Source organism: Natrix helvetica, assembly GCF_964273705.1.
Source record: "Natrix helvetica genome assembly, chromosome: 7".
NCBI lineage: Eukaryota > Metazoa > Chordata > Lepidosauria > Squamata > Natricidae > Natrix > Natrix helvetica.
Genome location: NC_138558.1, coordinates 5,059,529 through 5,131,617, shown reverse-complemented (window position 1 = coordinate 5,131,617; position 72,089 = coordinate 5,059,529). Strand labels below are relative to the sequence as shown.

Here is a 72,089-nt window from a genome sequence, read left to right as displayed (position 1 = left end):
CAAGTCCAGTCTCTTCTTAAAAACCTCCTGTGGTGAAGTACCAACAACTTCTGGTTTATTATTCTCACTGTCAAGAAATTTCTCTTTATTCGAGGTTGCTTCTCCCCTTGATTAGTTCCCATCCATTGCTTCTTATCCTGCCTTCAGGTGCTTTGAAAAATAGGTTGACATCCCCCCCCTCTTCTTTACGACATCCCCTCAGATACTGGAACACTGCTATCATGTCACCCCTAGTCCTTCTTTTCTCTAGACTGACCAAACCCAAATTCTGCAACCGTTCTTCATATGTTTTAGTCTCCAAGCGTTTAATCATCCTAGTTGCTCTTCTCTGCACTTTCTCTAAAGTCTCAACATCTTTTTTTGTATTGTGGTGGGCCAAAACTGGGTACTGTCTTCCAGGTGTGGCCTTACTAGATAGATAGATAGATAGATAGATAGATAGATAGATAGATAGATAGATAGATAGATGCTAGATAGATAGATAGATGCTAGATAGATAGATAGATAGATGCTAGATAGATAGATAGATGCTAGATAGATAGATAGATAGATAGATGATAGATAGATGATAGATAGATAGATAGATACATAGATAGATACATAGATAGATACATAGATAGATGATAGATAGATAGATGATAGATAGATAGATAGATAGATGATAGATAGATAGATAGATAGATAGATAGATAGATAGATAGATAGATGCTAGATAGATAGATAGATGCTAGATAGATAGATAAATAGATAGATAGATAGATGATAGATGATAGATAGATAGATAGATAGATACATAGATAGATACATAGATAGATACATAGATAGATGATAGATAGATAGATGATAGATAGATAGATAGATAGATAGATGATAGATAGATAGATAGATAGACAGACAGACAGACAGACAGACAGACAGACAGACAGAATTCTTTATTGGCCAAGTGTGATTGGACACACAAGGAATTTGTCTTTGGTGCATGCGCTCTCAGTGTACATAAAAAGGCAAGATACATTCATCAAGAATCATAAGGTACAGCACTTAATGATAGTCACAGGGTACAAATAAGCACTCAGGAAACAAGCAATCACTTTTTCCAGAGTCTCAACATCTTTTTTGTAATGTGGTGGACCAAAATTGGATGATGTCTTCCAGGTGAGGTCTTACTAAAGTTTCCTAAATTGGTACTAATTTGGCATGATTTTGATTCTATGCTCCTGGTTATACAACCCAGGATTGTGTTGGCTTTCTTTGGCTGCTGTCACAAACATATTTAAGGGATCATCCACTGGGACTCCAAGATCCCTCTCCTACTTATAATGTATTTGAGCCAGGTTTCATTTAATCTGTACATTTAATCTTTGTTCATTTAAAGCTGAACTCAATTTCATAAAGTTGGCGTTAATGGGTAAAATATAATAAAACCCTATGCATCCCTGGTGGCTGAAACAATTCTGAAATAGGCTTTACAGTTAGGAAATAAATACCGTTTAGTAAATAAAATCTGAATACTGCAAAATGATCAACAAGGCTTCAATGGTACGTTAGTTCCAGGAAAGTACAGCGATCGAAACACAAAATGAAATGTAAAGAGCATCCTTGTTAAGTCCTCATAGCACGTTTTGTTGATTTACTCTTTCTAATGAAATGTAAAGAGCATCCTTGTTAAGTCCTCATAGCACGTTTTGTTGATTTACTCTTTCTAATTTGTTCCCCAGGTGATGACAATTTTCACCCTTCAATCATGCAGCTAACAGACTCACATAAAGGACACAGAATGTTTTGTTCCATCTTTTTATTTTTATTTATTTATTTGTGTCACGCCTTCATTATTTTTATAAATGACTCAAGGCAGCGAACAGACCCAACACAGCTTCCCTCTCCTATTTTTTCCCACAACAACCACCTTGTGAGGTGGGTTAGGATGACAGAGAATCTGGCTCAACCTCATCCAGCCAGTTTTCATGCCAAAGGTGGGACTAGAACTCACTGTCTCCTAGTGATTGGTCCAAAATCACCCAGCTGGCTTTCATGCTTCAAGTAGAACTAGAACTCACTTTCTCCTAGTGATTGGCCCAAAATCACCCAGTTGGCTTTCATGCTTCAAGTGGGACTAGAACTCACTGTCTCCTAGTGATTGGCCCAAAATCACCCAGTTGGCTTTCATGCTTCAAGTGGGACTAGAACTCACTGTCTCCTAGTGATTGGTCCAAAATCACCCAGTTGGCTTTCATGCTTCAAGTAGAACTAGAACTCACTGTCTCCTAGTGATTGGCCCAAAGTCACCCAGTTGGCTTTCATGCTTCAAGTAGAACTAGAACTCACTTTCTCCTAGTGATTGGCCCAAAATCACCCAGTTGGCTTTCATGCTTCAAGTGGGACTAGAACTCACTGTCTCCTAGTGATTGGCCCAAAATCACCCAGTTGGCTTTCATGCTTCAAGTGGGACTAGAACTCACTGTCTCCTAGTGATTGGCCCAAAATCACCCACTTGGCTTTCATGCTTCAAGTGGGACTAGAACTCACTGTCTCCTAGTGATTGGCCCAAAATCACCCAGTTGGCTTTCATGCTTCAAGTAGAACTAGAACTCACTTTCTCCTAGTGATTGGCCCAAAATCACCCAGTTGGCTTTCATGCTTCAAGTGGGACTAGAACTCACTGTCTCCTAGTGATTGGCCCAAAATCACCCAGTTGGCTTTCATGCTTCAAGTAGAACTAGAACTCACTGTCTCCTAGTGATTGGCCCAAAATCACCCAGTTGGCTTTCATGCTTCAAGTAGAACTAGAACTCACTGTCTCCTAGTGATTGGCCCAAAATCACCCACTTGGCTTTCATGCTTCAAGTGGGACTAGAACTCACAGTCTCCTAGTGATTGGCCCAAAATCACCCAGTTGGCTTTCATGCTTCAAGTAGAACTAGAACTCACTGTCTCCTAGTGATTGGCCCAAAATCACCCACTTGGCTTTCATGCTTCAAGTAGAACTAGAACTCACTGTCTCCTAGTGATTGGCCCAAAATCACCCAGTTGGCTTTCATGCTTCAAATGGGATTCATGTCTCACTTTCTATCTTAGTACCTTAACCACTAGGCTAAACTGCCTCTTTCACTGCCTAGAATATTTCCATAGTAAATATATGTCAGCTAGTACTGTTTTATAAGGTCCTGGTAACACCACATTTGGAAAATTGCATCCAGTTTGGTCATCACAATATTAAAAAAAAGATATTGAGACTCAGGAAAGAGTGCAGAGAAGAGCAGCAAAGATGATTAGGGGTCTGGAGGCTAAAACATATGAAGAACGGTTGCAGGAATTTGGTATGTCTAGTCTAGTGAAAAGAAGGACTTTGGGAGACATGATAGCAGTTTTCCAATATTTGAGGGACTGCCACAGAGAAAAGAGGGGTCATCCTATTGTCTAAATTACCTGAGGGCAGAAAAGACACAATGAATTGAGGCTAATCAAGGAGAGAAGCAACCTGGAATTAAGGAGAAGTTTCCTAACAGTAAGGACAGTTAATCAGTGGAACAACTTGCCTCCAGAAGTTGTGAAGGCTCCAACACTGGACGTTTTCAAGAAGAGACTGGACAGCCATTTGTCTGAAATGGTAAAGGTTGGACTAGAAGACCTCCCAGGTCCCTTCCAACTCCATTATTCTGTTGTTTTCTGTTATTTGCTTACACTTAAGGGACAGAATGTTGCCAAACTAACGTTATAATCTTCTAACCTCTTGATATAACCTGCATATTTTTATTTTCAGATTCTCACTTGAAGGAGTAATGCTTGGTTTTAATAAATTTGGGAAGAATAGTTGGGTCAATATATTAATCCATATGCATCTAATTTGGGGCACATTGGCACAAAAGGTTCTTGCGACGTGAATGCGGCATTGCTTTGTGCCCAAGGAAGTGAGAGTTCAGGACACATTGGCATTTTCCTTGCAGCTCAAGCCAGCAGAGGCAGTTAAGTATAGAAATCTGCAGCAAACATCAATCTTTGCTTAACTTTCTTTTGCTCAGAAATGCTTCCAAATGCTTCCTCGGTGAAATGGCAGAGTTAGTATGCTATATTTGGGATAATAGTAAATTAATACTTCATGAAGGAAACTACTAAAAACAGGAGATTTTCAAGAAGACACCGGACAGCTGTTTGCCTGGAATGGTATAGGGTCTCCTGCTTGAGTAGGGGGTTGGACTAGAAGATCTGGGTTCTGCAGAGAGGTCATTCACAAGGATGGACAATGGAGATTCTGCCTGTTGCTTCATAAAAATGTCACCCTTGCATATTGGATGAATAGAGATAGATAGATAGATAGATAGATAGATAGATAGATAGATAGATAGATAGATAGATAGATAGATAGATAGATAGATAGATAGAAAGGCAGGCAGGCAGGCAGACAGGCAGACAGACAGATGATAGGATACATAGATGATGATAGATGATGATAGGATAGATAGATAGATAGATAGATAGATAGATAGATGGATGGATGGATGGATGGATGGATGGATGGATGGATGGATGGATGCATAGAGAGGGAGGGAGGGAGGGAGGTAGATGATAGATAATAAATGATATAGGATAGATAGATAGATGATAGAATAGATAGATAGATAGATAGATAGATAGATAGATAGATAGATAGATAGATAGATAGATAGGCAGGCAGGCAGGCAGGCAGGCAGGCAGGCAGGCAGGCAGGCAGGCAGGCAGGCAGGCAGACAGACAGACAGACAGACAGACAGACAGATGATAGGATACATAGATGATGATAGATGATGATAGGATAGATAGATAGATAGATAGATAGATAGATAGATAGATAGATAGATAGATAGATAGATAGATAGAAAGATAGAAAGATAGAAAGGCAGGCAGGCAGGCAGGCAGGCAGACAGACAGACAGACAGACAGACAGATGATAGGATACATAGATGATGATAGATGATGATAGGATAGATAGATAGATAGATAGATAGATAGATAGATAGATAGATAGATAGATAGATAGATAGATGGATGGATGGATGGATGGATGGATGGATGGATGGATGGATGGATGGATGGAGAGGGAGGGAGGGAGGGAGGGAGGTAGATGATAGATAATAAATGATATAGGATAGATAGATGATAGAATAGATAGATAGATAGATAGATAGATAGATAGATAGATAGATAGATAGATAGATAGATAGATAGATAGATAGATAGGCAGGCAGGCAGGCAGGCAGGCAGGCAGGCAGACAGATGATAGGATACATAGATGATGATAGATGATGATAGAATAGAATAGATAGATAGATAGATAGATAGATAGATAGATAGATAGATAGATAGAAGACATAGATAGATAGATGATAGAATAGATAGATAGATAGATAGATAGATAGATAGATAGATAGATAGATAGATAGATAGATAGGCAGGCAGGCAGGCAGGCAGGCAGACAGACAGACAGATGATAGGATACATAGATGATGATAGATGATGATAGGATAGATAGATAGATAGATAGATAGATAGATAGATAGATAGATAGATAGATAGATAGATAGATGATAGATAGATAGATGAGAGGGAGGGAGGGAGGGATGGGTGGATGGTTGGATGGATGGATTTAAGATATTTTTTTCACCTGATTTATTTGCATTGATGACAACATCATGCAGAATTTATTAAGGCCCAGGGAAGAAAAGTAGGAAGAAAAGAATTAAACTAAATAATATATTATATGAAGCTCAAAATTAAATCAGGTGCACACAGTTTACTACTGGCCAAGGCAGCCTGGCTTGGGAGAATTTGCTTTAAGCTAATATTTGTCTGTTTAGTCAAAACAGGAAAAAGCAAAGAAAGAAATCTGTGTTTTGAAGAAGAATGTGTCAAGTGGCAAGACCTTCTCCCCTCCAATCCCTGGATGCTGTCCTTTATGGATACTTTTTTTTAAATCAGTTCACAAAGGACTGGTGAAGAGCTGCACTTTTTTTTCTCTGTGCTTGTTCACTCTAGAATGATGGAAGATGGACTTCCTTCTCTCCTTCCGTCCTTCCTTCCTTCCTTCCCTCCCTCCCCCTCCCTCCCTTTCTCCCTCTTTCATTTTTCCCTTCCATCCATCCATCCATCCATCCATCCATCCATCCAATCTTCTTCTCCCTTTCCTTCCTTCCTTCCCTCCCCCTCCCTCCCTTTCTCCCTCTTTTATTTTTCCCTTCCACCCATCCTTCCATCCATCCATCCATCTATCCAATCTTCTTCTCCCTTTCCTTCCTTCCTTGCCTCCCCCTCCATCCCTTTCTCCCTCTTTTATTTTTCCCTTCCACCCATCCTTCCATCCATCCATCCATCTATCCAATCTTCTTCTCCCTTTCCTTCCTTCCTTGCCTCCCCCTCCATCCCTTTCTCCCTCTTTTATTTTTCCCTGCCTGCCTCCCTGCCTTCTCCTTTAAGCCAAACTACCTTCAACGCATCCACAGTTTCAGTCAGGGTCTTATTGAATTTTAAAAACCCAGTTTTCCCATCCATCCATCCACCCATCCACTCCTGCTTGTGCTATGTCAGTCTGCCCTTTGTTAGTGTTGCTTTTGTCACTCCTCTCCAATTTAGCTGGAGAATCCACATATTATATGACCATTCCACCTTTTCAAAGTGTTCTCGAGAAAGAGCCACCAACTCCCTTTCTTTTTATCAGCAGCAATCATTTCCCCAAGCATTGTTAATTCTATATTTAGAAGCTATTTGCAGGGAGAGGGACAATTTTAGCAATCTTTCTCTTCTTCTTGTGCTAAGGAGAAATGTTACTGGTGGCATGATCTCCAGTATTCTTAACTGACAAAATGGGGGACGAAGGCTTCAGGCTGAGTGGATAAAAACGGGGGGCGGGGCACATGTCTTTGGAATATAAGGTATCGGTTCTTTCACACGGTGAGGAATTTTTTTAAAAATTTGATTTCTAGACCGCCCCCTCTCCCCGAAGGGACTCGGGGCGGTGTACAGGTACCAAATTAAAAACCTTACAAATAATCATAAATATAGTTAAAATCGAATTAAACTTTAAACCCCTGTACAAATTTATAAAAATTTAAAACTTAGCCTAAGACCAAAATTTAAAAATACAGACTGAGGTGGGAGAGCTGGAATTAGGCCAAGCTGGCTAGATTAAACAGGTGGGTTTTGAGCTTCTTACGGAAGGAGCAGAGGTCCGTGGTTGTTCTATCAGGGGGAAGGTCATTCCAGAGGGTCGGGCCCATCACAGAGAAGGCCCTTCCCCTGGGCGTCGCCCGCTGGCACAGCCTAGTGGACGGCACCCAGAGGAGTCCCTCTCTGTGTGAGTGAATCGGCCAAAGGGATGTGTGGGGCAGGATGCGAACCCGCAAATAATTAGGCCCTGTACCATGGAGCGCTTTGAAGATGAATTCTTGGTTCAAAGTGTCCTCCTTGAATCTGTGAGATGTTAGACCCAAATGGTTTAATCCTCACAGTACAGAAACAAGTCTGGTTTACAATTCAAAAAGTTCATTGAAAAAAAATGAAAAAGTGGTTGCAGGCACCGCCTCTTAGACCCTTCCCAAATTTATTGAGTACAAGAAGAGCAAAAAACAGTTTTCAAACTACACAATGTATAGACCCTAAACATTGCATGCCACGTCTAAGAAGAAGCCCCCCCTTCTCTTAAATCATCCTTTAAGTCATTTTACACTACCAAAGGATCAGCATGACCCTTCCTGCAGAATCCCAGTTATCTTATTTGTGTCTCCTTATTGTTTCACCCTAGGCTCATGATGGTGAACCTATGGCACATGTGCCTGAAGTGGCACATGGAGCCATGTCTCCTGACACATGTGGCATTGCCCGTTCCTCTTCCGCGTTTCTGCCACGCATGGGCACATGATGATCAGTTGACCTTTGTGTGTGTGGTTTTGTTTTCTGGTGTGAGCATGCGTGCCGGCAAGCTGATCGGCATGTGCGCATGTGTGGCAGCAACTGGAAGACTTGCTGGCTAGTCTTGGAAGTACACTTTCTGGTGTGTGCATACCCCCTGGACAGCTCCCCTTCCTAGTCGCGGCCCAGTGCGCAGCAAGCACACAGTGCTCCCTTTTTGGCACTTGGTGGCATGTGCATGTGCACACTCCCTTTTCGGCACTCTGTGCCAAAAAGGTTTGCCACCAGTGCCCTAGGCGGTGGATGTTCCTATCTCACCAACTGGTGGCCTTGTCCCGGGCGTATGTTTCTGTTTTCAAAGGAAGTTATTTTTAACAAGTCATACTGCTTTACTGAGCACATTTGGTAGTTAATTTGCAACAGGAAGAACTCTATAGCTTATTGATACATTTAACACCTTTATAAAAGATTAACTTATTATTTATTTCCTTCAAATCCATCATGCCAAATCATGACTAGATAGTCCTCAATTGTTGGGCGTTGTGGTGGGAAGTGTCCCTGCATCCAAACTCCTGGAATTCTGCACCAGGGATCATCTGCTACCTGTAGTCTTTTTTTCTTTCCTTTCAAATTCATTCTTAAATATACATTCTTATAATTGCTATTTAACATTTGTCAATTCATATCATTTTTCCGCCTGTATATTTACATTTTCATACTTTCTTATTTCCCCTCCCCCTGATTTAATAATGTGTCGTCTGAGTTATTTATTTTTTTGTTCCTTTCTCTTTCTATTTGTATCTTTTTTCAAGCCAATCATAAAATCGCCCCCATGTCCTGTAATACACTGATTCCTCCTTGTCCTTTATTCTCAATGTTAACCTATTCATTTCTGCACAATCTAATATCTTCTTTATTATCTCTCCTTCTGATGGGATTTTGTCTGCTTTCCAATTTTGTGCAAATACAATTCTAGCTGCTGTTATTATTTGTACAATCAGATACGAGTGTTCTTTAGTATATTTCTCTGGTAGAATACCCAATGCTACCTGTAGTCTGACTGTAACAAAGCGGGGCGTTAAATGTAGTGCTTGTGGAAAAAGAAAGACCCCCCCCCAAGGTGCTTTTTCAAGAGGCAACTGAACATTCAGTTTTTTTTTTCCTTTGAAGACGTTTCACTTCTCATCCAAGAAGCTTAGTGGAAACACAAGAAAGCCCAGTTGACTCCTGAAAAATCACCTTTGGGACAACGGTGGATGACTGAGAATCTCCATAGACTTTGAGCCATGCACTTTGCGGTGAGCACCCTTAGAATGATGTGGAAGTATGAATGGATGGGATGACACGGGGCAAAGCACAGAGATAACACTGGCAGCTTGGCAGTTCAAACCACCCCTTTATTGCTCCAAATTTCCCCAAACGGCCCCAAGTTTTTGACAAGTCCCAGAGCAAAGCGATGACAAATGCACACACGCGCGCGCGCGCACACACAGCTCAAGCAGCCTCTGGCTGCAAATAGTCCAGCCCAGCTCTATGTCCTCCAAGGCTGCACAGCAATAAATCCAGCAGGGCAAATTAAGGAGTTCAGGAAGCAAAAGATCCAGGGAATAAGTCCAGAACGCCGGAAAGAATGCAAGGATTTTTGGAAAGTTCAGACTTCGGCACTCAATACTTCAGGAATTCAGCATTTGTTCCTGACAGATGCCACCCACCGCCTCAGTGTCTCCTTAATTTTCATTCCCCAGGCTTTGTGAAGATGGGCAGGGCACTTTTCTCCCGAGTAGCCTGCTCCGTCTGTGCTGTTCTTGCCTTCTCTCCACTCTCCGTGCTCTCGGATCAGGAAGAGGTGGTCCTTGCTCCTTGCCTGAGCTGTGTCTCTCATGTTCATCCTGCCCCTGTTCCTCCTTGTTCCCAAGCTGTCTTAATCCTGAAAGACCCTGGCCCGACTGGTTCTGCCCTTCCCATTTTCCTCTGAAGCCAACAAAGCTGCCCCCTCGATCTCTGTAAGCTCATGTTCCAGCTTGTCTTCCCCCCATAGATTCAGACTCTGACGGGGGCATGGCAATGGATTTCCAGAAAAAAATTGCAGACTACAAGAGCCATTGGCACTACTCAGGTGCACAGATAAACCTCCAAGTGCTTCAACAACCCTCTAAAAGGATGCAAATGACCAGCTGTCTGCAAGGAATATCAATCCCTCCATTCCCTCCCATCCAGTCAGAGCGGAAGAAGCTTCTTGGATAAGAAGCAAAATGTCTTCAAAAGAAAAAGAAGAAGAAAGTCCAGTTGCCTCCTGAAAAAAAGCACCTTTGGGACAACCATGACCTGGATGATGGAGAATCTTCATAAAAAGAAAGAACATATTTCTGTCCTGATAGCAATTAGACAGATTTCTTGATTGATTGCTGATTTCTACATTCATAACCTTTTTCCAACTTTCTTTCCTGGCAGTGAAAGGACCCAAAGTGACGAGAGGGAAAAAAAGCCTCATGCTGAAACACCTTTTTAGTCTGGCTTTGTGACAACCCAGCCGGGAGCATGCAATTGCGATTCCAAGAATGGTTTCCACCCTTTTGCATCAGACAATGTACCATATTTTTCGGAGAATAAGACACACCTTTTCCTCCCCAAAAAGAGGGTGAAAATCTGGGTGTGTCTTATACACTGAATACAGCAGTTTTTGACCTCCTGAAACCCTGCCCCTTCACAAAAAAGGACGTGCAGAGGGTTTGGGAGACCTGCAAAATGCTCCTGGGGGCTGGGGAGGGCAGAAATGAGCAAAAAATAGGCTGATTTTTGCTCATTTTTACCCCTCCAGCCCCCACAAGCCTCCCAAAGCCTATGCATGGCCTGTTTTTTTGCAAAAAAAAAAAAAACAGGACGTTTTTTGCTCATTCCCCCCCCCCCCCAAGTCCCCAGGAGCACCCTACAAGTGTCCTAAAGGCAATGCATACCCTTTTTTTTGGCAAAAAAAAAACCAGGCCCATTTTCATAAAAAACAGGCCATTTTTGCCCCCCTCCCAGACCCAAGGAGCACTTTGCAGGCCTCTCAAATTCTCTGCATGCCCTGTTTTTCACAAAAAATGAGGCTTGCAGAGGGTTTGGGAGGTCTGCAGAGTGCAAACACTTCTTTAAAAATTTACCTCTTCAAAATCTTGGTGCGTCTTATACTCTGGTGCGTCCAATACTCCAAAAAATACGGTACTTTGGTCTCAGGAAAAAAAACAACCTCCTGAGAAAAGGCGAGGAGTCCACAGCAAGGAGGAAGAGAGCTCCTTCCCTCGTGACAAAGCACCTTCCTTGCCACAGTGACATTTTCCCTTTTCACCTGGTTCGGAGTATAGGCGAGATAATTTTCCCCCTTCGAAAGAAGAAGGGAAGGCTGATTTCAATGGAAACGGAGATTGCAATCACCACAAGAGCCTTCGGAGAAGCATAAATAGGTCAGAGAGACCTCGAAATGTTCTTTTGCTTTGTCAAAAGCCGGCTGGGGGCTGCACAAAGGATCGGTCCTCTCTTAACACCTGAATGGAGACACAGCACGGGTGATTTCGACGCCAAACACAAAAGCGACAATATCCTGGGCTAATGGGCTCAGTTAAAAGCATGTTAAAAGTGGTGTGATTTTTTTCCCCTCTCTCTCCACCATTTATCTTAAGACTGAGATCCGGGGGCAAAAATACAGATAGTTCTTGACTTACGACCGTTCATTTAGTGACCATTTTCAAAGTTACAACAGCAGCGAAAAAAGGGACGTGTGACCGTTTTTCACCCTTTGCAGCCTTCCCGTGTTTGCGTGATTGACATCGGCATCAAACGATTGTATATAGATTAGGGAGAAAACCCAACACTTGTTTCCGTGGATGATGTTACCTGGTTGGGTAATGAAACATCTGCAATCAAATAACCAGAGAACACCAAGAGTTTAATCCTGACCTACAGATGCTTCTCTTCCATTAGTACGTTGTCGGTTTCAGGGAGCCATTCTGAGCTATATTTAGACCAGAAAATATGTTTCTGCCTTATTAATAGCAATTCATACACTAAAATAGTTACTGTTTCTGGCCTCAAAAATCTAGAGGTTGAACATGACCACCAGATGGCAATAAAGAGGCAAACAAACTATGCCTGCTCTACTGCCCTCTTGTGGTTGTCCACATTTTGAACAGGAAGGAAGGAAGGGAGGAAGGAAGGAAGGAAGGAAGGAAGGAAGGAAGGAAGGAAGGAAGGAAGGAGGGGGAGGGAGGAAGAAAGGGAGGATATGAATTAATGCAGAGTTACCATGGGGATGGAAGGGAGGGAGAAAGAAAGGGAGGGAGGATATGAATTAATGCAGAGTTACCATGGAGTGGGAGGGAGGGAGGGAAGGAAGGAAGGAAGGAAGGAAGGAAGGAAGGAAGGAAGGAAGGAAGGAAGGAAGGAAGGAGGGGGAGGGAGGGAGGAAGAAAGGGAGGATATTAATTAATGCAGAGTTACCATGGGGATGGAAGGGAGGGAAGGAGGAAGAAAGGGAGGGAGGATATGAATTAATGCAGAGTTACCATGGGGTGGGAGCGAAGGAAGGAAGGAAGGAGGGGCAAGGGCGGAAGAAGAAAGGGAGGATATGAATTAATGCAGAGTTACCATGGGGATGGAAGGAAGGAAGGGAGGAAAGAGGGAGGGAGGGAGGAAGAAAGGGAGGGAGGATATGAATTAATGCAGAGTTACCATGGGGAAGGGAAGGAGGAGAGGGAGGAAGAAAGGGAGGATGTGAATTAATGCAGAGTTACCATGGGGAGGGAAGGAAGGAAGGAAGGAAGGAAGGAAGGAAGGAAGGAAGTTTGATGGATTGATGAGATGCCATTAAGTTGGAGTTGACTCTCAACAGTCACAAAGATTGACCCTCTCTACGTTGCTCTGCTTCTAACCAGGTTCTTCAGATCTTCCCAGGATGTAGCACCCACCACACTTAAGTCTGTCCATCTCCTTTGCCGTTGATTGTCCTCCTCTTCTTCTTCTCTTTATTCCCACCATCAAACCTTTCTCTAGAGACGCGGATCTCTGGGTAATGTCTCCAAAAAATATAAATATTTGGACATTTATGCCCGAAGCAAGAACTCTGGGTGGATTCCTTCGAAGGCACTTTGTGCATTTATTTTCTTGGCAGTCCGTGATATTCTCAGGAGACTTCTCCAACCTCTAAGTTCAAAAGTATCGATTGTCAGGCCTGCAGCTATCTTTTCTTTTGGATCTCAGGCCTGCCACACTTTCTATTATTCTACTATGCATTTTCTATTGTGGGAAAATGAGAGGGGGGATTGTATGGAGTTAGATGGTATGTAGCCATAACAAAATTCTTTCTAGAAAACCAAGGTCATCCTTTGTGTTTACACCTCTGCACTTGACCAGAACTGGATGGGTGGAACTGCCAGCGTGGTAGTGGGGGATTGGACCATGTGATGGACTTGTGGGTGTGGGGGCAAGATCTTGAACTTTCAACTGGGTGGGGAAAACCGGGAAGCTTTCAGATTCGGGTTTACCCAGATGTGCCAACATGGCTCTCTTCATCAATTGGAACTTTGAGCAATACTTTGCCTTGGACTCTGATTTACTTTTGGATGCTATTTGAAACGCTGACATGAATGCTCTTTTGATCCTGATTTTTCAAAGTCCAATTCTCACTTCGAAACAGGCTCCCAAGGACAGCCAGAGCTGGCTCGATACCGTAGATGAAGACACATTTATGGTATCTGCATATTAGTGGCATAAGACGGAAGTTGAAATATTAAAGGATATTTTTGAAAGGATGGAAACTTTGCTCGCACTTTTTAAATCCCTGCCTGGGAAAAACTACAAACCGCAAATAGCATTTCATTCGTGTTTTTAATATTTTATGTCGTCCTTTCAGAATGTTTAAGGCAGAGGATACTGGCTGTTCCATTTGGAAATATCGGTGAAACTTCAATCACAAAATTTAATTAATCCGTCATAAGGCTTCCTCTTTCAAGAAAGAGAACGCTTGGAAGTTCCTGTCCCCTTCAAAAGCCTGGACTGAAATATTCTGTGTCATCTTTAAAGCCAGCCTACAACTTTGGCAATCCTTACAATACTACAATATTTGCAATATAGGGTAGGGTAGGATAGGATCAGGGGTGGGTTGCTGCCATCCGGTTCGCAAACTGTGCGCACCAGATGTGCATTGCATGCACGTGCACTCTTTGATGTAAATTGTTCTTCGTGCATGCGGGGAACAATTTAGAGTGAATTGCGCATGCACAGCCACTAAAATGGCAGCGGCCAAGGAGCTGCAAGGGAAACGGTTCGGGGGCGTGGCAGGCCTGGGTCACTGCCGGTTCTGCGACCCAGGCTTCAATTCCACTATCCGTTTGGCTGAACCAGGCTAAGCTGGCAGCAACCCACCTCTGGATAGGAGAGGAGAAGAGAGGATAGGTCTGTCTGTCTGTCCATCTGTCTGTCTCTCTAATTATCTTTCTATCTATCTATATCTGTCTGTCTCATATCTCTCTCTCTCTCTAGCTTATATCTCATCTGTCTATCTTTCTATCTATCTATCTATCTCTATCTATCTATCTATCTATCTATCTATCTATCTATCTATCTATCTATCTATCATCTATCTATCTATCTATCTATCTCTATCTATCTATCTATCATCTATCTATCTATCTATCATCTATCTATCTATCTATCATCTATCTATCTATCTATCTATCTATCTATCTATCTATCATCTATCTATCTATCTATCTATCTATCTTATATTTATCCATCCATCCATCCATCCAACTATCTATCTATTCATTTATTTTATATCTATCCATCCATTCATTCATCCATCCAACTATCCACATCTATCTATCTATCTATCTATCTATCTATCTATCTATCTATCTATCTATCTATCTATCTATCTATCTATCATCTATCTATCTATCTACCTATCTTAATTTATTTCACATCTATCTATCTATCTATCTATCTATCTATCTATCTATCTATCTATCTATCTATCTATCTATCTATCATCTATCTATCTATCTAATATCTATCCATCCATCCATCCATCCATCCATCCATCTATCTATTAATTTATTTCATATCTATCTATCTATTAATTTATTTCATATCTATCCATCCATCCATCCATTCATTCATCCATCCAACTATCCACATCTATCTATCTATCTATCTATCTATCTATCTATCTATCTATCTATCTATCTATCATCTATCTATCTATCTACCTATCTTAATTTATTTCACATCTATCTATCTATCTATCTATCTATCTATCTATCTATCTATCTATCTATCTATCTATCATCTATCTATCTATCTATCTATCTATCTATCTTATATTTATCCATCCATCCATCCATCCAACTATCTATCTATTCATTTATTTTATATCTATCCATCCATTCATTCATCCATCCAACTATCCACATCTATCTATCTATCTATCTATCTATCTATCTATCTATCTATCTATCTATCTATCTATCATCTATCTATCTATCTACCTATCTTAATTTATTTCACATCTATCTATCTATCTATCTATCTATCTATCTATCTATCTATCTATCTATCATCTATCTATCTATCTAATATCTATCCATCCATCCATCCATCCATCCATCTATCTATTAATTTATTTCATATCTATCTATCTATTAATTTATTTCATATCTATCCATCCATCCATCCATTCATTCATCCATCCAACTATCCACATCTATCTATCTATCTATCTATCTATCTATCTATCTATCTATCTATCTATCTATCTATCTATCTATCATCTATCTATCTATCTACCTATCTTAATTTATTTCACATCTATCTATCTATCTATCTATCTATCTATCTATCTATCTATCTATCTATCTATCATCTATCTATCTATCTAATATCTATCCATCCATCCATCCATCCATCCATCCATCCATCTATCTATTAATTTATTTCATATCTATCTATCTATTAATTTATTTCATATCTATCCATCCATCCATCCATCCATCCATCCATCCATCCAACCAACTATCCAACTATCCAACTCTATCTATCTATCTATCTATCTATCTATCTATCTATCTATCTATCTATCTATCTATCTATCTATCTATCTATCATCTATCTATCAATTTATTTCATATCCATCCATCATTCATCCATCCAACTATCCAACTATCTATCTATATCATCTATCTATTTATCTGTCTCCTGTGGGCTCTGCTGAAGCAGGTTTAACCTTCTTCAATCTTCAATTTCTTCAAGGCAGATATAGTAAAAATAAATCTGTACAACGGAGTGTATTTGTCTGTGGGGTGATGAGGAAGTAAAAATAATCTCACACATGTTGTTATGTTGTAAATGCTATAGAGACATTAGATCAATCTACACTGTGCCCTTAATAGATACATTTTCTGGGAGGTCAGATAAATTATAAATAAATATATATAAATATAAACACACACACATGCACACCCTTCAGGATTTAAAATTATTCATTATGTGCAGAGTAGCTAAATTTTCTGCTTCTCTGATGAAAATAAGATGTAATTGGTTAAAGATGTCAGTACCTTTAAATATTATTTTTTGTTTGATACCTCAACTAATAAATTGTTAGGGGATATATGGTTTTTATTTAATACCTATTAATGTTTTAAATTTATATCACCCGGGAAACTGCATTAACATAGTAATACAGGAGTGACTGTTAAACTGTTATAATATAATTTATTTTGTTAGTTGTTCATCTATTATTTTATTGATTTGCTCTCTTTTTGCTCTTTTCAAATTTGCTGGTCTTTGGCCGAATAAATATTATTGATGGAGTGAGTGTATCAAGCAAAGTTTGGTCTTCCGAGATTGTAAATTTAAAAATGTTTAAAATATAACCAACTCCAGCCACTTAGCATCCCTGGAAATGGCAAGGAGAGTATAACTTCACATCGATCATGTGAGCATTAAGCAAACAATGCAAGTTGTACACATTGTGTAGCAGAGGTGGGTTTGCAAATCCCAGCGCTACCGGTTCGCTCGTGCTCACGCATGCTCAGAATGCATGCACAGAAGCATCCGGGCAGGTGGGTGGAGCCTCTTGGCACCACCACTACTGGTTCGTCTGATCTGGGCTGAACTGGGATCAACCCACCTCTGCTGTGTACTGTGGGAAGTTATTTCACCTCTCCTAGAGAGGTGGAATATTTTGGGGCAATGGTAAGGGGGCGGAGTATTATATTTCCCTGCATGAGAAAAGGAGAAACGTGTTTTAAAGACAAAGCAGCTCCCTTCAGCTTCCTGCTCTCCCCCACCTTTGTCAATGGGCCATTAAGGCCTGAGCCATTCTATTCTACATAACAAAGATCTACCTCCTTCATAATAGGAATCCCAAAGCCCTTTCATTGCATCATCACCCAGTTGACAGCTCAACCTTCTTTCAAGCAACTTCCATGAATCCAGTCAGTGTCTTTTCCCCCACTTGGAGCTCAACCCAGAATGACATGTCTTCCAACAGTACTATGGGTACACATATCATTGCCTCCGTTGTTTAACAATGGCCATGATGTGTATATGATGTCTTTGTAGTTGCCACCAGAAATACATATATATGAGAAATAGAAGAGTCATAGGAGAACCAGTTGTGAAAAGCAATTAAGGCATTAGGTTAGAAACAAGGAGATTGTGAGTTCTAGTCCTGTCTTAGGCATGAAAGCCAGTTGGCTGCCTTTGACCAATCACAAAGGGATGGTGAGTTCAAGTCTCACATTAAACATGAAGGCCAGCTGGCTCTTTGGGCCAATCACCAGGAGACAGTGAGTTCTAGTCCTGCTTTAAGAAAGAATGTCGACTGGGTGACTTGGGGCCAATCACCAGGAGACAATGAGTTCCAATCCCGCTTTAAGAATGAAATTTGGCTGGGTGACTTTGGGCCAATCACCAGGAGATGGTGAGTTCTAGTCCCACCTTAGGAATGAATGCCAACAGGGTGACCTGGGGCCAATCACCAGGGGATGGTGAGTTCTAGTCCCGACTTCAGCATCAAAGCCAGCTGGGTGAGTTTTGGCCAAACACCAGGAGACGGCGAGTTCTAGTTCCTCTTTAGGCATAAAACTGGCAGGTGGCCCAGTTAATCTCTCTTTCAGCCCAACCTACCTCACAAGGTGGTTGTTATGGAGGGGAAGGAGAAGGAGCGTGTGTTGGATACGTTTACCACCTAAAAGGCAGGGAAGGAAGGAAGGAAGGAAGGAAGGAAGGAAGGAAGGAAGGAAGGAAGGAAGGAAGGAAGGAAGGAAGGAAGGAAGGAAACCAGATGAAAGCTTCAGTCACAGAGTGGACTTCTGTGAATTTTATCTGCCCAGCCTTTCCATTTTAAGAGGCTCTTGGTACTGGAAGTATAATCCGAGCACTGGACAAATCTGTCTGATTTAAAACCTTCTCACAGTTTGCTCCACTTTCTATGCCAGATGTTAGTTTTTCTACTGGCAGGAAGTCTTCAGGACCTCACTTGCAACCCTCTCCACATAATAGTGTGTAGATCAGGATTGTGCAGTTGCCCTTAGCAACACTCCGAGCTTTTTCTATCTCCCCCCCCCAGCCATAAAATTCCCGTGGTGATAAGAGTATCATTGTACCAGTTGCCTCTTCAAAATCTAGTGCACCTAGAGGGAATTCAAGTTAAATTCGCAAGTACATCAGTTGGAGTGCAGCTCCATTCTAACATGTTTCAGTAATAATTTCAATCAACCTACCCCCAAGTTTATTTATTTTATTTGTTATTAAATAGACGGGAGGCTAAAGCATACAAAGAACGGTTGCAGGAACTGGGCATGGCTAGTCTAGTGAAGAGAAAGACCAGGGGAGACATGATAGCAGGGTTCCCATATGGAAGGGCTGCCACAGAGAGGAAGGGGTCAAGCTATTCTCCAAAGCACCTTAAGGCCAGACGAGGAATAATGGATGGAAACTGACCAAGGAGAGATTCAACCTGGAAATAAGGAGATTCTGTTTCTATCCTGCTGATGTCTAGGTGGGTTACAAACAAGTAAAAGCAACAGGAAGTCCTCAACCTACAGCAGTTTTGTTTAGTGAGCGTTCAAAGTTACAACATCATTGAAAAAAAGGGACTTAGGGTCATTTTTCCACACTTACAACCGTTGTAGCATCCCTATGATCATGTGATCAAAATTCAGATGCTTGGCAACTGGCTTGTATTTATGACGGTCGCAGTGTCCCGTGATCCCCTATTGCAACTTTCTGACAAGCAAAGTCAATGGGGAAGCCAGACTCACTTAACAACCACGTTACTAAATTAACACAACTACAGTGATTCACTTAACAACTGTGACAGGAAAGGTCATAAAATGAGGCTAAGAGCTCACTTAAGAAATGTCTCACATAGCAACATAAATGTTGGGCTCAATTGTGGTTGAAAGCCAAGGGGGTCCTTAATGACCACTCCAAGTTACAAGGCACTGTAAAAAGTCCCAGATCCTGAAATTTCACCCCGCCAAATTGGTATCTTCCAGAATTTTGGGACTTCAATTCCCAGAAACCTTAGCAGGAACAGCAATGGAGATTCTGGAGTTGACATGCATTGTGTCCCACCAGACTCAGACAGTGAGGAGGTTGAGGAGGAACATGGGGCAGTCCTGGAGTCTGGGGAAGACTCTGATGAGGGCTCTGTGTCGGAGGCAGAGAGGGGGCCAAGGGCGTATGCCATTTATCAGCTGCCTTCGGAGTTGGAGATCACTGGGGCAGAAGAACAGCTGGAGCCTGTTCCCAATGTCCACATGTGCAGAGCTGCCAGGAGAAGGGAACAGTTAAGGAACAAAGGCCGACTGGGGATTAAAGCCACAGGTGGACGGTGAATGCCCCCTCCCTTAGGGAATGAAGAGGAGCGAAAGGGGAGGAGAGTTTACAGGAGACAATTAGTTCGCTTAATTAGTGTGAAGATTTGTTTGTGATTCTCAGAGACTCCTTGCCAAGTATTTCCTTGTACAGCATTTGGAAGATATTGACCTGGCAGCTCTCCAAGCCTGATAAGGTCTGTGGTTGTAAATTCTCCCTTGAAAGACTGTTTGCTGGGACTTTGCTGGATGTGAAGGAGAGGAATTGGCATGAGCATCATAAAAAGGGGTTTTGTCAGGAGAAGGAGCCTGCTTGGTGATTTTGGGAAGCCTAACATGCAACACATCTAGAGATCAGAAATTTGGAGAAGGCTGGCTTAAGTCATAGTTTTACCCATCCATTGATGCTCAAATATATTTAGCTAGGTCAATATTGGCCATGAAGTTCTTGTAGTCTTTCTTCCAGAAGAGGTCAATGGCACACCCCCTGCTCCAGTAGGTCCTTCCCAAGGACCAGAAGACAGCTGGTCCAGATCCATATTTAAAATATTGCCACTTTTATTTGATTTGATCTTTCTCTTTCTCTAGTAAGGATTTCTTGGGCCATCCCTAAGCAGTTTCATCCGTTTAAGCTGTGGAATAAATTCCTGAAACAGGAATCTGGAGCTTCTTCTAGCTGTGAGGAACATCAATCATTCTTCAGGAATTTCTCGGTCATGTGGCCAATCTGGGGAAGGACAGGATCGTATTTTGAATTTAATGAAAATGATGGTCTTTGAATTCTCTCTAAGCCTCGATTCAGGATATTTGGGAGTTGCCCTTGTTTTCTAATAGGAATAAATCCAATTATTCCTCTTGGTTGCTCCTATGACAGATGAGAGGAATCTGTCTGCATTACAATTCCCCGTCGTCACAGCTGGTTTGTGCAATGGCACAGGAAATTGTGGTTTACTTGAAGGGACTTCATACAATGTCTGGTGGGTTTTGGCCTCTAAATCTTTTAATCTTGATGAGTTTCCCAATTTATGGACCGACTAATGGCTTGCTCATCCCTAAAACATAAGGCCTTCTTTTATACTTTTTAGACGACTCTAATACAGATCTACCTAATTAGCCACGTTCAGATTTGGAGTTCCTTTCAACTTTCTTAGACTGGTGCAGAGCCATCGGTGGAAGAGATGGTGGTCAGGTCATCAGGACCCAAGTTCAATTGAAGGAAGAGTAGATGTTCCCCATGCTTGTATTCATGCCATTATCTCTTATACTTTGTTATCTTCCCTGAGTCAAGGTTTTTTCCCCTTTTTTTCTGATTTCCTTCCTTTATTCCTTCCCTCTAATCCTTTTTTGCTCTCTTTTTCTTTCTATTCCTCTTCCATTCCTCTTTCCTCTTTTCCTCCCTCCCTCCCTTTCTTCTTTCTATTTTTTCTTTCTCCCTCTCTCCTCTACTTCCCTTCCTCCCTTTCTTATTTCTATACCTACCTTCCTTCTCTTCCTCTTCTCTTTCTCTCTTTATTATTTCTATTCCTTCCTCTTACCGCCCTCCCTCCACCTTTTTTTCTTTCCCTCCCTTCCTTCTTTCCTTCCTTTCTTCTCCCCCTTCTTTCTTTTCCTCCCTCCCTCCTCCCTCCGTCCCTTCACTCTTCCCTTCCTCCCTTTCTTATTTCTATACCTACCTACCTTCCCTTCCTCTTCCCTTCCTCTCTTTATTCTTTCTATTCTGTCCTTCCTTTCCTCTTCCTCCCTCGCTCTTTCCTTCATTCCCTCTCCCTCCCTTCTTTCTATTCCTTCCTCCCTCCTCTCTCCCTCCCTCCTTTCACTCTTCCCTTTCTCCCTTTCTTCTTTCTATTTCTTCCTTCCTTCTTCCTGTCTGCTTGCCTGTTCTGGCATAATTCTCAACCCCAAATCTGTACGAAAGTCCTTCTTAAGTAACTCAGAGGTGGGTATTCAACAGGTTCTGACCAGTTCTGGAGAACCGGTAGCAGAAATTTTGAGTAGTTGGGAGAACTGGTAAATACCACCTATGACTGGCCCCACCCCCATCTATTCTCTGCCTCCCGAGTCCCAGCTGATCAGGAGGGAATGGCGATTTTGCAGTATCCTTCCCCTGCCATGTCCACCAAGCAATACCCACCAAGCGACACCCACAGAACTGGTAGTATAAAAAATTGAATCCCAACACTGAAGAAACCTGACGCTTTTCAGAAGAACTAAAGTTCTCCAAGGTGGCCAAGGTCCTCTCAGGAACAGCCTTGCACAACCAGAGCAGGCTGACCTTTCTCCAAACACCAGAGAGAACGAAATAGATTGACTAATCCAATCGACAATCCTCGATTCCTCTCACAATACCAGGTTCAATTCTCACCCCACATTTTTCAAACTGTGTTCCTACATGCCACGCACCACATCACAACCCAGAGCTCACTGTAACAGCATTGCCAAAGGCATTAAGAGTTGTTAACCTAATTTTGCAAAGCTTCTTCTCCAGTAATATTGTACTGCAAACTAGGGCATACAAAACCTTTGCCAGACCAATCCTCAGATACAGCTCGTCTGCCTGGAATCCACACTGTATATCGGACATTAATACAATCGGTCAAGTCCAGAGGTATTTCACAAAAAGAGTCCTCCATTCCGCTGCTCACAATAGAATCTCTTATGCCACCAGGCTCGAAATTTTGGTCTTGGATAATCTGGAAATGCATCACCTGCGGTCTGACCTAAGCATAGTACACAAAATTGTCTGCTACAATGTCCTACCTGTCAACGACTACGTCAGCTTCAACTGCAATAATATACGGGCAAAGAATAGATACAAACTCAAGATTCATCTCTCCAAACTTGATTGCAGAAAATATGACTTCAACAACAGAGTCGTCAACACCTGGAGTGCTCTACCTGACTCCGTTGTTACATCCTCAACCCCCCCCCCCGCATAGCTTCGACCTCAAACTGTCTACTGTGGACCTCACCGCATTCCTAAGAGGTCCGTAAAGGGGGCTTGCATAAGTGCACCAACATGCCTACCGTCTCTGTCCTACTGTCCCCATTTATTCGTCCCCATTTCCTGTGTTCATGTCCATGTTTAGACTTATACCTGCTATCTTGTACATGTTGGACAAACTAAATAAAAATTTAAAAATCTACAATCCCTTTCCTCTCGAGTCGGAGATTCCAAAACACAATTGCAAAGCCAGAACATTGCTGAGCTCATATGGTTGTTGTTGTTTTTTTTCGGGGGGGGGGGGGGGAGGTTAGAAAAATATTTCTTCCCCTTTTTGCTTTCTTCTGAGAATATTTGCAAATTGTTCGGGCTGCTCCTGGCTGCCACCTTTGGTGCCTTTCCCACGTACGTCACACACTGATATTTAGTCAGCCTCCATTGGAAATGTCACTTCAGCATCCAAGGTGCAGATGATACGAGATGACATGTCCTTTGGGGATTAACGAGATCCCGATGGGAGAGCCAGCGCAAGATGCTGTTGATATTTCAGGACTTAGATGTGGCAGATTTGAGCAAATCCGGAGATTTCTGCAGGGAGATGGGCTTTGTAGCTTACCCCATTGCAAATTCTAGGAGGGGACATTTAAAGAGACATAACAGCTCACAACAGAAGGAGGAATCTGGAGGGAACACTTCCACCGTGTTCAATTCTTCTGTGCTGGTTGTGTTATGGGAAATATGCAGTCGGATGAAAAACAGGCACAAAACTTAAGCATTCCCCCCCCCTCATTTCCAAATCTGTTTTGGACCTGATACCAAAATCCCACTTGCTCTTCAATAGATTTCTAATTTTCCTTCAGCTCCGCCCTGGCATCTCTGCCCTGAAGACTGAAAAACGATTGTGAAGACTAGCATGGTGGGGAATTCACGGTTGGTTTGTCCATTGCAGACTAGAGGGAGCTTTGTTTGAATGTCTTCTTTTTCATATACATAAGCATAATTAAAGATAAATTGCAATAGCGATAGCCCTTAGATGCATATACCGCTTTACAGTGCTTTTACAGCCCTCTCTAAGTGGTTTACAGAGTCAGCCTCTTCCCACAACAATCTGGGTCCTCATTTGACCCATCTCGGAAGAATGGAGGGCTGAGTCAACCTTGAGCCTGAGGAGATTTGAACTGCCAAATTGATGGCAGCAAGCAGCCAGCAGAAGTAGCCTGCAGTACTGCACTCTAACCACTGTGCCATCGCGGCGCAATAACAGTTTGATTGCAATTCATTTTTGGGTGAAGGAAGATGAAGTTAAAGGTAGAAAGAAGGGAGGGAGAGAAAGAGGGAGGGGGAGGGAGGGAGAGAAGGAAAGAAAGAAAGAGGGAAGGAGAGAGGAAGAAAAGGAAGGAAGGACAGGAAGGAAGGACATAGAGGGAAGGGAGAAGGAAGGAGAGGGAGGGAGGAGTGGGAGGGAGGGAGGGAGAAGGGAAGGAAGGAGAGGGAGGGAAGGAAGGAGGGAGGGAGGAGAGGTAGGGAAGGAAGGAAGGAGAGGGAGGGAGGAGGGAAGGAAGAAATCAAGGGAGGAGAGGGAGGGAGGGGGAGGGAAGGAAGGGAGGGAGAGAGAAGGGAAGGAGGAAGGAAGGGAGGGAGGGTATTAATTTGTTAATATTAAGGATTTGTTCTTTCCTCTGCTAAGTACTTTCAAATTTTTATCACCAGCTTAAAACCCATTTATATCTCCTGGCTTTTTCCTTAAACTCGCCTTGCAATTTTCAGACCTGGTTCACTCAAAAGCTATTTTGAGAGAATCACTTTTGAGGCGCCAAAACCTTAAGCACGTTACATTTAGAGCCTTTTATTGCATTATTTGTTCTAAATCCTTTTACTTCATCGGAAACCACTTGTTACCGATCCTGCCTTGGAGAGCCTCTCTGTCTGTGAGTGTGTTAATACAGCATTAAGCAGGTTCACATCCTTATAAATTAGAATTAAAAAGTGCCTTCCGGGCTCATGCCACAAATTCTCTTGCAGACTTGAGGAAGCACCGTGTAGAAATCACCCAATAAATTGCCTTCCTGCTTTCCAACGCAGAGAAATGTACAATAATCAAGTGCACAATACAATAGTATTAAAATGCTAAATCATTTTCTAAAGAAAGTGTTTTCCCACCTGGGGCAGTGGTGAAATCTAAAAAAATTTCCCTACCGGTTCCATGGGTGTGGCTTGGTGGGGCGTGGCTTGGCAGTTATGTGGCTGGATGGGCGTGGCCAAGTCAACATCGCTTCTTTGCCCTTATGACCTACAAAAAGAAAATATACCAATTATTTCGTGCATTTAATACTTAAATAAGAATTAGGAAGAATACTTATGTAAGAATACTTACATAAGAGCAATAAAAGTTTGTTGCCTTTTCATCTTTGCTGGTAAAGGCTGCTACTGCAAAAGGAAGAAAAAGAGCTTTGATGGCTGAGGATCAGTGATGGAAGCAATACAAAAGCACACAAAACACAAAAACTAGTTTTAACACAAAAACAACACAAAAGCAACACAACACAGAAGCAGCTGCACCTCACACAAAAGAGCCCCCGGGGACCAAATTTTTGATCCAGCTTAAGAAGGATCTTCCTTGCCTTTAGTGTCACGCATATGTATTAATTAGTTTTATTTTTCTATCTTGTTCACTTTTATGGAGTCTTGTGGCTCCACGGGGTGTTCTTTGCAATTTTGCAAAAAAAATAAAATAAAAAAATTAACCCGTTATATTTCTCCATCTTATATAAGAGAAGAAATAGATATTTAAATCTGTATTAGTTGCACACGAGACTCACCGTTTTGCCTGACCCTTAATAAGAGCAATGTTAGAATTATTAAGATTATTGTAAAAGTAATAACAACTGCTACTAGAATAATCCTATTGATAACCTATTGATAACCTAACCTATTGAGGTTATAATGATCTTTTATCATAATGAGATCATTAAAAGGGAAAATTGCTGTTATTAACATTTGCATGCAATCGGTGGCTTGATGGGAATGGCCCAAAGTCATCCCAGCCAGTATTCACATCCAAGGTAGAACTAGAACTCATCATCTCCTGGTTTCTAGGCCCGCAAATTAACCCCTACACCAAGCTATCAAAATATGGAAATGAAGCTATGGGGATACACCCTGTGGAGGTGTAGGGTTTCCTGCCTAAGCAGGGAGTTGGACTAGAAGACCTCCAAGGTCCCTTCTAACTTTGTTATTCTATATTCTAAACTAGCTGATAACCCGGCTGGATATTTATAGACGTTGAAGCGTTTGTCTGACAGGGGCCTTTCTTCCCCCTACTCCCATGCCCATCATCCCTGCCTTCTCCCTTCCCCCTCCCATGCACTCTTCTTTCCCTGGCACTTTGCCCCAAATCTATGATCCTGGCACTTTGCCCCAAATCCATCTAGCTCTCCTTAATGGCCCAGGCTCTCCCTTCCCCCTCCCATGATATCACAAACAATTGCCACTTTAGGATGCCGCACTTGCTCTGCTGAACAGCCCAGGCATTCCAGAGTTATGCTGAAACACACACACACACAGGGATGTCTTACCACCACCCCAGTATTTGTTTCCAGAAGGTAAGTCATTTGTGTACATTTGGTTGAAATTGCTCGAGGCGCTTCAGAGTTATGCTGGAACATACATATAGACAGACTTTTTTAGAAGAAGGAGAAGGAGAAGGAGAAGGAGAAGGAGAAGGAGAAGAGGAAGGAGAAGGAGAAGGAGGAGGAGGAGGAGGAGAAGAAGAAGAAGAAGAAGAAGAAGAAGAAGAAGAAGAAGAAGAAGAAGAAGAAGAAGAAGAAGAAGAAGAAGAAGAAGAAGATGATGATGATTCGATGGTCCCCACAGACATGCCTTGTTTTTTTCACTCTTTTGTGGAAATTCTGCTTCTCAATGGGGATTAATTGGTTCAGATTCTCATTTTAAAAATCTGTGGCAATCTGCCATTTTGGAACTTTTCACCCCCTGAAGTGTATAAAGTCCTTCCCTGTGCCTTTTAGTAAATACAGTTCAATACAACAGTATTTTCCTGGACTTTCAATCTCAATTAAATTGTACTAGCACCTATCTTGGCAGAGAATTGATTTATGATTAGGGTGAGTTTTTGAAATGTATCATTTGGTTTTATTCCTGTTGTTACACTCTCAATGCTATCATGTTGTAACCTGCCTGCCCAAAGTCTTTTGCGTTGACTAACTGTGAAATACAAAATAATAATAATCCGAATGGAGGCAGAACAGTTGAGAAAGCACAGAGTCTCACAATTACAGGTAGTCCTCGACTTTTCCTCTCTTTCTTTTCCTCCTTTCCTTTCTTTTTTCTTCCTTTCCTTTCCTTCCCTCCCTTTCTCTTTTCTTCCTTTCCTTTCCTTCCTTCCCTCCCTTCCCTTCCCTCTCGTTTCCTTTCCTTGCAAGACTACCCGTATTCATTCTGATCTGCAGCAACTTCTTCTGAAAGGATTTGTGTACCTTTATGAATCTTCTATGTAATATTTTACTGACATCGGTCATAGCTGGGAGCTCACGTGGCTTCTGGATCCCCAGGCACATGGGACAAGTAGTGTCCTCCAAGTCTCGGTTTTGTCACATAACCAATTGCGGTTTCCAGCTGTGTCTCTGGTGCCACATTCCTTGGTAATTGAATTATACTAAAACGGCCACTGGGAAGAAATGCTAATTTAGCGGAATTGCATAAAGGACACTCAAGTAACTGAGATTTAAAAAACAGTTTTGGAGAAGCACAAAAATCTCTAGCTAGAAAAGAAGGACATAGAGGAATAAGACCACCTCGTATTTGAGGAAGTTTGGAAGTGCTAATTTTTGATAATTAAGCAGCTGGGAAAAGATCTATGCCATTAATATTTTGTTATATTTATAGGATTGATGTGTTGTTGTTGTTGTTTTTTGCACTGCTCCTCTGTTCCATATTTAGATTTTGGCATATCAAGAGTTTCTGGAAAGGGGTAGTTTATGTGTTTTATAGATAAATCAATAAAACAATAGAAATGTCTAATAGATATCTCTTCAGTGCATTTATCATATGCATCTTTTTGTCAAAGCCTTTTTTTCCAAATATGTCTTTTAAAGGTCATTTTTCAGAAGAAAATTGAAGACAATAACAGGCTGAATTCATTGGACCCAATCTTTCCATTCATTTTGGCAGATTATCTTAATTTGCTCTCCCTGAAATCCATGATGGATTTCTTTCAAATCAATAGACTTGCGTCTTTTTTTTTCTTTCCCCCAGATTTTTTTAAGGGGAGATGGATAAAGTTTCTCTGAATAGATGCCTTTATTAAATTGGGCTGATGCAGTTGGGTTTAAATTGCCTAGAATCATCCAAAAAAGGTTGGACGGGAATTGAGATTAATCCATTCAAGGGGGAAGGAAGCAAAACAGTCAGACTCATTGTCTTTATTTCAAATTTTATCCGGTCCAGGCTATAAAAAAGTAACAATAAGAATATTAAGCTTTTCTTTTCTTTTTGTTATGGTACCATACATGGGAACCCATAATAAAAGTCCTGGCTTGCAACCATATAATTACAGAAGCCCCCTTTTTTTTGTATGCTGGCATTGTGACAACACTGAAGAACTGGCTTGCATATTGTTTAGATATTTTAAATTTAGTAGCTGGAACAGTAAGATTGTAGAGCCAGAACACACAGTTATAGTTGATTGATTGGAGAGGGCTGGATTCTGCGTGAGGCAATCTGTGCTATGATTGGTTGCAATGGGTGTGGAGGGGGAGTTTCCCTTTTTTCCCGCATTTTTCTTCTGTGTGCTCTGCATGCTGTTTGATTTACCTCATGATGTCACTGATGTGCCATGTATGCTCCAAGATTTTACATATATATAGGTATAGGTAAAGGTAAAGGTTCCCCTCGCACATGTGTGCTAGTAATTCCCAACTCAAGGGGGGGGGGGAAGTGTTAGATATTAGCATATATCGTAGTAAGTCTCCCCTCTGGTCCGCTGCTACAGCGGGAAACAGGTATCGTTCTGATTGGTCGAGGGGTGTACCCGATCCCTATAAAAGGGGAACCCTCCGACCACAGAGCAAGCTGGATCACTACTACTATTAATAAAGAGCTGTTAAGTCACTTCGTGTCCGCAGTCTGTCTCTCGTTGCCCAGATCCAACATTGGCGACGAGGATGGGATCGAGAGGCAGATAGGACGAAGAACGCTACCTCCAGAATCTCCGGATTTGATCCAGCCCAGGAATTCGGCAGAAATTCCGGCCGCCATATCAGATCACCGCAGCGCGGCAAATTCAAACAGAGAAGATGGCGATGCATGCTCCCCCCGCTCCTTTCGACCCAGAAAACGACGAATGGGAAGCCTTCATGATTCGTTTCGAGTGTTTCCTCGAAGCGAACGAATACACGGGGATCACCGACGCAAGGAAGAAAAACATTTTCCTCGGCTACTGCGGAAAGGAAGTCTTCAATACGGCCAGAGACCTCACCGCGCCTACTCCAATACAGGCAGTATCATGGGCGACGTTGCAACAGGCTCTACAGACTCATTACGCGCCAAAACCTTCCCGCCATGTTTGCCGCCAAGCGTTCAACACGAGGAACCAGAAGGCGGGAGAATCTATCAACCAATATGTTGCAGCCCTACGTAAAGCAGCCACACATTGTGGATTCAGAGACCGGGATGAGCAGATTATGGATCGACTCGTTAGCGGGCTGAGAGACATTTCCCTACAAAAGCGGCTGTTAGCAAAAACCAATTTAAGCCTACAGATTGTACTCGAGGAGTCAAGAGCTTCAGAAGCAGCAGACAGATCAGCGGAGACAATTCAACGCGGGTTCAACACTGACCAGCCAGCGCCAAGACACACCAAAGTTCACTACGAGGACACAAGCCCCGCCTACGAGGATCCCGAGTTCGAGGACAGTCACCTGATGCGGAGCAGTCACATGAGGCCTGGGGGGAGACCCGGATCCCGCTTGCCGCCCTGTGCAAGTTGCGGAGGGAATCACCCCAGGTCTACTTGTAGGTTCAGGAACGTTGTTTGTTCGCACTGCAACAAACTTGGGCACATCGCACGAGTGTGCCGGAGCGGAGTCCCTGCCTCATGGCAGCCACCCATGTACCACCAACAGAAGCCCAACCCAGGGGCTTGGCGAAATCAGAAAGGGCGCCCAGAGAGAAATCCACAAGTGTATACCCAGAGAGAAAATTCCCAAAGAGCTGAGCGAGCGTATCCCCAGAGAGATTACTCACAAGGAGCTGAGCGAGCGTATCCCCAGAGAGAATACACACAAAGAGCTGAAAGAGCGTTCTATCAAGACGCTCAACGAAAGTATTTTCAGGATGTAGACGATGAGATAGAGTTGACCCAGAGAGAGGAGTTGCGAACGTATCTCACCACAATACATCAGGTCCGCCCTAAGCGGCCAAAAAGGCTGAGAGTCACAGTCCTCTTGGAGGGCTCACCCTGCGAGCTAGAAGTTGACACAGGATCGACCCTGACGATTATTTCATGGGCATCCATGAAACAGGCTATCCCTAGCCTCAGAAAGAGCCAACTACGCGCTCCAGACGTCCTGCTACGAGACTACCAGGGGAACCAAGTCCCCATCGTGGGCCAAGGCACATTCCACATCCGTTTCAAGGACATCGAAGCCCAGCTGCCCGTGACCATCGCCAGCGCACCATTACAGAACCTTCTGGGGCTTGATTGGTTTGAAGCCCTGGGGTTAGAAGTCACCGGAATCAACGCCGTGAGAAACAGCAGCGCTGAACAGATTTTTAAGGAGTTCGAGGATGTGTTCAGCCCCGGTCTTGGTAAGTATGTGGGTAAACCAATATCATTCAATTTAGACCCCAAAGTGGCGCCAATCCGACTTAAACCGAGACGAGTGCCTTTTGCACTCTGCCCAAAAATAGATAAGGAAATAGATAAGTTAGTGGAGCAAGGAATCCTTGAGCCGGTAGATCACGTGCGCTGGGAAACACCCATCGTGACCCCAGTCAAACCAGACGGATCAGTCCGCATCTGCGCGGACTATAAATGCACAATTAATGTCGCGCTACAACAGAGCGCATATCCTGTGCCTGTAGTACAGCACTTATTGCACTCGTTGGGGCCAGGAAAGGTATTTGCTAAGTTAGACATGGCACAAGCTTACCAGCAACTGCCAGTTGATAGCGCCACAGCGGAGGCCCAAACTATAGTGACGCATAGAGGAGCATTCAAATGCAACCGGCTACAATTCGGCGTGAGCATTGCCCCAGGATTGTTCCAGAGCGTCATGGAACGACTTTTGCAAGGGATACCGGGAGTCGTCCCCTATTTTGACGACATCTTGGTGTCCGCTGCAAACGAGGAGCAATTAAATAAGAGTCAGAATTGTTTTGGCCAGAATCAGAGAAAAGGGTCTCCGCCTTAAAAAGGAAAAATGCCAAATTAACGTGCCTAGCGTAGAATTCCTGGGTTATAGAATCGATGGTCAGGGAATACACCCCACTTCAAAGAAAATTAAGGCGATCCAGGACGCCCCCACACCACGAAATCAGACCGAGTTGCAGGCCTTCCTCGGATTACTTAACTTCTACAGCGTTTTTCTGAGGCAAAAGGCGACCGTTGCTGAGCCACTACACCGTCTACTCCAGAGGAACGCACCATGGAAATGGGGACGATCCGAAGCTGCAGCTTTCGCCGGGGTAAAGCGCCTGCTCACCACTGACTCACTGCTTGTCCAATACAGCCAGACCCTACCGCTGGTATTGACCTGCGACGCATCACCCTTCGGAGTTGGAGCAGTCCTCAGCCACAGGATGCCCGACGGAAAAGAAGCACCCATCGCCTTCTACTCCAGAACTCTTTCATCGGCCGAAAGGAATTACAGCCAAATGGACAGGGAAGCGCTGGCTGCTGTAGCTGGAGTAAAGCGTTTCCACGAATACCTCTACGGCCGCGATTTTGAACTAATTACAGATCACAAACCGTTGTTGGGACTTTTGGCGGGAAACCGCCCCACCCCGGTCTCCCTTTCTCCACGCATGACCAGGTGGACTGTTTTCCTGGCTGCGTATTCATACAAATTGATTCATCGACCGGGCTCCACTCTCGGACACGCAACGCACTCAGCCGTTGCCCATTACCTGACATTCTGCCAGACCCCACTCCAGAAGTACCGGTATTGCTAATTGACTGTTTGGACTCTGGACCAGTTTCTTCATACGACGTTGCAAGGTTCTCCTCTAAAGACAATGTAATAAAGCAAGTTCAAACTTGGGTTTGGAGGGGGTGGCCGAAGGGAAACGTGGGCCCGGAATTCAAAATGTTTTGGTCAAAATGGGACGAACTCTCAGTGTTACAAGGTTGTTTATTGTGGGGGGATCGAGTTGTTATTCCGTATGTTTTACGTAGGAATGTATTAGATGCTTTACATGTGGGTCATCCGGGGATTGTTAGAATGAAGGCGTTGGCAAGAAGTTACGTTTGGTGGCCAAACATGGACAAAGAAATAGAGGAGTGGGTGGCCACTTGCGACCCATGCCAGGAATCGAGACCAGCACCCCCGGAAGCGCCCGCCACAGAATGGGAGAAACCTAAAGCACCCTGGTCGCGAATACACATCGACTTCGCAGGGCCATTCCAAGGTCAGACTTTCCTTATAGTTGTGGATGCATACTCAAAATGGCTAGATGTAGTCCTAATGACTTCAACCACGGCAGAGGCAGTCATTAAGGTTCTACGGCGACTTTTCGCCACTCATGGCCTGCCCGACCTCCTAGTCTCCGATAACGGGCCCCAATTCACGGCCATGCATTTCGAAACGTTTTTAGCAGGTCAGGGAATTCGGCATGCCCTCGTCTCGCCATTCCATCCGGCATCAAACGGACAGGCGGAGAGAATGGTGCGATTCGCAAAAGAGGCCCTCGCTAGGATGGGTCCAGGTGATTGGCAAACACACATTGACCATTACCTCCTAATTCAGCATATTACCCCAAGCGCAACGACGGGTAGGAGTCCCGCTGAACTACTCATGGGCCGCCGTCTACGGTCTCACCTGGACCGTCTTCACCCAAATTACTCTGCCACAGCTCCCCCAGACTCCACAAGCAAAATTCGGTCTTTCAGCATAGGGGATTCAGTATACGCCCACAACTATGCAGGGGGAACATTGTGGATGCCGGCAAAGGTCATTGGCATCACGGGTCCACGATCGTATCTGCTGGAACTAGAAGATGGGCGGAACTGGAAAAGGCACATCGATCAACTTCGGGGTCGCCTAGCACACTCAGACCTTCGAAACGAAGACGAGATTTTCCTGCCTACAGAAAGTCAGCCACGCGAGAGCCCCATCATAGAAAACTACGACACCTGCGAACCAAGCTTGGAACAAGAAAACACGCACGAAGCAGAGCAAACCCCAGACAACGAAACCGAGCAGACTCCAGAACGCCCTAGCAACGAAGGCACAAAACCTCCCGAACGTGAAACAGGAAAAGCACCCGATCCTGCAACCACTTCTAACCAACCCGAACTACAACGCTCCTCCCGAGTAAGACAAACACCCACATACCTAAAAGACTATGTTACCTACCGCAACGTTCCATCTAGGAGGGGAGGGGTGTTAGATATTAGCATATATCGTAGTAAGTCTCCCCTCTGGTCCGCTGCTACAGCGGGAAACAGGTATCGTTCTGATTGGTCGAGGGGCGTACCCGATCCCTATAAAAGGGGAACCCTCCGACCACAGAGCAAGCTGGATCACTACTACTATTAATAAAGAGCTGTTAAGTCACTTCGTGTCCGCAGTCTGTCTCTCGTTGCCCAGATCCAACAGGAAGTGCTCATCTTTGTTTCAAAGCCGAAGAGCCAGTGCTATCCAAAGACATCTCTGTGGTCATGTGGCCGGCATGACTCAATGCCAAAGGCGCACGGAACGTTGTTCTCTTCCCACCAAAGGTGGTTCCTATTTTCCTACTTGCATTTCTTACGTGCTTTCGAACTGCTAGGTTGGCAGAAGCTGGGACGAGTAACAGGAGCTCACTCCATTACGGGGCACTAGGGATTCGAACCGCCGAATTGCTGACCTTTCTGATTGACAAGCTCAGAGTCTTAGCCACTTATATATAAATTTACATATTCTACCTCAATTTTTATTAAGATATTTAAATTTAATAGTTGGAGCAGTGGGGTTGTGCAATGAACCAGAACACAGTTATACTTGATTGATTGGAGAAGGCTGGCTCCTGCATGAGGCAATCTGCACTGTGATTGGTTGCTGTGGGTATTCAGGGGGAATATCCCTTTTCCCCCATCTTTTTCTTCTATGTGCTCTGAGGTTTACCTCATGATGCTCCTGTTCGACTGACTATCTTGTTTGCCATAAATATAGATGTAATATATATTTATTTATATTAAATTACAAATTTGTGTCAGTGCTTCTGACTTCATTTGGACCCTTGCTGGAATTGTGCAGCAATTATATATATAATCCCCTAACTGAAACACTGAAACTCCGGGCAATAAGCTCATCCATCAAAAACAAAAAAACAACCATCAACCGGCACATCGAGATAAATGACATCCACCTACCATTCAAAAGAGACAATAAAAAAGCTACCGAGTGTCCTTGCCAGAAAGCAACACTCAGGCATATATTAGCAACAAGTTTAACATTAGACCAACAACCAGGCTATAAACAACAACCCAGTCAAGGAACTACTAATTAAGACAAATAATGAAATCAAGGAACAACAGTCTAATCAAGAAACCATCAAGAACACTCCTACCAACACTGACGGAGCAAGTCACTTTCATACAAACAAAGAGCAATCCCCACTCCCTTTAGCACTGATGATGTTACCTAGCTGGGTATTGAAACATCTGCAAGAATACAACCAAGCTCAGAGAGCACCAAGCGTCTCATATTTGTCCCTCCCCTTCCCCTTCTTTTTATTCTCTTCCTCCTCCTCCTTATTGGATTCCACTGGCATATGGGAATATTTAAAACAGATAATAGTCTATATATATATATATATATATATATATATATATATATGTATGTATGTATGTATGTATGTATGTATGTATGTATGTATGTATGTATGTATGTGTATATATATATATATATATATATATATATATATATATATATATATATATATATATATATATATATATATATACACACATACATACATACATACATACATACATACATACATACATACATATATATATATATGGCTCTGTGTGTGTATGTTCCAGCATAACTTTGGAATGCCGTGAGCAATTTCAACCAAACTTGGTACACAGATGACTTACTCACTAGAAATACTGTGGGGGTAAGACACCCCTAAAATCCCTTGGGGTGTGCGTTCTGTTAAGATACAGCCTGTTGTGCCTTAAAATGACTTCTACTATACTGCCATAAAATGGCTTCTACTGTACAGTGCAGTGGAGTTGCTATGGTAACAGCTTCACAGTACTCCACAAGGAGGTTCCCCCTGGTAAGGGGAAAATCCAACATTAGAAATTACGTTTGGTCCGGATATTTTCCCCCTGTAAATAAATACCTGGGCAACACCAAGTTATTGGCTAGTTTTGCATATAATACATTGTTAAAGCAGTTGGTAAATTTTTTAGTTGCAAATCAGTTCCTTTTCTCATTTTTTGTTTTTATTCAAACATTTAGTTTAGTATTAATAATATAATGTTCCAATTTTAAAATACTGGAACAACATTACTGCATTCCTGCATATTAAGGCAACTCAATATAAACATTATTATCTTGATGGTAAGGAAAACAACAGAATGGATTTTGGCGTGGGGTTTTTTTTTTTTTTTTTTTGAAAAAGAAAAATTGTAAAATTATAAAGAGAGAAAAGATTCCATTTTCTACACAGAATGAAATGGGGAACTATTTTAGGTATACTAATACCTATTTTTTTACTTAGGATAATACAAAGGGTTTTTATTTATTAATGCAAAATTATCGTCATTATCACCACAAGGTGCAAATCATGTGTTAGATTCTAGTTTGAAATCCTACTTAGGGATAAAACTTATTCATTGATTTGCTACCCATCATTAATCCTCAGATCTGTGAAGCTCACTGGACTGTTGAGAAGGTAAAGAGGCAGCCGTGTGTATTATAATTTCCTTGAAGAAATGACAGAATACAAAACAGATTGACTCTAATGAAGTGTTTTCTACAATGTGATTAAGCATCTTCTCATACAACTGAGGAGACTTAATTCCTCATTCTGTCAAGGCTGTGACTAACAAGGCCAAGCAAATCAGTGTTACGACCTAGGCTTCCCAAGATCATGAAGCAGACTCCTCATCCCGATAAAACCTCTTTTATTTAGGTTAAAGGGAATTCATCTCCGGCAAACAGTCTTTCAAGAGATTTCACAAGTACAGACCTTTATCAGGCTTGGAGAGCTGCCAGGGCCGATATCTTCCAAACGCCAAGCTGTAGCTGATAATACTTGGGAAGAAGTCAGATCTTCACTCTAATGAATGGAACTCTAATGAATGGAACGAATTGACTCCTGCAAACTCCATTCCCCTTTCGCTCCTCTTTATTCTGTATGGGAGGGGCCATCCACCATCCACCTGTGGCTTTACTCCTGAGTTGACCCTTGTTCCTTAGCTGTTCCCTTCTCCTGGCAGCTCTGTGCATGCGCACACTGGGAACAGGCTCCAGCTATTCTTCTGCCTCACTGATGTCTGACTCTGAAGGCAGCTGATAACTGTTGGATGGCCCTGGCCCCATCTCTGCCTCCAACATTGGAAGTTTTTAAGAAGATGTTGGATAACCATTTGTCTGAAGTGATGTAGGGTTTCCTGCCTAAGCAGGGGGTTAGACTAGAAGACCTCCAAGGTCCCTTCCAACTCTGTTATTCTATTCTGTTCTATTCTATCTATTCTGAACCCATTCAAAATTCCATTTCTTAGTCAAATAAGCTTTCAGTTAAACGCACAGCCTAAATTTTAACGCTGCCGGGATGTATTTTCTTCCAGTAAGAAACAGCAGCGGTGGGATTCAAATAATTTAACAACCGGTTCTCTGATTTCTTCCAACAACCAGTTCACCAAACTGCACAGAAAGTTAACAACCGGTTCTCCCAAAGTGGTGTGAACCGGCTGAATCTCACCACTGAGAAACGGGAAAAATGAAAAGAAAAGATCAAAAGCGTGCGATAAACATTTCCAGTTCAAATAGCACTGTAGTAAGGGCGGCTAGTTGAAAGCCATGGAAAATTTGTCAGAGCTCTGACACCAAAACACAGATCCAGAAGTGTCACAGAAGATTAAAATCAATAGGTCCGTAGTTGAGGGCAGAGAAAGATATTTAACTGGTGGACATTTTGACAGAGCCACGTAATGTTCAGCCACGTAACGTCTCTGACAAATGAACTTCCTGGAACTTTGTCATTTCAAGTGAACCGATGAGGTTTGGAGCCTTTTAGCAAGACTTCATTAAAAAAAAATAACATGATGTTTTCATCCTAAGATGTGGCGAGAGGAGTGTCTTATTTTATTTACTGTATTTTTCATGTTTTCGAACAACCCATCTCCCTCAGAAGAAGGTAATTAACTCTTAAATAGGAATTAATTCGTGAAGTGACCTATAGATCAGTTTGTCACAAAACGGACTTCCTAAGTGACACAGGTAATCCTCGACTTATAACCATAATTGGGGCCGGAACTTACAAAATGTCCTTGACTTGCAACAATTCATTTAATGACCATTCAGAATGACAACAGGACTGAAAAAAGTGACTTATGACCACGGTCACAGGACAAAAATTCAGATTTATTTATTTATTTATTTATTTATTTATTTATTATTCGTATTTATAGACCGCCCCCTCTCCCGAAAGGGACTCGGGGCGGTGTACAGATTCTGGGGGCCTGACTCATATTTATGATGGTTGGATTATGCGATCACTTTTTGTGACCATCTGACAAGCAAAGTCAATGGGGAAGCCAAATTCACTTAATGACCATGTTACTAACTTAACAACTGCAGTGATTCACTTCCAAGGTCCCTTCCAACTGCACAAGCAGTCCTCGACTTACAATGGTTCATTTAGTGACCATTCAAATTTAAAATGGCATGGGGGGGAAAAAGTGACTTATGGCCAGTTTTCACACTTGTGACCGTTGCAGCGCCCCCGAGGTCATGTGATCAGAATTTGGACATTTGGCAACTGACCTGTATTTATGACGGTTGCCGTGTCCTGGGGTCACCTGATCCCCTTTTGCAACCTTCTGATGAGCAAAATCAATGGGGAAGCCAGATTCACTTAACAACCATGCTGCTAACTTAACAACTGCAGTGATTCACTTAACAGCGGGGGAAAGAAAAGTTGTACAATGGGGCAAAGTTCATTTAACAAATGTCTCACTTAGCAACAGAAATTTTGGGTTCAATTATGGTCCTACATTCAGGACAACTTGTTTAGCTTGGTTGCCAAGCAGCTGAGTTTTTATCATGTGACCGCAGGAACAGTCGTAATTCACTTTTATCAGGACCATTGTAATTTTGAATGGTCTTTAAACAAACGGCCGTAAGTTGAGGACTACCTGTTCCTTGGTTGGCTTGGGAGTTAAATAGTTGGGAGTTTAAGAAATGAGACATCATTGAAATCAGGGTTTCTCAACCTTGGGAATTTTAAGAGGGATGGACTTCAACTCCCAGAATTCCCCACTGATTGGGGGATTCTGGGAGTTGAATTCTACCCCTCTGAAATTTACCGAGGTTGGGAAATATCGAATAAATCATGGCAATAATAAAATTATATTTAGGATGTCTGTTGAAAACTTCCAAAAAAGCTAGTAAAATGATCTGATATTATAGTTCTGGAGAACAATGGCTCCTCAGGATAAAACTTCTGCGGGATTTCTGACAATTAAAGAAATTATTCAGGAAGGAAGACACATTTTTACCCAAAGAAAATCATGACATGTTGTTCAACTTAGATTCCTAGACAATGAAGGAGGATCAGGGCAAATCTGGAGGTGGGAAATTGAAGCTTGTAATTAAATTCAACAGGAATTCAAAATGTTATTTTTACCCTAATGGGAAAAAGAAAAGGAGGTTTAAATAAACTCCGTCAGATACAGGGAAGAGAACCCAGGAGCAAAAATTAGTTAAATGTTTGCGGTTGTCATATTTTTGGTGGTAAAAAGAAAAAGGCTGAACACATTTAATGGAACAGGCTTCCATCCATCCATCCATTTATTTATTTGATATTTATTCCACCGTTATTATTTTTACAAATAACTAGGTGGCAAAAATATTCAACACTCCTTCCTCCATGTATTTTCCTCAAAATATCAACCCTGTAAAATGGGTTGGGCTGAGAGAGGGAGAGAGTGATGGGTATCTTTGGGCCAATCACCAAGAGACAGTGAGTTCTGGTCCCACTTTACGCATGAAAGTTAGCTGGGTGACTTTGGACCAATCACTGGGAGAAGGTGAGTTCTAGTCCTGGCTTTGCCATGAAACCCAGCTGGGTGACCTTCGTTCAATCACCAGGAGTCTGTGAGTTCTAGTCCCACTTTAGGCACGAAAGCTTTCTATGTGACTTCAGGCCAATCAGTAGGTGATGGTAAATTCTAGTCCTGCCTTCAGCATGAAAGCCAACTGAGGGATTTGGGGCAAACTATCAGGAACGGGTGAGTTCTAGTCCCACCTTAAGCATGAACATTACAGGGGTGGGTTCTGGATCCCGGTACAACCGATACAGTGCAACAGGGCCCGGCGTCCACCACATGAATGTGCGCAGTGTGAGCGCACATGCACGCACTGCATACATGCTTACTTACCATCTGCGATGTTCCGCAATCCCTCTGAGACGCTCCAGCTGTTCGGCAGAGTGTTGCGCAGGGGCCGTATGCTCTGTGCACATGCGTGGAAGCCCCGAAGAGCTCAAATACAGGTAAGGACGGCAGGCGGGCAGGTGGGCCCTCTGGAGCATTGTACCAGAATGATACCCAGTGCTCCCGGCAGGCACTGGTACACCTGTACCGGGGCGTACCGGTCGTAACCCACCACTGGAACATTAGCTGGGTGATTTTGGACCAATCACTGGGAGATGGTGAGTTCTAGTCCTGGCTTTGCCATGAAACCCAGCTGGGTGACCTTCGTCCAATCACCAGAAGTCTGTGAGTTCTAGCCCCACCTTACTTAGTCATGAAAGCTGGTTAGGTGACTTCAGGCCTATCAGCAGGAGACGGTGAGTTCTAGTCTCACTTTAGGCATGGAAGCTGGCGGGGAGATTGAGGGCAAACCACCAGGAGAGGGTGAGTTCTAGTCTCACTTTAGGCATGAAAGTCATAATCTGGATGTCACTACTCATACGTTTTATGTTGAGAAAGACAGAGATTCATCTTTGACCTATCTCTGAAAATGAACCAAAAAATAATGTATTTTTTCCACAGTTGCTATCTTGCCTTTTTCTTCTTCTTCACCTAATCAACATCTCTGGGCCAAGAGAGCAACCGACCTTCGTGTTAATTGGTCTCAGACACCTATTAAGGTGTTTCCATTGCTTCAGCGTTCGTGTGTGAGTAGATAAAGTGAAGCAACTCCCGGTGACAATTATTCTCCCTTTATTTTAAGGCCGGTAGCATCTCCTTTGCAACTTCTGAAATCTCTGACTGCAAGGTTCTCATTAGCTCCCCCACCTCCCCTATTCAAGCTCTTTTCAAATAAATAAGGCGTTCTCCATGTCGATGGCATTGCTTTCCCAGGTTTTATTTCTGCATGTCTCCCAAACAAAGGATGACTGGCATTTTAACCAGCCTACGTTTCCCACCAGAGCTAAGGGACAAAGCTGCAGTAGGTGGTTTGTATTTTAAAAAATGCTGACAAGATAAAATCCGGGGGGGAAGAGAGATAATATCAGGAGTCAGCAGCAAACTTGGAAACTAAACTTTGAAAGAGGTCTGAAGTTCATTTAAGGTAGAAAGAGCTTTACCGATAAAGGAGAATATTTGTAGCTCAGGATTGACCTGAAAAGGTCCTTGGTGCTCTCTGAGCTTGCTTGTTTTCTTGCAGACGTTTCATTACCCTAAGTAGATATCATCATCGGTGCTAGTAAGAAATGGGATTTCTTTTTAATTTATATTCTGGTGACTTGCTTGCTGCTGTGGGTGGGGCTGGTCTTAGAGAGTCTTTGGTTGGCCTGTTTATGGATGTCTCTTTAGCAGTTTTCCAACTTTTAAGTTAATTCTATTAAGCCAGGGGTGTCCAAACTTGGCAACTTTAAGACTTGTGGACTTCAACTCCCAGAATTCCCCAGCCAGCTGGCTGGGGAATTCTGGGAGTTGAAGTCCACAAGTCTTAAAGTTGCCAAGTTTGGACACCCCTGTATTAAGCAAACCAACCCAGGTGACTTCGTTGGCAAGCACATAGCATACAGGTAGTTCTCGACCTACAACCACAATTGAGCCCAAAATTTCTGTTGTTAAGTGAAACAGTTCTTAAGTGGAGTTAAATGAGAAACCCCACTCCCTTCTAGCACTGAGGTTCCAAGTAACCTCCCCACAGCAAACAAAACTCCAAATCGGGTAAATTCCTCAAAGAATACCTTTATTAAATATGCCATATTGGCACAGGCTGGTGAAAACCGACTCTGAATATTCCCGTGGTTTTCACCTAATTAAAAGTAGACGTTTTTCACTTTCTCAAAACAAACTGTCACATGGTCCAATCAGGATACAGTCCAGTTGCTAGGTAACCTCAGTCCAGTGGTGGGATTCAGACAGTTCGCACCACTTTGGGAGAACCAGTTGTTAACTTTCTGAGCAGTTTGGTGAACTGGTTGTTGGAAGGAATCATTAGGGCAGAGACCCGGTTGTTAAATTATTTGAATCCCACCACTGCCTCAGTCCTCTCTTCCAAGTACCTGATGAAATGTCCTTGGTTCTCAAGAGAAAGTATTTTGTTTTGGCTACAAACTCCAGCTATCTCTACTGGAGTTATCCCTTAGTTATGGCAGCCCTGAAGCCTCAAAATGGCTTCAGTCACTCAGCTTCAGGATTGACACTGATGATGTTACCTAGCTGGGTAATGAAACATCTGAAAGAAAATAATGGCTGTCCTATTTTCAACCATAATTCTGGGGTCAATTAGGATCAAAACTCCAGGAATATTTGTAGTTTATCTGCTAACCTATTACGTCGTGTTTTTCTGTAGGAATTCTGAAGCAAGCGTTCCAATCTTAAACTCTGCTGTTTCTCAGCAGAATCTCAGTATAATTCATATTGTGGTATTTAGAGTGTTTTGCCTTTATAAAATATTCATTTCTGAACAAATCCCGGATAAGAACACTCGTATGTATCTTTAATTAGAGCTCTGCAAAACTTTGAAGGGGAGCTTTGCTTCAATAGTAAAAAAATAAATCCTTCTGAAGTGCACATGCTCACACACACTCACACTCGCACACACACACACACACACACAGAAAGAGACACAAAAAAGAGACTTTCCAAAAAGCCGTCAAATTTCTATGTTGGTTCATTATGTTTTGTAAAGTCTTTGAATTTGTTTGCACACGTCATGTTAAGGACTTGGGCTGGAATCATAGACCATAGAACAGAATAACACTTGGACATCTTCAAGGAGTGTTTATACAGTTCTACAGAGGAATTATTGAGTCTGTCATCTGCACCTCTAGAACTGTCTGGGTTAGCTCTGCAACCCAACAAGACAAACACAACTTCAACAGATAAATTAAAACTGCAGAAAAAAACAATTGCTGCCAATCTGCCTTCCATTGAGGACCTGGACCCTGCACGAGTCAAAAAGAGGACCGTGAAATATCTACAGACCCCTCGCATCCTGGACATAAATTGTTTCAACTCCTACCCTCAAAATGACACTTTAGAGCACTGCACACCAGAACAACTAGACACAAGAAGTGTTTTCCCCGAACGCCGTCACTCTGCTAAACAAATAATTCCCTCACCACAGTCAAACTATTCACTAAGGTTGCATTACTATTACTATTAGTCTAATTATCGTTCCTATGCAGGACTGTAATTTTGTTGCTTGTATTCTTACAATTTATATTGATATTGTTTCCTGATTGGTTATTTCTACCCTTTGACTATCATTAAGTGTTGTGCCTTATGATTCTTGATGAATGTATCTTGTCTTTTTATGTACACTGAGAGCCTATGCACCAAAGACAAACTCCATGTGTGTCCAACCAATAATTGTTGGCCAATAAAGAATTCTGTTCTGTTCTATTCTATTCTAACCCCCTGCTCAAGCAGAGACCCCAATAGCATTCTGATCAAAGGGTTGTTTTAATCTCTTCTTGAAAACCTCCGTTCCACTGATTCATTGTTCTCACTGTCAGGAAATTTCTCCTTAGTTCTAAGTTGCTTCTCTCCTTGATTAGTTTCCACCCATTGCTTCTTCTCCTGCCTTAGGGTGGTTTAGAGAACAGGGTTGAGCCCCTCTTTTCTGGGGCAGCCCCTCAAATATTGAAGACTGCTATCATGTCATTCTTCTCTTCTGAACTTTTACAGAATACAGAATAACAATGAAGGTTTCTCTCTCTCTCTCTCTCTCTCTCTCTCTCTCTCTCTCTCTCTCTCTCTCTCTCTCTCTCTCTCTCTATCACACACACACACACACACACACACACACACACACACACATCAAGCAGGAGACCATACACCATTTCAGACAAATGGCTGTTTAGTCTCTTGTTGAAAACCTCCTGCGACGAAGCACCCCCAATCTCTGGTGGCAAGCTGTTCCACTGGTTGATTGTTCTCACTGTTGGGGAATTCCTCCTTAATTCCAGGACGCTTCTCTCCTTGATTAGTTTCCATCCATTGTTTCTTGTCTTGCCTTCGGGTGCTTTGGAGAATAAGTTGACCCCCTCCTCTTTGGGGCAGCCCCTCAAATACTGGAATCCTGCGATCATGTCACCCCGAGTCCTTCTTTTCATTAATCCAGATATGTTTGCAGCGTTCCACAGTCATACAGCTGATTTTACAAAGGGCATCATACCAAACTTGCCAAGCCCTTCATTCATTTACGACTGCCACATTCATTTTATGACAGCTGCATTTGCTTAATGGCCACCCCAAACTAGGTCATAAAATTCACTTAACAACCATGTTGCTAACCTAACAACTGAAGTGATTCACTCAATGCCTGTAGCCAGAAAGAACGTAAAATACAGCAGAACTGGCTGAACAGCTGTTTCGCTGAGCGACAGAAACGCTGGGCTCAATTGTGGTCGTAAATCGAGGACTACCTGTACTTAACTCAAGCAGGACAGTTTTCTTCAGAATACATCACACCTGTCCAACACACTCATTGTAAGTGTTTGTAGTCTAGGGTCCCTTGGAAAGATTTGGAGGATGAAACGAAATGGGTATTTTTTTTTTTTTTGTGATAATACTTTAACAGCACCTTCACCCTGGCACACTTTAATTAACTTTCCAAACAGCCTTTGGAGGGTTGACATCTGCTCACTGGTTGCCTATTTTCTCTAGATGTTATTGTGGTGAGATGATTTTCTATGATTTATCGGTGAATGCATGATGTTAACGCTCTGAATTATTGTGACGAGTACGGATTTTTTTTTTTAAAACAGTGTGACATTATGATTCGCTGAGAAATATGGTGTTTTAACAGTGTAATAAACAAGCACATTAATAAAAATGCCTTTCCATAATCACTGTAATGAAGCCCACAAAAATGAGAGCAGCATTAAAACAAATTTATAAGTTCAGGGTTATGACGGGCTGCCTATCCTAGGAGAAGATGTAGCCTTAGAATAAAAGCCTTAATAATTCACCCAGCCTTAAAACATTCAGAAGAGGGGGTGGATTTCCCCAGCTGCATAAGCCCTGCGTAGATTTAATACAGATAGTCCTCGCCTTATGACCACAACTGACCACCAAATTTCTGTTGCTAACTGAGACATTTGTTAATTTTGCCCCCTTTTGCAACCTTTCTTGTTAAGTGAATCGCTGCAATTGTTAAGTAAGTCACAAGGTTGTCGAATGAATCTGGTTTCCCATTGACAACTGACTCATATTTATGACAATGTCCCGGGGTCACGTGATCCTTTTTTTTCAACCTCTGACAAGCAAAATCAATGTGTCATGCCACCTCCCCCCCCCCCCCCCCCCGGTCAGAGCCTGAATCTGCAGAGGAGGTTGAGACGGAACCGGAGCCGATGGAGATCGAAGGTGGCGGCTTCATTGGCTTTGGAGGAATGTGGGGAGGAGCAGGCCAAGACAGCCCAGGGCCCTCAGGATTGGGAGGGCTTGTTAGCAGGGAGGAACAGGGGCAGGATGACCGAGAGAGGGCAAGCAGTGGATATGAGGAGCGACACAGCTCAGGTGATGGGCAAGGACCTCCCCCTCCTGATCCCCGAGCATGGAGAGTGGAGAAAAGGCAGGAACAGCGCAGGCCGGTCTGACTTCTTGGGAGGAGAGCACCCCGCACCTCTTTACAAGGCACATCTGGGGACTGAGATTTAAGGAGATACTGTAGGGAGGGGCATTTCTCAGGAACAAACACTGGATTGGTAGAATGTGATGTGCCGGTACAGACATTTGGAGTTTGCAGGACTGCTTGCTTCTTCCTGACTTTGTGGACTCATTGTTTGTTCCTTGCTTCATGGATGCATTTCCTTGTTTCTTTGTTTTGCTGCCGTGTGGGTGCGCTTTGCTCTGGGACTGGCCAAGAACGTGGGAGCATTTGAGGGGAAATTTGGAACATTAAAGGGGAGTTTGAACTCTCAGCTGGCTGTGTGATCTCCGTGCCTTGTCGTGGGTCATCACACTTGGTGGGCATGGCAGGGGAAGGATACTATAAAATCTCCATTCCTTTCCCACTCCAGGGGAAGGATACTGCAAAATCCCCATTCCCTCCCCACTCCAGGGGAAGGATACTGTAAAATCTCCATTCCCTTCCCATTCCAGGGGAAGGACACTGTAAAATCTCCATTCCCTCCCCACTCCAGAGCAAGGATACTGCAAAATCCCCATTCCCTTCCCACTCCAGGGGAAGGATACTGTAAAATCTCCATTCCCTTCCCACTCCAGGGGAAAAACACTGTAAAATCTCCATTCCCTCCCCACTCCAGGGGAAGGATACTGCAAAATCCCCATTCCCTTCCCATTCCAGGGTAAGGATACTGTAAAATCTCCATTCCCTCCCCACTCCAGGGGAAGGATACTGCAAAATCACCATTCCCTTCCCACTCCAGGGGAAGGATACTGTAAAATCTCCATTCCCTCCCTACCCCAGGGGAAGGATACTGCAAAATCCCCATTCCCTTCCCACTCCAGGGGAAGGACACTGTAAAATCTCCATTCCCTCCCCACTCCAGGGGAAGGACACTGTAAAATCTCCATTCCCTTCCCATTCCAGGGGAAGGATACTGTAAAATCTCCATTCCCTCCCCACTCCAGGGGAAGGATACTGTAAAATCTCCATTCCCTTCCCATTCCAGGGGAAGGATACTGTAAAATCTCCATTCCCTCCCCACTCCAGGGGAAGGATACTGCAAAATCCCCATTCCCTCCCCACTCCAGGGGAAGGATACTGTAAAATCTCCATTCCCTTCCCATTCCAGGGGAAGGATACTGTAAAATCTCCATTCCCTCCCCACTCCAGGGGAAGGATACTATAAAATCTCCATTCCCTTCCCATTCCAGGGGAAGGATACTGTAAAATCCTCATTCCCTTCCCACTCCAGGGGAAGGATACTGCAAAATCCCTATTCCCTCCCCACTCCAGGGGAAGGACACTGTAAAATCTCGATTCCCTCCCCACTCCAGGGGAAGGATACTGTAAAATCTCCATTCCCTCCCCACTCCAGGGGAAGGATACTGCAAAATCCCCATTCCCTCCCCACTCCAGGGGAAGGATACTATAAAATCTCCATTCCCTTCCCATTCCACGGGAAGGATACTGTAAAATCTCCATTCCCTCCCCACTCCAGGGGAAGGATACTGCAAAATCCCCATTCCCTTCCCACTCCAGGGGAAGGATACTTTAAAATCCCCATTCCCTCCCCACTCCAGGGGAAGGATACTGCAAAATCTCCATTCCCTCCCCACTCCAGGGGAAGGATACTGCAAAATCCCCATTCCCTCCCCACTCCAGGGGAAGGATACTGCAAAATCCCCATTCCCTCCCACTCCAGGGGAAGGATACTGCAAAATCCCCATTCCCTTCCCACTCCAGGGGAAGGACACTGTAAAATCCCCATTCTCCTCCCACTCCAGGGGAAGGATACTGCAAAATCCCTATTCCCTCCCCACTCCAGGGGAAGGATACTGTAAAATCTCCATTCCCTCCCCACTCCAGGGGAAGGATACTATAAAATCTCCATTCCCTTCCCATTCCAGGGGAAGGATACTGTAAAATCTCCATTCCCTCCCCACTCCAGGGGAAGGATACTGCAAAATCCCCATTCCCTTCCCACTCCAGGGGAAGGACACTGTAAAATCTCCATTCCCTCCCCACTCCAGGGGAAGGATACTGCAAAATCCCCATTCCCTTCCCACTCCATGGGAAGGATACTGCAAAATCCCCATTCCCTCCCCACTCCATGGGAAGGATACTGCAAAATCCCCATTCCCTTCCAACTCCAGGGGAAGGATACTGCAAAATCCCCATTCCCTTCCCACTCCAGGGGAAGGATACTGCAAAATCCCCATTCCCTCCCCACTCCAGGGGAAGGATACTGCAAAATCCCCATTCCCTTCCAACTCCATGGGAAGGATACTGCAAAATCCCCATTCCCTTCCAATTCCAGGGGAAGGATACTGCAAAATCTCCATTCCCTCCCCACTCCAGGGGAAGGATATTGCAAAATCCCCATTTTCTCCCATTCAGCTGGGATTCAGGAGGCAGAGAATAGATGGGGGTGTGGCCAGCCAGAGATGGTATTTACTGGTTCTCCAAACTACTCAAAATTTCCACTACCGGTTCTCCAGAACTGGTCAGAACCTGCTGAATACCATCTCTGAACTGCAATGATTCACTTAACAACTGTGGCCAGAAAGGTCATAACATGGGACAAAACTTGCTTAACAACGTTCTCACCTAGCAGCAGAAAAATTTGGCCTCAATTGTGATTGAAAGTCGAGGAATATCTGTATTTGCCCTCCTTCCTTGTGTCAAGCTCACAGCTTGGATTTGAAGAAATCTGGGTTTAGCAACATGAAGACGGAGCCTGACCCTCTGCTAATGTGTTTCAAATCTTTCCGATCCCTTTATCCCTTTCCAAATTAAGCCGCTCTCTGCGCTTTTAAACCCACCGCCATCTGGCTGGCAAGGAACAAGCTGAACTCTTCTACAGAGTTTTGTCTGAGTAAGCTTGCCAGATTTTAGAAAGTGAATGTTCTCCATATTGTTTCTTTTTTTCAGCCCCTATGGTGGCTTCCTTGCTTCGTCCAGCTCTCCCACCCATCCCTGGCTCAAGAGGAAACATATTTGGAATAATGGCAAAAGGTTTTTCCTTGAATGAAGGCAAGGGTGGGCTGCTGGGGGTTCGCAGGAGTTCGGGAGAACCTCTAGCTAAGATTCTGTGCAGTTCTGAGAATCCCCGAATCCCACTCCTGGCTGGCCATGCCCACCCCTCCCCTCCCAGGAGTCTCCATGCAGCTTGTTTTGGATGCAGGTAAGTGAAGGACTTGCACAGAGGCTTGGGAAGACCAGGCCCATTTCCAGCCTCAAGTGAGCCTCCAGAGCCCACGGAGGGCAAAAATCTCCCCCTGCTGTGGTACAGGAGGCCGATTAGGCCACACCCACCCTGGCCATGCCCACCCAGCAAGCGGGCAGAGAACCCCTTGGTAAAAATTTTGAAGCCCACCCTGAAAGAAGGCCAATAAATGTGTCCCAGGATAATATTGCAGAATCCAATCTGGGTCAACCCAAACTCGTTGGTAGCCTCACACTTCAATAATCAAGGACATACATTCAATTTTGCAACAACTAAGATTGTTGGACGAGCAGGCACAAAACAGTCAGGGAAATGATTAAAGCCTGGGAAATGGGTCCCGTGTCAGTCAACAGGAGTGTTGATTTACCACCAGCTTATCAAATACTTAGGAGGAGACAGCTAGCCAGCCCAAGGCAAAAAACAGCCAATGACTTAATAGACAGCTATCAACACCCCCACGGACGTGGTGGCTCAGTGGCTAAGACTCTGAGCTTGTCGATCAGAAAGGTCAGCAGTACAAGTAACGGGAGCACACTCCATTACGGGGCGCTAGGTATTCCACCCGCCGAGCTGCCGACCTTTCTGATCGACAAGCTCAGCATCTTAACCATTGAGCCACTGGGTCCCTTCATAATCAACATACAGAACAACAGAACAGAATAATAGAATAACAGAGTTGGAAGGGACCTTGGAGGCCTTCCAGTCCAACCCCCTGCTTAGGCAGGAAACCCTACACCACATTATACACATTAACAAAGTTCCAAATTTTCTTTCAAATTTTCAGAGCCACAAGGCCGAGATGCATTTGGCACCACTAGTCTTTAAAATATCTCCAAAAACTTTGGGGACATTGGGTCAAGATGTAATATGACCCCATTGAATTATGTACGGTCTGGGCTGGGATGCCATTTTTTTTTAAAAAAATGATCCCTTTCAATAGAAATTTAAAAAATAAAGAGTTGAAAAGAAATTGTAGAAAAGATATCAGGTCTGGGAAGAGGACGGAGGGGGGGGGGGAGAAGGGTGAACTTTCACCCAATCACAATGATTCTGTATAACGCATGACAACATAATAAGTTTGGGGAGAATAATTTTTTCATCTCCGTCCTTGCTTTTTACAGAAATCGCTCTCTGATCAAATCTTAATGATGCCATTGTCTTCCTTAAATAAACAATTGAGAATTCAGAGGCTATGGGTCACTTGGAAGCAATAATCCTTAGCGTCCATTTTTCCATTTCTAAAAAGTTATTAGGGGTTGTTTTAAGTGGAAAAACAACAACATGCACAGATACATCCATATTATAGTAACAAACCTCTCCAGCATGCAAAACCAGTCCCTGACTTCCAATCAGCTTTCTCCCAGTGTTTGAAAATCAGGATTACATTTACAGATTGTTGAAGTAATTATTCAAAAGTCAGGCCTGGCATTCAGAGTCATTCATTAACAACTAACCATTCAAACTTAGTTGCATCACAGAAGCCTAATTTTATTTGTTTGCTTGCTTGCATCCTGTCTTGATTGTTTCAAGATTGATTCAAGATCACGTGAAGTGTTAATACCACTTTATAATGCCTTGGTAAGGCCACACTTGCAATACTGCGTTCAGTTCTGGTCGCCACGATGTAAAAAAGATGTGGAGACTCTGGAAAGAGTGCAGAGAAGAGCCAACCAAGAGGATTAGGGGACCGGAGACTAAAACATATGAAGAACGGTTGCAGGAACTGGGTATGTTTAGCTTAAGAGAAAGAAGGACTAGGGGAGACATGATAGCAGTGTTCCAATATCTCAGAGGTTGCCACAAAGAAGAGGGAGTCAATCTATTCTCCAAAGCATCTGAGGATAGAACAAGAAGCAATGGGTGGAAACTAATCAAGGAGAGAAGCAACTTAGAACTGAGGAGAAATTTCCTGACAGTGAGAACAATTAATCAGTGGAACAACTTCCCTCCAGAAGTTGTGAATGCCCCAACACTGGAAGTCTTTAAGAAGATGTTGGATAGCTATTTGTCTGAAACGGTATAGGGTTTCCTGCCTAGGCAGGGGGTTGGACTAGAAGACCTCCAAGGTCCCTTCCAACTCTACTATTGTATTGTATTGTTTTTTTACAAATAACTTAAGGTGGTGAATATAACTCCTCCTATTTTCCCCATTGACTGAGACATTGACTGGCCCAAAGTCCCCCAGTTTGGCTTTCATGCCTAAGGATGGACTAGAACTCACAATCTCCCAATTTCAAAGCCTGGTGCCTTAACTTCTAGATCAAACAGGGATAGATAGATGATAGATGATAGATAGATAGATAGATAGATAGATAGATAGATAGATAGATAGATAGATGATAGATAGATAGATAGATAGATAGAAGGGAGAGACAGACAGACACAGAGAGATAGACAGACAGACAGATATAAAAATGATATGCATGCTATGCAAATAAAATTAATACTTACATAGCAATAGCACTTAGACTTATCTACTGCTTCACAATGCTTTCCAGCCCTCTCTAAGCGGTTTACAGAGTCAGCATTTTGCACCCAACAAGCTGGGTCCTCCTCGGTAACCAACCTCGGAAGGATGGAAGGCTGAGTCGACCTTGAGCTAGTCAGAATCGAACTGTCAAACGTCTGGGCAGTCACCAATTATCAATAGCCTGTAGCACTGCATTGTAATCACTGCGCTACCATGGCATGCGTAGCATGTTATTTACACAGATTATTATTTACATTATATAGCATTATCTTAGAGAGCATTATTGCATACATATTACATGGCATTATTACACAGCAATAATGCTATGTAAATTAGGTGGATCAAAATGGGACAAGGAGATGCTTTTGCTTACAAAAACTTCCTGTGTTTAGTTCTTGGTGACAAAAAGGAGTCATTTGGAAGTTTATAAACCATGCCTTTGCTGGAACAGAGCCCTAGCTATTATCATCTAGTCCAGCTTCCTGTTCTCGTAACGGTCAACCACCTCTACTAGGAAGTCTACCTGTCTCCCAGTAGATGTCCTTCAGAGCCAGCTCCACTGCCATCAAGGTTAGTAGCCCTTGATCCCATGATTTGGTCCTACTGTTTCTGAAGACAAGCAAGCTGGTGGTCTCAATATCATCACTTGTGTCAGGGTTCTGACGGAAGCCCTGATTAAACCACGAATCTCAACCAAGCTTCAAAAGAAATCCAATTATTTATTAGGAGCAACATGTCGGCATGCACCCAAGTGAAGCCAACTCTGACCCCACGTAATTTACAGCCCAATTATGACCCTGCTTCCCCCCCTCCCCCCCAGGGTGTGTCAAAAATCACATTCTCCAACAGAGCACTTTCGTGGGCTATAGAGGTCACTCTCCCTTCGGCTGCTGTGGGTAACCCAGGAGACAGCCTTGAGAAAGATATGCCTGGAATGTGCTTCTGCTTGTGGCTGCCATACTGTTTGGTCAGTTTTCCATTCCCTTTGCCTATGGCAACTTTGCGAGTTGACAACTTGCAGAAGAAGACGTGTGAGACCTAGCACTGGCACCGTCACCATCACCGTGTGTTTTTGGAGTTCTGGGCATGCGCAGAACAATTTCCATTTTGGAGTTGTGTGCATGCGGCACAGACCGCATCCAGCGCATGCGCAAACCAGCAGTAATGCTGGCTAGAACCCACTCCTGGTGTGTATGTTTATGAAAAGTGCAGAAGACAAGGGGGTCAAGCTGTTCTCCAAAGCACCTGAAGGCAGAACAAGAAGCAATGGATGGAAACGAATCAAGGAGAGAAGCAACCTAGACTGGACAGCCATTCGTCTGAAATAGTCTAAGGTCTCCTGCTTGAGCAGGGGGTTGAATTAGAAGACCTCCAAGGTCCCTCCCAGCTCTGTTATTCTGCTCAATAAAGCAAGTTTGGAGCTGTGGGCTGTATGAAAGATTCCTCTGTTCAATGTAATGGATCTTCAGTGTAGAGGAAAAATGCTGCTGCAGAAGAAAGAACTTTTTCATGGACTCCAAACCTCCATTTCATGAAATCTTCAGACTTTCAGACCTGCTCATTTGCACATCAATAGCATGTGGGCAGGAACGGGTGGGAAGATAGAGAGGTAAAAACGAAACAAAGGCACTGAAAGCTTAGCCCAACCGAGCTTGTTTTAAGTTTGGCTCTTCGCTAATTGAGACCTTACCTGTCCCATCAAGGTATAAGTGACAAAGGGACTTTTTCAAAGCAAACCTTCCCTTTTTCTCGATCACTTTTCTCTCTCATCCACACATCCTGCAATGAAGTCTATTCATTAAGGATGTTGGGGAGAAACCCAGAAGGCAGCCTTTGCTTTAAAACATCTGGGCTCACATCTGTTATGCTGTCCGGGGTTTAGTTTTCTCATCTTGGTTTCTTTGTTTTTTTTCCTATATCACTAATTTCCGGTTCTACATTTCCAAGAAAAATGCAAATTCTTTCAAATGGTCCCCCCCCCCCGCCCAAATCCTCCATCAGTGGTAGAAATGACAGGTAGAAGAAAATGGAAGAACAATGCTTATCAAGGGGCTGATATTTTTAAATCAGTGTGGCATGGTTTAGAGCAGTGTTTATGCTCACTGGAAACTTTGTAGTGTATAGACTTCAACTCCCAGACAGTCAGTAGGTAGGTAGGTAGGTAGGTAGGTAGGTAGGTAGGTAGGTAGGTAGGTAGGTATGGAGAGAGAGAGAGAGAGAGGGACGGAGATAGATAGATAGATAGATAGATAGATAGATAGATAGATAGATAGATAGATAGATAGACAGACAGACAGATATGTATATGTATATCAGTAGATGATAAATATGATAGATAGATGATAGATAGATAGATAGATAGATAGATAGATAGATAGATAGATAGACAGACAGACAGACAGACAGATATGTATATGTATATCAGTAGATGATAAATATGATAGATAGATGATAGATAGATAGATAGATAGATAGATAGATAGATAGATAGATAGATAGACAGACAGATATGTATATGTATATCAGTAGATGATAAATATGATAGATAGATGATAGATAGATGATAGATAGATGATAGATAGTTAGATAGATGATAGATAGATAGATAGACAGACAGATATGTATATGTATATCAGTAGATGATAAATATGATAGATAGATGATAGATAGATAGATAGATAGATAGATAGATAGATAGATAGATAGATAGATAGACAGACAGACAGACAGACAGACAGACAGATATGTATATGTATATCAGTAGATGATAAATATGATAGATAGATGATAGATAGATGATAGATAGATAGATAGATAGATAGATAGATGATAGATAGATAGATAGATAGACAGACAGATATGTATATGTATATCAGTAGATGATAAATATGATAGATAGATGATAGATAGATAGATAGATGATAGATAGATAGATAGACAGACAGACAGACAGACAGATATGTATATGTATATCAGTAGATGATAAAATATGATAGATAGATGATAGATAGATGATAGATAGATAGATGATAGATAGATAGATAGATAGATAGATAGATGATAGATAGATAGATAGATAGATAGGCAGGCAGGCAGGCAGGTAGATATGTATATGTATATCACTAGATGATAAATATGATAGATAGATGATAGATAGATGATAGTTAGATAGATAGATAGATAGATAGATAGATAGATAGATAGATAGATAGATAGATAGATAGACAGACAGACAGACAGACAGACAGACAGACAGACAGATATGTATATGTATATCACTAGATGATAAATATGATAGATAGATGATAGATAGATGATAGTTAGATAGATAGATAGATAGATAGATAGATAGATAGACAGACAGACAGACAGACAGATATGTATATGTATATCAGTAGATGATAAATATGATAGATAGATGATAGATAGATAGATAGATAGATAGATAGATAGATAGATTAGATAGATAGATAGACAGACAGACAGACAGATATGTATATGTATATGTATATCAGTAGATGATAAATATGATAGATAGATGATAGATAGATGATAGATAGATAGATAGATAGATAGATAGATAGATAGATAGATAGATAGATGATAGATAGATGATAGATAGATAGATGATAGAAGGATGGATGGATGGATGGATGGATGGATGGATGGATGGATGGATGGATGGATGGATAGAGAGGCAGGCAGGCAGGCAGGCAGGTATCTAAATAGATAGATAGATCTCCTCCTCCTCCTCTCTGCAAACCCCACTCCAATCGAACCCTGATGATGTTACCTAGTTTGGTAATGAAATATTCGCAAGAAAACCACCAAGGTCAGAAAACACCAAGGACCCCACAGTTCAAACCTATGCTACATATATTCTATTTTTTTAAATTGGTAACACGCTGCTTTCCTTTGCTGTCTTTCAAAATCTCCCACCTTGGAAAAACTTCATAAGCGTTTTCATTCAAATATAATGTTGTCCTTTCTTTGCTTTGACAAAAGGGTGCCTCTCCTCCAAGTTGTGTCTCTACTTGTGGTGGGTTTCACATTTTGTTACCACCGGTTCACTGCATATGCGCCTGGCCTGCCACACATGTGCTTTGCTCAGGCGTGTGCCTTCCGCGCATTCGTCCGGGCTCAAAAATGTGCCTAAATAAGACAGCATAGAGCCGGGGCAGGTGGCCAGGCTCACACGGGATTTCCACTACCAGTTCGGGCGAACCAGTCCAAACTGGCCGATGTCTTTATCACTTTTGCACAAGCTGAGACGCAGCCCCCTTTTTCCACATCGGGAAATGATGTCCCATCAGCGCAGAGTTGTGAGCTGTTGACAACATAGTTGTCAAGCTGTTGTGAGATTGTGTCATTTCCCTCCGGACCATTCATTTCTTCAATGTCTCTTCTCTGCAGTTCTCATGACTTGCTTGAACGTTGGGATAACTCCCCAGAGTAAGGTAACAGGCTGGAAAACACTTAAGCTTCCAAACATTTGGCGCATTAACTTAAGGATGGGAAATTTGTAAGCTCAGTAAATGGCAAACAGGCCCAACAATGCATCCTCTAATTGTCAAAACTATCCGGAGGAAATAATAGAGTGAGAATAAATCTGTCTTTTTTTTTAATAGAACTTTTTTGGGAAACTGAAAGTTTTGGATGAGTTTGAGTGGAGGAACTAGAAAAGGGATACTATTCTAGGGATAGAAGTAGGGATAGAATCAAGATCACTTGAAGAGTTAATGCTTTGGTAAGGTCACACTTGGAATACTGCATCCATTTTTGGTTGCCACGATGTAGAAAAGATGTGGAGACCCTAGAAAGAGTGCAGAGAAGAGCAACAAAGATGATTAGGGGACTGGAGGCTAAAACATGTGAAGAACGGTTGCAGGAACTGGGTATGTCTAGTTTAATAGAAAGAAGGACTAGGGGGGGGGGGGCAGGATAGCATTGTTCCAATATCTCAGGGGTTGCCACAAAGAAGAGGGAGTCAAACTATTCTCCAAGGCACCTGAGTGTAGAGCAAGAAGCAATGGGTGGAAACTAATCAAGGAGAGAAGCAACTTAGAACTGAGGAGATACTTCCTGACAGTGAGAACAATTAATCAGTGGAACACTTGAAGTTGTGAATGCCCCAACACTGGAAGTCTTTCAGAAGATGTTGGATAACCATCTGTCTGAAACGGTATAGGGTTTCCTGCCTAGGCAGGGGGTTGGACTAGAAGACCTCCAAGGTCCCTTCCAACTCTGCTACTGCATTGCATTGTATTTTCTGCCAAATCAGTATTTCAGGCTCTTAAGTAGGACTTATCTAATGAACAATTTTATTTCTGTTTTCTAATGTGTTGAGCTAATAATCCTAGCAACTAACGAGAGGGAGCTAATCCATTTTAGTCACGTGAATTTATATTCCTTAGGAGAAATAGTCTGGGAATCAAGAATGGGATTCCTGGCCAAAGTTTGATAAGAGCTGGTCTTCATTTCTTCAAAAAAAAAAGCTTCAATCTGGGCATTGGTTCCAACAATGGCACCATTCATTAAATTAATTACAATCCTAGCTACACAATCTAGAAAATATAGAAATTGAAAAAGTGATTTTTTAAATTTTTTTGGGTAGAAGGCAAGGGCACATAAGGATTGTTTTTGTGGCCAAGTTTTGACATGCTGAAATGGATTTGAAAGGTAAACTGTATCACAAAAAGGTTCAGAAGACATCTTTCAAGGAAAACAGTCATGCTTAGCATAAGAGTTTTGTATATTAATGAAGAGACCCCCCTGGTTTTAAATAAAGTGAGCATTCTCCAAATGATAAAGGTCTGTCTGTCTGTCTTACCGTCCTGTCTCCAACCTTCCCTTTTTAACGAAGGTTGTAGAGAGTGTGGTGGTGCAACAGTTCCCACGTCACCTGGAGGAAGCAGTCTATCTTGACCCGCGCCAGTCCGGCTTTCGACCCGGTCACAGCACGGAGACGGCCTTGGTCGCGTTGGTAGATGATCTATGGAGGGCCAGAGATAGGGGTTGTTCCTCTATCCTGGTCCTATTAGATCTATCAGCGGCTTTCGATACCATCGACCATGGTATCTTATTGCGCCGGCTGGAAGAGATGGGCGTGGGGGGCACCGTTTTGCGGTTGTTCCGCTCCTATCTCTCCGACCGGACGCAGTGTGTGTTGGCAGAGGAGCAGAGGTCGACCCTGAGGCCACTCACTTGTGGGGTGCCTCAGGGTTCGGTCCTCTCGCCCCTCCTGTTCAACACATACATGAAGCCGCTGGGTGAGATCATCCGTGGTTTTGGGGTTGGATACCATCTGTACGCTGATGATACACAGCTGTACATTTCCACCCCAAACCACCCCAACGAGGCCGTTGAAATGTTGTCTCGGTGTTTGGAAGCCGTGCGGGTCTGGATGGGGGACAACAGACTTAAACTCAACCCTTCCAAGACTGAGTGGCTGTGGCTACCGGCGCCCCGATTTAACCAGTTGACGCCATCACTGGCCATAGGGAGCGAATTACTGCCCCCCGTGGAACGGGCGCGCAATCTGGGCATCCTCCTTGATGCCCGGCTGTCGATGGATGACCATCTGACAGCCGTGGTGAGGGGGGCGTTCCACCAGGTTCGCCTGGTGCGTCAATTGCTCCCCCTATTGGATCGGGACGCCCTACGCACAGTCACTCATGCGCTGGTGACGTCTCGCCTGGACTACTGCAATGCTCTCTACATGGGGCTCCCCTTGAGATGCACCCGAAGACTGCAGCTAGTTCAGAATGCGGCCGCGCGGGTTATCATGGGAGGATCAAGATACTCCCATATAACACCATTCCTGCGCGAGCTGCACTGGCTGCCTGTGGTTTTTCGGGTGCGTTTCAAGGTGTTGGTTACTATCTTCAAAGCGCTCCATGGCATGGGACCTAGTTACCTGCGGGACCGCATCTCACCTCACACATCTCTACGACCTATCCGCTCTCACAGGGAGGGACTCCTCCAGGTGCCATCCGCCAAGCAGTGCCAGCGGGTGATGCCTAGGAGTAGAGCCTTCTCTGTGATGGGCCCAACCCTCTGGAATGACCTCCCTCCCGATATTAGAACTACTAATGACCTCCCCTCCTTCCGACAGAAGTTCAAGACTCACCTGTTCCGACTAGCTGGCTTAGCCGATTGACAGTTCCATCTTCCACCTCCTGGCAAACATTTTATTGGGGAATTTTTAAAGGGAATTTTAATTGTATTTGTATTTTAACTAAGAATTGTACAGTATATTTTTACAGTATATACTTTCCTGCCTAGGAAAGGGTGCGGTCTAGAAATAAAAGTTTATTATTATTATTATTATTATTATTATTATTATTATTATTATTATTATTATTATTATGTCTGTCTCTCTCTCTCTCTCTGTGTGTTTGTGTGTGTGTTTCTCTCTCTCTCTCTTGGTCTCTCTCTCTGTCTCCCTCTCTCCCTTTCCCTCTCCCTCTCCTCTCATTTTGTGTTTGTGCGCGTGTGTGTGCGCACGCACTTACACACACATACACCTTTAAGTCAGTGTTGACTGCCAGGTGTAGTCCCTGCTGTTTTTTTGGCAAGATCTTAGTCATAGTTTGTCATTGCCTATTTCCTAGGGCTGAAAAAGCGCTACTGGTCCCAAAGCACCCAGTTGGCTTTCATGCCTAAGGTGGGACTAGAACTTACCATCTCCTGGTGATTGCACCAAAGTCACCCAGCCTGTTTTCATGGCCAAGGCAGGACTAGAACTCACCTTCTCCTGCCGATTACCCTAAAGTCCCCCAGTTAGCTTTCAGGCCAAGATGGGACTAGAACTCACCGTCTCCTGGTGATTGTCCCAAAGTCACCCAATTGGCTTTCATATCTAAGGCAAGACTAGAATTCATAGTGTCTAGTTCCTAGGCCAGTAGCATGTAGCAATAATAGATATAGAAATCAGACAGCTGTTTGCCACAGTAAAATTGTAAAAGTTTACACTGCATAATTTTAGTAATTTCTAAAATTTCTAAGTGGATATAAGGATGTCTGTTCCCAAGGTCCCAACCTTCTCTTCTTCAGAAGTTTAGGTATATTTTCATAAAACTAAGAGGAAGAAATTAGTCCTTTTTTTCATATTCTCAAAACATTGTCATTTCTCTCTGTAAAGCCCTTATGCTTGTCAAATGAATTAATAGAATTAATTCATCTGATTTCTTTCCGTAGGATGAAACAACATTTGGGCTACACATAAACAGTCTTCTGAAGAATTATGAAGCAATAACAGGAATGTGTTCAATTATCCCAAGTCTTGAGTTATGACTGCTTTGTAAACATCCTGTGTACTATTGCCTGGTTGAAATACACATTGTTTTCACACTGTCCAATATGAACAGTTCCAGCCTTGTTCCAATTTTTTTTTTTATATTTACCCTAAAGTTGAAAATTAAAGTGCAATAATTAAAACATTCACCCTGTCGAATTTTCTGGATTTTTTTGCACCAACGCAGCCACTGAAGATTCCCAGAATGTTATTTGACTCTTACTGACCTGTTAATGAAGCCTGAACGAACAATAATATTTAACTGGTATTTGATTCATTTATTTTATAAACAAGATAGTTATCCAACATGTGATGTGGTGGTGTGGAAAACAACTCTTCCCTGTTCAGTCAATGCAGTAACAGACAAACGGAATCAAGTTAGAATACAGGATACAGAATAACAGAGTTGGAAGGGACCTTGGAGGTCTTCTAGTCCAACCCCCTGCTCAAGCAGGAGACCCTATACCATTTCAGACAAGTGACTGTCATGTCTCTTCTTAAAAGCCTCCAGTGATGGAGCTCCCACAACGTCTGGAGCCAAATCAATGCATTGATTGATTGATTGTCAGGAAATTTCTCCTTACTTCTAGGTTGCTTCTCTCCTTGATTAGTTTCCATCCGTTATTTCTTGTCTTGTCTTCAGGTGCTTTGGAAAATAGGTGGACCCCTTCAAATATTGGAAGACTGCTATTATATCACTCCTAGTTCTTCTTTTCTCCAGACCAGCCATAAATATGTACAAATGCAAGTTTACGAATTTCAAATTTTATTTGAGCCAGCCCTGCCCTATACAAATCTCAGGAACTTTGTCCTGTTCACAGTGAATCTGCTCACCGATCAGATTCTACATGCCAACTCGAAAGGAATGCCTGAAAAACTCCCCTGCCCAAGACAATAATTCCTAAATGTCTGGAAATGGTTCCTTTTAAAGTCATCCAAGCCATCACCACACTACAGGGGGTTGGACTAGAAGACCTCCAAGGTCCCTTCCAACTTCTGCATGCATTTTACTTTATGACACCCTGTGGCAATGAAATGTAGAAGTTAATTAGGCACAGTGTGATTTATTTTGTCCACTTCCAATTAGTTTGTTGGCTTACTTCTGCTCATCCTTTCATAACTTCATACCTCTGAGTAGATTTATACATAAGCCAAGCCCTTTCGTTCACCTTCCTTAATATTTCAAATTATTTACCTAATTATTGCTAATAGTATTGCTACAACTCTAGAAAGAGTGCAGAGAAGAGCAACAAAGATGATTAGAGGGATGGAGGCTAAAACATAGGAAGAATAGCTGCAGGTATTGAAAATATACAGTTTAATGAAAAGAAGGTTTGGGGTGATATGATAGCAGTCTTCCAATATCTAAGGTGCTGCCTACCTATTCTCCAAAGCAGCTGAAGGGACAAGAAGCAATGAATGAAATGTATGGAAACTAATTAAGGAGAGAACAAAACCTAGAACTAAGGAGAAATTTCCTGACAGTGAGAACAATTAACCCGTGCAACAAGAAGTTGTGAATGCTCCATCACTGGAGGTTTTCAAGAAAAGAATAGACAATCATTTGTCTCAAATGCTGTAGGGTTTCCTGCCAGAGCATGAGGTTGGACTAGAAGACCTCCAAGGTCCCTTCCAACTCTGTTATTCTGTTCTCATGATGAATCATGAGAATTCATAACCCCCATAATTTTAACTTAAGGCTGTCAACCGTGTACCTCACCCCATTCCTAAGAGGTCCGTAAAGGGGGCGCGCATAAGCGCACCAGCGTGCCTACCGTCCCTGTCCTACAGTCCCCATTTATTCGTACCCATTTCCTGTGTTCATGTCTATGTTTATACTTATACCTGTTATTTTTTTACATGTTTGACAAACTAACTAACTAACTAACTAACTAACTAACTAGATGAATGAATGAATGAATGAATGAATGAATGAATGAATGAATGATCTAGTGACTTCAACCCACAGTTGATATATTGCTCTCTTTTTTTTTCAAAAAGTTGGCTCTTCCTCCTCCTAATTTCCAAATTTCTGTGAATTTCAAAATGATTTCTTAAACTTGGCTGTGAAGAATTTGCTGTTGTTTTCAATATGTTTATTATATGTCAGGCCTGGAAGCCATCTTTTGCATTGGGCCTTCAGGCCTGCCACATTTATTGCTGTGGAAAACTGGGAGGGGGGATTATATGGAGTGGGGTAGATAAAGTCAAAATAACATTCCTTTCCAGAGAGTCAAGGACACCTTGCCCTGCACCTGGAGTGGCGTGACTGGGAGGCATCTCCAGTTGGGACGGTGCCTGATTGGACTATGAGATGAACATGTGGGTGCTGGGCAGGGACTTGGACTTTCATTTGGGTCAGGAAAACCTGGAAACTTTCAGATTCGGGTTTTCCCAGTTCTGCCAATATGACATCTCTAATAAAATGGAACTTTGAGGAAACTCAAGCCTCAGAGTCTTCTTTCGTTGGGGGTGTTACTTGGAAGTGTGACATTATATTTATTATATGGTGGGTTTTTATATGCGAGTCCAGCAAATGTATACATTTGTTTAATTAAAAAAAAACCACAATAATAAAAGCCCCTAGATTAAACGGCTGCATGAAAGTCCAAAGTCCAGCTGATTGTGCAAGGCAGGATATTTAAACACACACACACATACACAAACACACACACGATATGGACAACTCACACCTTCCAAAAGAGCGAGACCATCGCTCTCCACCAGAGAGCACTCATCCCAAATATTCTTCTCACTTAAAAATCCCTTTAATGCCAATTCTGTTCCATTCCACTGAATGAGGGATTATAGAGAGGGAAAAGGCAGGGTCATTTTTGCTCCTGGCAACCCGGTAAAGAGAGAACCTCAAGTTTTGGGAGGCTAGTGATTCATGCTTGGGGAAAAAAAATAAAAACCTCAGCCATCCCAAGACACTTGTCAAGTTGCTGTGGGACACAAAGTACAAAATCCCATCAAGAAGGTGAAATTTTGTTAACAGGAAAATCAATCAGCGACAGTCATTTTGGAACAGCTAAAACAGATGAAAATAAAAAATATTGGGGTTTTTTTCAGTCGCAAAGTCATGTCCGACACCTGGAATACTGCATCCAGTTTACAAAAACGATGTTGAGACTTTGAAAAAAATGCAGAGAGAGAATAGCCACTAAAACATATGAAGAAGGATTGCAGGAATTGGGTATGGCTAATCTAGAGAATGGCTAGTCTACGGATGGGGTGGCTCAGTGGCTAAGACGCTGAGCTTGTCGATCAGAAAGGTCAGCAGTCCAGTGGTTTGAATCCCTAGCGCCGCATAATGGAGAGAGCTCCCGTGACTTGTCCCAGCTTCTGCCAACCTAGCAGTTCGAAAGCACATGAAAAAATGCAAGTAGAAAAATAGAAACCACCTTTGGTGGGAAGGTAACAGTGTTCTGTGCGCCTTCGGCATTGAGTCATGCAGGCCACATGACCACGGAGACGTCTTCGGACAGCGCTGGCTCTTCGGTTTTGAAACGGAGATGAGCACCGCCCCTTAGAGTTGGGAACGACTAGCACATATGCGCGAGGGGAACCTTTACCTTTTCCTAGTCTACAGAAAAGAAGGACTACGGGGGGGACGGGGACATGATAGCAGTATTCCAGTATTTTAAGGGCTATCACAAAGAGGAGAGGGGTCAGCTTATTTTCCAAAGCACCAGAAGGCAAGACAAGAAACAATGGAAACTAATAAAAAAGAGAAGCAACTTGGAATTAAGGATAAACTTCCTAACCAGGACAATTAACCAGTGGAACGGCTTGCCACCAGAAATTGTGGGTGAGCCATCAGTGATGGTTTTCAAGAAGAGATTGGACAGCCACTTTTCTGAAATGATATAGGGTCTACTGCTTGAGCAGGGGTTGGACTAGAAGACCTCCAAGGTCCCTTCCAGCTCTATTCTGATTGATTGATTGAATGAATGATTGACTCCTCATGAACCCATGGATCACGCAATGCCAGATCCCCTATCTTCCACTGTCTCCTGGAATTCCTGTTGCTTAACAACATAAATTCTGTTTCAAATGCAGTCAAATGCCAAGGACTATCTGTCCTTTACTCATTACGATGCAAGATATCAATAATATGATCCTATTTTCAAGACCTTATTAAACCTTTACTTTCTGACAAACTGCAAAGTTTACTGGAGGCGAAGAAGAAAAGGAATACCAGCCGCCAAACCTTGAATCTCATTGTTCTTTGTGATTGTATAACTGATTAAACCTGCCAGGACAAAGTGAGTGGTCCTTACAAGTTATTAAGTGCCAACGATTAAATTAGCCAAGCGTGAAGAAGCAGTAGCAACCTGGCCATTGTGCAGCCCGACAGCAAATCAGTTAGCTAAGTTGATACTGCAAAAGGACAGATGCTAATTAAGCAGCAGCTGGAGGAAAGCCAAGATTTTGGGTTAAGGTATTAAATTGTGTCTTCCTTCCCAAGAATTACAGCTATGCGGTCATTTGTAGAGTTTTCTCCCATTCGTGCCTCCATTTATCATAGGAAAATACCAGGCCCTCCAGATTTCCTAGTAGTACTGGCCCTTCTTAGGATGGGGGTGTATTTCCAGGATTAATATATGATCCACCATGCTGTCATATTTAAGTACCGGTATTTGCAGCTCAGGGTTGATTTCTTGGTGCTTGGTGGTTTTCTTGCAAATGTTTCATTACCCAACTAAGTAATATCATCAGTTCTGGAAGAGAGTGGGGTTTGCAGAGGGGAGGAGGATCTTGTTCGCTTTCTTGGTTACGTTTCTTAACCTTCTAGGTGTGGGAAGCCCCCTACCCCACCACAGAAGAAAGAAATATTTTGAGGAATATTAAAATGGCAGGATATTATATGTCTCCAAAGGGAGAAATGGAGGAACATGCTCTTAAGGGAAACAGAAACAGCCACAGTCTCTCTGCCCCCAAGCAGAAACTAAGGAGGCCAGCTTTTAGAAATGCAGGTTTGGTAATCCATTCAGAAAGACTGGGTCAGACAGAAACTCCAGATAAGCAACACAATTAGGCAAGACTAGATTAGTTCAGACAAGCACATAGGATTTGCATTTCCTCTTTTGCTTATAGAGCCAGCTATGACCCTTACATAACCCCTACACGTCCCCATAGGAATCTGACAACAGCCAATAGAATATTAAAGGATATGTTCTTGAACAGGCAGCTCAAATACAAAGCCCAAAAGAAGGTGTAAATACCTACCCAGTCTCAACTCCCTTTTGTCAGCTGATCCAGGACTGCTGTTGGTTCAGCATTAAACCGACTTTCCAATCGGCCTGCATGTTTTCGGTGTCTTTCTCCCAGCTTCGAACTGAACCCTGGATGGGTTTTCTTTCCAACAACCATGTTGTTAACTTAACAACTCCAGCGATTCATTTAACCACTGTGGCAAGAAAGGTCGTAAAATAGGGCAAATCTCACTTAACTATCATTTTGTTTAGCAACAGAAATGTTGGGCTCAATTGAGGACATAACTCAAGGACTACCTCTATCTGTGCTCATTCTTCTGAGCCTCGTGTAGTCCCATGATGGCGAACCTATGGCACACGTACCAGAAGTGGCGTGCAGAGCCATCTCTCCAGGCACACCAGCCATCGCCCGTTGTTCTTCTGGGCTCCAGTGCGCAAGTGCATGCCAGCTAGCTGGTCGCGCACAGGGGATCACCGGAAACTGGAAGAGCAGCTCCCTGGCGCACACGTATGTGCCAGGAAGTTGACCTTCCAGTTTCTAGTGCGTGCATGTGCACCGGCCAGCTGGTCTTCATGTGTGCATGTGTGCCAAAAACCGAAATACCAGGTTACCAGCATGCAAGCGCACCACATAAACTGGATGCTCTTCTGATTTCTAGTGCTCCCCCGCATGCACACGCTCCTGTTTGGGTGCTTGGTATAAACGTTTCGTCTACACTGGTGCAGTCTTTTTGAAAGTCACGATTTGCTCAAGATTGCAGCAAGGAAACTCATGCCATTTATGAGAAGCAAAGCTGATGCCAAATTCTCGAAGTCTCTGGACTAAATTTCTTTCCCACAAGCAAACGTCAATTACGTTCTCTTCTTTCTCCTCCAATTCCAAAGCGTCAATTATCTTTCCCCAACAGGTGTCAGTTTCAGCATTCTTTGCGTAAGCTCCAGAGTGGCACACCGCATCACCACTTGAAACTATTAGTAATTACTTAGCCCTTGCCAACATTAAAACTGTTGCTTGCATTAACTATGTGTAAATGGAAAGATTTATCACCCCGTCAGAAATCTTGCATTTAGATTCATAGAGATTAATAGATTAATTTGAACACAACGGCACAAGGTTTTTCTCATTTTAAATCCTGGGTTGCTACATAAAGACCTTATTTACCAGATCTAGACCAGTAGTGGGATTCAATTTTTTTTTACTACCGGTTCTGTGGGCGTGGCTTTGTGGGCGTGGCAGGGGAAGGATACTGCAAAATCCCCATTCCGTCCCCCACCCCACTAACCTGCTTTCCAGCTCCGTTCTCCTGTTCAGGGCAACAAAAGAAGATCAGCTGGGAGGCAGCGGGGGCGGGGCCAGCCTATTTGCCGGTTCTCCAAACTACTCACACTTTCCGCTACCGATTCTCCAGAACCTGTCAGAGCTGGCTGAATACCACCTCTGATCCAGACGCACTAAAAGATGGGGTGGGACTGAGATGGACTCTGGAGTTCAAACTCATGAATTGTGTACATGGACACATAGCAAGTTATGATTTCTTGTATGGACCAAACAATGATATCAATCAGTCAGAATAGAGCTGGAAGGGACCTTGGAGGTCTTGTAATCAGCCCCTGGACCCTACACCATTTCAGACAAGTGACTGTCCAGTCTCTTCTTAAAACCCTCCAGTGATGGAGTACCCACTACTTCTGGAGGCAAGTTGTTCCACTGGTTAATTGTCCTCACTATTAGGAGGTTTCTCATTAGTTCCCAGTTGCTTCTCTACTTGATTAGTTTCCACCCATTGTTTCTTGTCCTGCCATCCGGTGCTTTGGTAAATAAATTAACCTCCTCCTATTTGTGGCAACCTCTGAAATACTATTGTAGCTGAAAAGATAGTGACATGTTTAGCTTAAGAGAACGAAGGTCTAGGGGAGACATGATAGCAGTGTTCCAATATCTCAGGTGTTGCCACAAAGAAGAGGGAGTCAAACTATTCTCCAAGGCACCTGAAGGTAGAACAAGAAGCAATGGGCGGAAACTAATCAAGGACAAAAGCAACTTAGAACTGGGGATAAATTTCCTGACAGTTAGAACAATTAATCAGTGGAACAGCTTGCCTCCAGAAGTTGTGAATGCCCCAACACTGGAAGTCTTTAAGAAGATGTTGGATAGCCATTTGTCTGAAACGGTATAGGGTTTCCTGCCTAGGCAGGGGGTTGGACTAGAAGACCTCCAAGGTCCCTTCCAACTCTACTATTGTATTGTATTGTATTGTATTGTATTGTATTGTATTGCATTGTATCCAATGTTTGATATAATGACACTGCACCCATGAGAGACGTAACCTGTGCAACTTCCTTTGGTAGGAGAAAATAACTATTGGAGGAACTAAACCAGTTTGGTGTTAAGGTGGTGGCCTAGAAACTAGGAAACTATGACTTCAACTCCTGCCTCAGTCATGAAATCCAGCTGGGTGATACTGAGCCAATCATCAGGAGATGGTGAATTCTAGTCCCTTCTTAGGCATGAAAGCCGACTAGCGACTTTAGGCCAGCCACTATGAGATGGTGAGTTCTGTCCCACCTAGGTGACTTTGGACCAATCACCAGGAGACCCCACCTTACAGGGTTGTCCTGGTGGTGAAAATAGAAGGAAGAAAAAGTAGTAGATACAGTATGTTCCCCACCTTTAGTTACTTTTATAGTAATAAAATTACTTTTAAAGTAATCCTGCTGGGGTGGGGGGTGGGGTTGGACTAGATGACCTACAAGGTCCCTTCCAACTCTGTTCTAACTCAACGGATAAAACTCAAGAAAGAATGAAAGGAAGGAAAGAAGGAAGAAAGGAAGAAAGAAAGAAAGAAAGAAAGAAAGAAAGAAAGAAAGAAAGAAAGGAGGGAGGGAGGGAGGGAAAGAAGGAAAGAAAGAAAGACAGGAGGGAGGGAGGGAAAGAAAGAAAGAAAGAAAGAAAGAAGGGAGGGAGGGAGGGAGGGAAAGAAAGAAAGAAAGAAAGACGGGAGGGAGGGAAAGAAGGAAAAAAAGAAAGAAAGAAGGGAGGGAGGGAGGGAAAGAAAGAAAGAAGGGAGGGAGGGAGGGAAAGAAAGAAAGAAAGACGGGAGGGAGGGAAAGAAGGAAAAAAAGAAAGAAGGGAGGGAGGGAGGGAAAGAAAGAAAGAAAGACGGGAGGGAGGGAAAGAAGGAAAAAAAGAAAGAAAGAAGGGAGGGAGGGAGGGAAAGAAAGAAAGAAAGAAAGGAGGGAGGGATGGAGGGAAAGAAAGAAAGAAAGAAAGAAAGACGGGAGGGAGGGAGGGAAAGAAGGAAAAAAAGAAAGAAAGAAAGACGGGAGGGAGGGAGGGAAAGAAGGAAAAAAAGAAAGAAAGAAAGACGGGAGGGAGGGAAAGAAAGAAAGAAAGAAGGGAGGGAGGGAGGGAAAGAAAGAAAGAAAGAAAGAAGGGAGGGAGGGAAAGAAAGAAAGAAAGGAGGGAGGGAGAGAAAGAAAGAAAGACAGGAGGGAGGGAGGGAAAGAAAGAAGGAAAGAAAGAAAGAAAGGAGGGAGGGAGGGAGGGAAAGAAAGAAAGAGAAGGAAGGAAGGAAGGAAGGAAGGAAGGAAGGAAGGAAGGGGACTTAGAAACATCTCTGGGTCTCTAACACATCCTGGTTCCGTCACCTTTGTTGGTTAAATATGATTACTATGAGATCTATGCTCTCTTCAGTTTGGTGCCGTTGCAAAAGTGTCGAAGAGAACTAGGAGATCAGCCTCCTCAACAAAAACTCAGCGGAGTGAGTCATCTCTCCCTCAGACCCACCAACTCCACAAAATTGTTGTCAAGGAGACAAATTGGAGGACAGAATGCCATGCCTGCCATTTAAGCTCTGGAGGAAAGGCAGAATATGCACATCTAACAAACCCACCTTATGAACATCAGGCCAGATCTCACCGGAATAAGGTTCCTTCCACCGATTATCCTTCCTCTCTGGCAAGGAAGGGAAGAGTTACATCGCCAGCCTGCCTTCACAAGTGACCAAGTGTGAAGTTTACTATATAAGAAAACTTCTTTCATTTAAAAAAAAACCCCTCTAAAATTTGTCCTCTTCTTCACCTCTGTGGAACCAACGTTAAGCAAACTGAAATATGCTTTTTTTCCAAAAGGAAACTGGGCATCTATGGAGACTCTCAGCCATCCAGGTCATGGTTGTCCCAAAGGTGCTTTTGTGAGGCAATCTGCACTGTGATTGGCTGCCGTGGGTGTGGAGGGGGAGTATCCTTTTTTCCCGCCTTTTTCTTCTGTGGGCTGTTTGTGGTATTTGATTTACCTCATGATGTTACTGATGTGCCCTGTTTGCTCTGAGATTTATATATTTTTATACATTTATAAACACACACACACACACACAGTTTAAATATTCTCCTGCCTCAATTTTTATTAAGATAATTAAATTTAGTAGTTGCAGCAGTGAGGTTGTAAAATATATATATACAACCTATTTTACAACCTATGCATATGCATGTATGTATATGTATTTGTGTTACAACCCCTGATATGCCCAAATATGGGAGGGAGCTCACTACTCCCCCTTTCTGTCCTTCAGCTCACTACAGAAGACCATCCAGGCAGAAAACCATATTTTTATTTTTAATGTTGTCTTTGCTATGTTTGTGTTGTATTTGTGCTGATAAATAAATAAAGGGAGACTAGTATAGATCTATTTCAAGCTATTTAGCTCTCATCAGCTAGTTCAAATCCCAGTAAGGGTATGGCTAGCTAATGAGAGCTAAACAGCTTGAAATAGATCTATACTAGTCTCCCTTTATTTATTTATCAGCACAAATACAACATATATATTGTTTTTATATATAATTTTATATATACCCGGGGGTGCGAGAAGGGCGATGAGGGTCAGAACGCGCGATCGCTCTTAAACAGCCAACCCGTGTCCTCCGAACATCATTTGGCCCTCGGCCCCCACCATATCTGCCTCTCCCACAAACAGTAGAGATGGTGAACCCCCCAATGGAATGGCTTAGAGTCTCCCCCGGAATCCCAACCCTTCCCAGCCCTCCCAACCCGCACCCGTTAGTTAGCTCTGGCCTGTGCCCTGGCAGACTCCCCCCAAGCCTGTCTGAGCCATCCGAATCAACCCCCTCTCCCACCCTTTAAAATTTGGTTTAAAAGCCCCTGTAAAAAACCCCTAAGAAATCTCTTCTTCGCATGCCATTTGCCTATCTAGTTTGTTATATACAGAGCTGTGAAATAGATTTATTTATATAAAACTACAAATACATGTCACCATCTGTGACTTCCACTGGTGGGTTGTAGGCGGTACGCCCCGATACAGGGGTACTGGTGCCTGCCCAGAGCACCGGGTACTGTTCCGGTACAGTGCTCCGGAGGGCCCACCCGAGCTCCTTACCTGTATTTGAGCTCTTCGGTGCTTCCCCACATATGCATGGAGCACACGACACCTGCACAACACTCCCCCGAGCAGCTGGAGCGTCGTGGAGGCGTCGCAAGAGGTAAGGATGCATGCGCGTGCTTCCGTGTGTGCATGCGCACTGTGTGCATTCATGTGGTGGATGCCATATCAGTTGCAACGGGATCCGGAACCCACCACTGGTGACTTCCTTTGTACACCTGCTGCACAATTCCCTGACAATTCTTCTGATTTTAAACAGGTTCAGTTCCTGATCAGTAGTGCTGGAAAATGGGGAAAATCTTACACCAGCCCAATGAATGGTGTGGGAAAATGAGACCATATCTCAGTCTTATGGCCTCTTAAGAATCGCTTTGAGAAGCTTCTTGGATGACAAAGCAAAACACCTTCAAAGAAAAACCAGAAAGCCCAGTTGCCACTTGAAAAAACACCTTTGGGACCGTGACAAAGATGGTTAGAGGACTGGAGGCTAAAACATATGAAGAACGGTTGCAAGAATTGGGCATGTCTAATTTAATGAAAAGAAGGACTAGGGGTGACATGATAGCAATCTTCCAAGATTTGAGGGGCTGCCACAAAGAAGAGGGAGTCAAGCATTTCTCCAAAGCACCTAAAGGCAGGACATGAAGCAACGGCTGGAAAACTAATCAAGGAGAGAAGCAATCTAGAACTAAGTAGAAATTTCCTGACAGTGAGAACATTCCATCAGTGGTACAACTTGCCTCCAGAAGTTGTGGGCGCTCCATCACCGGAGATTTTAAAGAGATTGGGCAACCATTTATCTGAAGTGATGTAGTGTCTCCTACCTGAGCAGGGGGTTGGACTAGAAGACCTTCAAGGTCCCTTCCAACTCTGTTATTCAAATGTTTATAGGATATAGATCAAAGCAGCTCCTCAATTTTCTTGCAAAAATGTTTTACTAGAAAAGCAAACAGTCGCCACCCCCCAGATGGTGACCACAGTTCAGAAATGCCAGAGCTCTTGATGCATGGGTTAATAAGTCCACCGGGTTTTGTTAGATGCCTACACCGGGGGCGAGGTTTCATTTGAAGCCAGCTGTTATTTCTGCCTCTTCGTTTCTCCGATGGGTTGAATCTTGCATAATGACATCGTGTTTCTGCTAGTGTGGGTGGCTGCCAGAAGAGGCCCACCTACCTCGTTTCCAGCTTCACTGGTGTGGAGCACATCTCATCAAACCTAGTTGTACATCAACAATCAGATGGCTTCCTATTCTTTTCCAGCCTTTTTCTCTTCCCGTCCTTTTTACCTTGAAGGAATCATGAAGACGCCCAATGACAAGTAAGGTTCTACATTCAGACAAGAAAAACGAAACGTACAGGTACAGAATATATGGTACCTTGCTCAAGAGTAGTAACTGTGAGAGGGATCTTGGAGTCCTAGTGGACGACCATTTAAAAAACAGGCAGCCGTGTGCAGCAGCTGCCAAAAAAGCCAACACAGTTCTAGGCTGCATAAACAGAGGGATAGAATCAAGATCACGTGAAGTGTTAATACCACTTTATAAGGCCTTGGTAAGCCACACTTGGAATACGGCATCCAGTTTTAGTCCCCATATTGTAAAACAGATATTGAGACTCTGGAACGAGTGCAGAGAAGAGCAGCAAAGATGATTAAAGCATTGGAAGCTAAAACATATGAAGAACGGTTGCAGGAACTGGGTATGTTTAGTTTAATGAAAAGAAGGACTAGGGGAGACATGATAGCAGTCTTCCAATATCTCAGGGACTGCCCCAAAGAAGAGGGAGTCAAGCTATTCTCCAAAGCACCTGAGGGTAGAACAAGAAGCAATGGGTGGAAACTAATCAAGGAGAGAAGCAACTTAGAACTAAGGAGAAATTTCCTGACAGTTAAAACAATCAGTGGAACAACTTGCCTCCAGAAGTTGTGAATGCTCCAACAGTGGAAGTTTTATAGAAGATGTTGGATAACCATTTCTCTGAAAACATAGGGTCTCCTGCTTGAGCAGGAAGTTGGACTAGAAGACCTCTGAGGTTTCTTCCAACTCTGTTATTCTCTGTTCTAGCTTCAGTCTCAGGAGAGCCACTTTGGCCTTGAGGAACTTCTCAAGTTAATCTCATGACTCGTTTCTTATTAAGATCCCCTGCTTTGTAATCACCTGCCTTTTCTAATTGCACTTGATCTTAATTCTGCTACAGGGGCTTCATTCATAGTGACTAAGTGGGTCAAAAGGGGATCCAAGTGTCTTTTGAATGCTAGTGTGACGGAGAAATTTTAGGCTAAATCAGTGTTTCTGAAGCTTGGCA

General features: G+C 43.1%; 1 long non-coding RNA gene across 1 annotated transcript; it reads right to left on the bottom strand.

The window, feature by feature from the left end:
• Nucleotides 1–24,872: 24,872 nt before the first annotated feature.
• On the bottom strand, nt 24,873–68,463 carry LOC309395861. Its single transcript, XR_014175996.1, has 3 exons — nt 68,284–68,463; nt 25,052–25,104; nt 24,873–24,967 (listed from the first exon to the last, which is right to left on the bottom strand). It is a non-coding gene; the product is annotated as an uncharacterized lncRNA (long non-coding RNA).
• Nucleotides 68,464–72,089: the final 3,626 nt, after the last annotated feature.